This window comes from Lissotriton vulgaris, chromosome 12 (genome assembly GCF_964263255.1).
Source record: "Lissotriton vulgaris chromosome 12, aLisVul1.2, whole genome shotgun sequence".
Lineage (NCBI taxonomy): Eukaryota > Metazoa > Chordata > Amphibia > Caudata > Salamandridae > Lissotriton > Lissotriton vulgaris.
Genome location: NC_141700.1, coordinates 39,412,679 through 39,475,604, shown reverse-complemented (window position 1 = coordinate 39,475,604; position 62,926 = coordinate 39,412,679). Strand labels below are relative to the sequence as shown.

General features: G+C 49.9%; 1 protein-coding gene across 2 annotated transcripts; it reads right to left on the bottom strand.

Moving 5' to 3' along the window:
* Nucleotides 1-16,118: 16,118 nt before the first annotated feature.
* LOC147673180 (unconventional myosin-IXb-like) lies at nt 16,119-62,206 on the bottom strand. 2 transcript variants are annotated; one of them, XM_086946940.1, is made up of 10 exons: nt 62,076-62,206; nt 50,576-50,768; nt 48,846-48,974; nt 34,891-34,996; nt 34,007-34,138; nt 25,707-25,830; nt 24,829-24,876; nt 18,647-18,780; nt 18,136-18,263; nt 16,125-18,007 (listed from the first exon to the last, which is right to left on the bottom strand). In XM_086946940.1, exons 1-10 carry the CDS (start codon nt 62,079-62,081, stop codon nt 17,505-17,507), a joined length of 1,503 nt encoding a protein of 500 aa, XP_086803066.1. In that variant the 5' UTR covers nt 62,082-62,206; the 3' UTR covers nt 16,125-17,504. The 2 variants fall into 2 exon arrangements, with proteins under 2 accessions (XP_086803067.1, XP_086803066.1); XM_086946941.1 differs by lacking the exon at nt 24,829-24,876 and having other exon boundaries at nt 16,119-18,007; nt 18,124-18,263.
* Nucleotides 62,207-62,926: the final 720 nt, after the last annotated feature.

Below are 62,926 nucleotides of genomic sequence, written 5' to 3'. Positions count from 1 at the left end.
GCCGCCTTGCAGATCTCTGCAATCGGAACATTACGTAGCAAAGCAGTCGTAGCAGCTTTGCCCCTGGTGGAATGAGCCTTAGGTTTACCCCTAAGGTCTTATTAGCCTTCTGGTAACACAATGGTATACAGGACACAATCCACCTAGAGATGGACTGTTTTGAGGTAGCAAGACCGGTCCTGACTGATCCATAATTGATAAACAATTGGTCTGACCTACAAATTTCTTTGGTTTTATCCAGATAACATTTCAACACCCTCCTAACATCCAGGGAATGCAGAGACCTTTCCGCTGGAGACGAAGGATTCAGAAAAAATGTAGGTAAAGTTATGGTCTGGTTAACATGGAAATCAGAGATAACCTTTGGAAGAAATGTAGGGTGAGTACGCATAACAACCTTAGCAGCATGAAATAAAGTATATGGTTCTTGGCAACACAACGCCTGAATTTCACTCACCCTACGGGCTGATGTGATGGCCACGAGGAACGCCTCCTTCCAGGACAGGTGCTGCAACGAAGCTTTATGAATAGGTTCAAAAGGCTCCTTAATCAATCTGTACAGCACCACATTCAATTCCCATGAAGGCGAAGGAAGCCGGACAAGAGGGAACACTTTCTTCAAGCCTTCCAAAAAATCCTTGATCACAGGGATCTGGAAGAAGGAAGTCTGTGAAGGGCATTTCCTGTAGGCAGTCAGCGCAGCGAGATGAACCTTAATGGAATGGAAATTAAGGCCAGACTGCACCAAATGTGGAAGGATGACATCTTCCTTACATATTGTTGGATCATAGTTCTTGGACTTGCACCACATGCAGAATCTCTTCCACTTGTAAGCATAGGAAGTCCTAGTGGAAGGTCGCTTAGCCTCCTTCAATATGTCCATACAATCTTCTGGTAGATTCAAATGGCCATATTGCACTATCTCAGGAGCCATGCCGCCAAACTCAACGACGAGAGGTTGGGGTGCACCATCTGCCACCCGAACTTCGTGAGAAGGTCCGGCCAGCACGGCAGCCGTATGTGAGGAAGGAGAGACCGGTGAAGCAGGTCCGTGAACCACCACTGCCTGGGCCATTCCAGGGCGATCAGGATCATCCGCGCCCTGGAGTGGGCCAGCTTGATGAGCACCGCCGGAATCAGGGGAATGGGTGGAAAAGCGTACAGAAAGCTGTTCGACCAGTTGATCCATAGTGCATTCCCCAGCGTCCCCTGCTGGTAGTACCTGGAGGCGAAGTCTCGGCATTTGCTGTTTTCGGCGGTGGCGAACAGACCTACGTCTGGAGTTCCCCACCTTGCGAATACTTCTCCTAGTACTTCGTCGTTTATGACCCACTCGTGGTTTTCCTGATCAGTCTGCTCAGTGCGTCCGCCTGAACATTCTGCACACCTGGTAGATGGGTAGCCGTTATTGTCAGTCCTCTGGCCAGAAGCCAGCGCCAGATCGCCTGCGCCTCCTGAGACAGAGTGCGTGATCTCGAGCCCCCCTGCTTGTTGAGGTAATACATTGTGGTCGTATTGTCCGTCTGTACAAGCAGAGAGTTGGTCTGGAAGGACGGATGAAAGGCCTTCAGCGCCAAGTGAACAGCTCTGAGTTCCAGGAAATTGATGTGATACGTGGACTCCGTCGGGGACCACGTTCCTTGTATCTGTAAGTCTCCAGAGTGTGCCCCCCTGCCATGGAGAGACGCATCCGTCACAATAGTCTGCGTGGGAATGTCCTTGTGGAAGGGAACCCCTCTGAGGAGATTCTCCGCTGAACACCACCACTTCAGAGACTGAAGAGCATGCAGAGACAGTCGTATCTTGTCGTCCCAGAGCTCTTTTCTCTGATCCCACTGATCCTCAAAGCACTCCTGCAACGGTCTCATGTGCAGTCGTGCGTGTGGCGTTAGGAAGATGCAAGAGGCCATCGATCCCAGTAGAGAAGACACCGTCCTCACTGTTGTAAATGGAGTGGTCATAAGAGCCTGAGCCTTCCGAAGGAGAGATAATCACCACTCCTCCGAAGGAGACACGCTTGCTGACAGCGTATTGATGGTGGCTCCTGTGAGAAGTTGGCCTGATATGCAGTGCTCACTATTCTAGTGATCACTATGTATCATACCAAACGACCCTTATTGATTATTGGTTGTAAGTCAACCTTATAGACCAGCTATCCTAGTATCATGGACAAGAGCAGTCTTTAGGCTAAACTCTAGAGGGCGTGTTAAGCCAGCTATTATACCATCACATATACCCCTTTAACACCGAGTGAAAGGACACCACACAAGTTGTTATGAAAATAAAAGGATATTTATTTATAACACAACAACCCTGGACTCTTTATGAGGACAGGGCGCTAAGCACAATACAAAACTCTTAAAGAAATACTGAAAGTCGAACAATTTACACAAATGCCCGAGGGGCACGAAAAACCATATACTACAAAAGTGGAATGCGAATTACTAGCAGGTAAGTAACTATTCTCAGAGGCTTTAGAACCGCTGGGCCTACAATGCTGAACCCTTAGATTAGAAGCAGGAGGCCTAGGGACGTCGTGTGCAGAGTGGAAACTCTCACGCGTAATGCGGGACAAAGTCTGAGGGCTAGTAAATGCAAAGTTAGTGTTCTCGGGCGAACCCGACTAGGTAGGTCAAAAACGAAAGTGGATCTAAACACTTAGAGAGTGGTTCTACGCTGGAGCACCGTGGTACTTGGTTTACCTAGCCCAGGGGCTGCGGCTGCATAGGTTTCAAGTGTTGTCGGGAATCCTCGTTGACGAACCAGGAGCCTGAAGTGGAAGTTGCTGGCAGGCGACCAGTGAAGATGTTCCGGGCTGATCCAAGGATGGATCAGTGAAGAAGGGTACCTGTAAGCAGAGGGGACCGAGTTCTGAATCACTAGCCAGTGATTAGGTGGGCAACAGGATGGCATCGGTCGAGGTCACTCAGCCAGGTGAAGAGGTGACACTGGATTCTGCTGCTGCACGGACCAGGGCGCTGATGTCGACCAGGCTGGAGGTCTGCGAGCTGTCCCACGTCGGATGTCTGCTGTTGGCGATGCTGGATCCGGCGAAGGAGGCAACAAGCCTTGGCTAAGGCAAGCCCACGTGGCGACACAAAATGGCGTCTGGAGTGGACCAGGAGGGTCCGAGAAAGGTTCCCTTCAAGAGGAGACAAGGGCTAGTCTAGAGGAGCTAGACCAGCGGTGAAACAAACATAGGACGTCGTCTGGAGGGTCACTAGCCAACGGGCAAGCACCGTACAACGTGGCAAGCAACACAGGAGCAAATGGGCCCTACGCAGATCTGGTGGATGCTAGGGGGCTGGACTTCGGTGCTCGTGCTGCTTGGGGTTGGGGCTTCTCTTACCCCAGTGCACCCACTTGAGGGTCCCTCGGCGGTCATGCTGGATCAGTGTCGTGCTGGTTCTGATGATAGCCGGTTCCTCTGGTCTCGTCGCACCCACGGTTCTCAGCTGTGCTGTAGAGGCAGGTTGAGGTCAGAGAGGGCAGGGAGTCCGGGTCTCGTCGTGCTGGTCGGTCTGGTTCCGGAGGAAGGACGTGCAGCAAAACCGCAAGATACTTAGTTGGTGCCTGCTGCTGCAGGGTGACTACTCCTTAGTCACAAGGGAGAAATCTTGAGAAGAAGTTGAGAGTTCCTTTCGTAGAAAGTAGTTCCAGGATTCAAAAATGATCTAATTTGGGAAGGGGGCCCGCTCCTATCTTTATACTAAGGAAAGGGACTGGCACGCGACTAGGTCCTGCCCATGGGTGGGACCAGGAAGGGGGGTGGTTACACCCCTCTCCCCTGTCCGGACTTTCCCCAGCTCAGGGGCTGGTGTGCCCCTGGAACTGGTTCAAGCCAGCATATGCAGATTGAGCACCGGGGTGCCACTTGCAGTCACCTTCCTCTCAGCCCTGCCTACCTGGGATACACAAAACCCTGTCTGGGATGGTGTTAGCACTGCCCCTGACAGGAAACCCTTTGTCCAAGCTCTCCTCGCTGGAAGGACTCCCAGCAGCAGGAGGTCAGACTTGTGTCTGTGGTGGCAGTATCCATTTTGTGATGCTGAGGCTCGAGTTAACTTTAACCGGGGTTCACAGTTACATACATGTCGTGTCCCTCTAGAAGGGTGGAATGCTAACCCTGTCGCCAGAATTGGCGAGGAGTTAGTATTCCAATTCGTATGACACCTTACTCGACATGTTTTGATGCACAAGTTACTACTTGTGTAACGATATATCTGTAAGAGACATTAGTTAGTGATAGATTCCTTACCTTAGAATATCCCCAGGCGTCAGACTGGATCCGGAAAGTTTTGCGTAGCAGTACCCTTGCGCGTCGGTAGGCGCCGTCTGCGGCTCCGCATCCGTCGTCGGCGCCGTGATGACGTAGTCGGAGTACTTAGACGCCGCCTCCGCGTGCTGACGTCAGTTCTTAGCCACAGCTTTTCCGCGCCAGAAGCGCAGAGCCATGACAAAAACCGACACTGGTGCCAAGAAACTAGGGCCCTGAAAGGGGATGACCTTAACCCTAGATATCGGTTCGCAGAACGGGGAGGATGGGTGGGTCGGTAAGGAATCTATCACTAACTAATGTCTCTTACAGATATATCGTTACACAAGTAGTAACTTGTGCATCTGAAAGAGACACGTTAGTGATAGATCCCTTACCTTAGAATAGATACCCCAGCAATACCATCCCCGTGGAGGTGGGTCTGCGAACCAATATTCACACCAGAAAGTCCTGGAGAACGGAACGGCCGAAGTAGCCATCCCTCCGGACTTGACTGTCCAGGCAGTAGTGCCTCTCAAACGTGTGCAACGAGGCCCACGTAGCAGCCTGGCAAATGTCCTGCAAGGGCACACCTCGGCCCAAGGCAGTTGTAGTGGCCGTGGCTCGAGTGGAATGAGCCCACAGCCCAACCGGGGGTTCCTTCTTAGCCAAGGAGTAACACACCTGGATGCACATGATAATCCATCGAGAAATGGTCCTCTTGTGCACCGCTTTCCCTTTCTTAGCGCCCGCGTACCCAACAAAGAGTTGATCATCCACCCGGAACTGGCGTGTGCGATCCAGATAGAACGAGAGCGCACGTTTTGGGTCCAGATGGTGGAGCCTCTCCTCCTCTCTCGAGGGGTGCGGAGGCGGAAAGAAGGTGGGCAATGTGATGGACTGCCCCATGTGGAAGGCCGTGACCACCTTAGGTAAGAAGGAGGGCCTAGTCCTCAAAACAACCTTGTCCGGATGGACTGAAAGGAAAGGAGGCTTATAAGAGAGGGCCTGGAGCTCACTCACTCTCCTGGCAGAGGGAATGGCTACCAGGAAGGCAGTCTTCAAAGAAAGAAGGTGAAGTGGACAGTTATGAAGTGGCTCAAAGGGAGCGCACATCAGAAGTGTGAGAACCAGGTTCAAGTCCCACTGAGGCATCACGAAAGAAACAGGAGGAAAGGTATGAGTGATGCCTTTCAGAAATCTGTTTACTATAGGGGACTTGAACAAAGAAGGTTGGTCAGGCAGCCTCAGAAAGGCTGAAAGAGCCGAAAGATAGCCCTTGATAGTGCCCAGAGCAGAGCCCTGCTGGGCAAGAGAAAGAAGGAAGAGAAGAATCTCAGAGAGAGGGGCATTGAGAGGATCCACAGCCTTTGCTGAGCACCATGCCACACATCTGTTCCACCTGCAGGCGTATACCGTTTTTGTGGAGGGACGCCTGGCTGCCAGAATGATGTTGCAAACTTCAGGAGGCAAGTAAAATGGCCTCAACTGTCGCCGCTCAATCTCCATGCATGGAGGTGGAGACTGGACAGGTTCGGGTGGAGGACCGTCCCCTGCTGCTGCGACAGAAGGTCCTCCTGAAGAGGCAGACGAACCGGGGGATCGACTGACATACTGAGTAGCTCGGGATACCAGTACCTTCGTGCCCAGTCCGGAGCCACAAGGATGACTTGTGCCCGGTCGCGCTTGATCTTCTTCAGCACTCTGGGCAGAAGAGGTATAGGCGGAAAGGCGTACAACAGACCGCAGCTCCACTCGCGACGAAAAGCGTCTCCGAGCGAGTGCCGCCTTGGAAATTCCAACACGCAGAACTGATGACATTGCGCGTTCTCTTCGGTGGCGAATAGATCTAACCAAGGCTCTCCCCAACGCAGAAAGAGGCCTTGCGCCACGTCCGAGTTCAGACGCCATTCGTGATCCATTGAGCACCGACGGCTGAGTTAGTCAGCCCTGGCGTTCAGAGAACCTGCCAGGTGTTGAACCACCAGAGTCACGCCCTGATGTTCCAGCCATTGCCAGAGGCGCAGAGCCTCCTGGCATAGGGTCCACGACCCCACACCGCCCTGTTTGTTGCAGTACCACATGGCGGTGGTGTTGTCCGTGAACACCTGCACTGCACTCCCTCGGACAGACGGGAGGATTGCTTTCAGTGCCAGACGAATCGCCCGCAGCTCCAACAGATTGATATGGAGCCGGGACTCCGCCGGAGACCAGAGTCCTCTGATCTCCGCCTCTCCCAAGTGGCCACCCCAGCCCTGTAGGGACGCGTCCGTCACAACTACGTGCTCCGGTTGGGGAAGGGAGAGGGATCTGCCGTTGACCCAATCGCGGTCCGTGAGCCACCACTGCAGCTGTCTCGCAGTGCCCTCCGAGATCAGGACATGGTCGGAAAGGTTGCCCCGGTGCTGGGCCCACTGAAACTTCAGGTCCCACTGCAGAGCCCGTATCCGCCACCGTGCGTGATGCACCATGCAGGAGGCCATCAGCCCCAGAAGCCGCAGCGTCAGCCTGACCGAAACCCGGGATAACGGCCTGAAGATCGGAATCAGGGCCTGAATATCCCGGACTCGCTGTTCGGGCGGGTAAACCCGAAACTGCGCCGAGTCGAGAACCGCTCCGATGAAAAGGAGCTTCTGAGAGGGGCACAGGTGTGACTTCGGCACATTGATGGAAAATCCCAGCCTGTGCAGGAGATCCGCCGTAGTCTGGAGGTGGTTGACGACTGCCTGGGGCGAGCCCGCCTTCAACAACCAGTCGTCTAGGTAGGGGAAGACTGAAACCCCTAACCTGCGCAGGTGAGCTGCGACCACCTCCATCACCTTCGTGAACACCCGTGGGGCGCTGGTAAGGCCGAAGGGGAGCACGGTAAACTGAAAGTGCTCAAGCCCTTCCGTGAACCGCAGGTAACGCCGGTGGGCCGGCAGGACGGGGATGTGGAAATACGCATCCTGCAAGTCCAACGCTACCATCCAGTCTCCTGGGTCTAGGGCAGCCAAGACCTGAGCCAGTGTCAGCATTTTGAACTTCTCCTTCCGGAGGAAGCCGTTGACGTTCCTTAGATCCAAGATAGGGCGCAGGCCCCCTTTGCCCTTCTGTACCAGGAAGTAGTGGGAGTAGCAACCACGACCTACTTCTGGCCCAGGAACGCGCTCGATGGCCCCCTTGGCCCAGAGGGCCGAAACTTCCTCCTGCAGGAGCCGCAAATGATCCCCCGATACGCGGTGGTGTTGCGGTGGCATGGCTTGAGGGGTCGTCTCGAAGGGGAGGGAGTAGCCCCTTCGGACGATCTGCAGCACCCACCTGTCCGAAGTGACTGTGCGCCAGTGAGAGTGGTGATGGCGAACCCTGCCCCCCACTGGCGTCACATGGGCCGAAAAGCACGGACTAGGAGGGTTTAGAGGCGGATGCTGCGGGGGCAGGTGTGGACTGGCTCCGCTTGCCTCCCCGACCGCCTCCACGGCGGTTTCCACGGCCGCCGCCACGCTGGGCTTTGCGGCGAGTGGCTGGCGGCACGCGTGGGGACACCCCTTCCTTGGCCACGAAAGGAGCGAAAGGCACCCACTTGCTGGCGCGGGGCCGAGAGGCCCAAGGACTTGGCCGTAGCCCTGGAGTCCTTAAAGCGCTCAAGCACGTGGTCTGCCTTGTCGCCAAAGAGGCGACGGCCATCGAACGGCATGTCCATGAGGGTATTCTGGACATCAGCCGAGAAGTTGGCGGATCTGAGCCAGGCGTGGCGTCGAATCGCCACCGTCGTAGCCATCGCTCTGCCCAGCGAGTCAGTTGTATCCAGTCCGCACCTGATCGAATACTTCGCTGCGTCCCGGCCCTCCACTAGGGCTTGGCCGAGTTTGGCCCGTACCTCCAACGGACACTCTGGCAGCAATTCCGCCACCGTTTCCCATATAGAATGGGTGTAACGGCCCAAGAGGCATGCGGTGTTGGAAGACCGCAGTCCTAAGCTAAGGGACCAGAATACCTTTTTGCCAAAGGCCTCGTACCTCTTGGATTCCCGGTCAGGGGGAGCCGACGGGAAGGCGGTCTGGGAGTTAGAGGCCTGGATAACCAGACTCTCGGGGGTGGGGTGGGTGGACAGGAAACATGGGTCGCCCGGAGCCAGGCGGTGGTGTCTGGCCACGTTCCTATCTACAGGCGAACCTGTAGCGGTCCTGGACCAAGTGCCCAAAAGAACGTCCGACAAGGCCTCATTAAACGGCAGCATAGGCTCCATGGAGCATGACTGCGGCTTAAGGACCTCAGTGAGGAGGTTAGTCCTCACGGCCGCGACGGGGAGCTCAAGGCCCAACGCCTTAGCAGCATTCATCAACACCACACTATATGTCGCGCCCTCCTCCGAAGCCACGGAAGGAGGAGAGACGAATCCAGTGTCTGGAGAGGTGTCCAGGCCACTGGCCTCCCCAAGGTCTCCTGTCCAGTCCATGCTCGACTGACATTCCCTTGTCAGAGGGTCCTCAGACCCCTCCCAATCCTCCTCTTCCCCCATCTCCTGAGACTCAGGGTCGTAAGTGAATGAGGATGGTTCATGGGGATGGAAATCCCCGAACGGCGTCGAGATCGGCGCCGACAGGCGCCGTCCCGACGCCGGAACCCATAGAGAGGAGGCATTGGGGACACCACACGGACCGACCCCGGGGGGGTCGTAAGGTCCACCAGGGACGTTCCAGCGCCTGACGAGGGCCGAACGGCACCCTGCGGCGTCGGGCCCGAAGGCACCGACGACGCCGGGACCGCTGAACCCTGCGGCGCCGAGCCCGAGGGCAGCGGCGGCGTCGGGATCGTGGAGCCCTGCGGCGCCGGCGCCGAAGACGCCGGCGGCGTCGAGGCCGAAGCACCCGACGGCGTCGGGGTCGCAGCCCCCGACCCACTAGGGCCCCCAGACTGGTTCGCTGGGCCCGAAGGCGCCGCGGAACCTGTCGGAGAAGAAAGGGACCTCATGGCCATGAGGAAGCGCTCTATCTCCTCTGGCGTCGCGTTCAGCCCAGGGCCCGGGGGGTATGGGGCCGAACGCGGCGCCCGCGACTCCTGAGGAGCCGCGTGGGCGGTGTCACCCGAACCCCCGGCCGCATCGCGCGAGCGTCGGGGGGGGAGTCGGAAGAGCGATGATGTCTCTTCGACTTCTTATGCTTCTTACCTGACGACTTGGACCCGGAGGAGTGGCGCCGACTCCCGGAGCTGTGACGGCTCCGCCCCCGCGACCTGTCCCTCGACCTCCCGTGGGACCGGGACCTCACACGGCGCGGGGCCGACTGGCCGATCTCGAGTCGCCTGCGGGACCGCTCCCGCCTGGCCTTCCTCGAGAGGGCCCGACAGCCGGAGCAGGCCTCGTTGTCATGGTCGACGCCCAAACACGTCAGGCACAGGCGGTGCGGATCCGTAATCGACATGAGGCGTTCGCACTCGTCGCAGTGCTTGAAGCCGGGCATCCCTAACGGCACCGTTGGAGTCGTGAAGACTTCGAAATAGATCAAAAGATCCAAAAAGTTAGTCAAAAAATGACTAGGGAACTGCTTTTTCCAGATCTGCGCTGGCTGGCGCGGAAAAAAGAATAACTGACGTCAGCACGCGGAGGCGGCGTCTAAGTACTCCGACGACGTCATCACGGCGCCCATGACGCCGACGACGGACGCGGAGCCGCAGACGACGCCTACCGACGAGCAAGGGTACTGCTACGCAAAACTTTCCGGATCCAGTCTGACGCCTGGGGATATTCTAAGGTAAGGAATCTATCACTAACGTGTCTCTTTCAGATAAAGCGATACCAGAGTTGGCAAATAACCGCGAGGATTATAATGCACTTCAGAGTATATGGTACGCGTTATCATGGAACAGCTATTAGGACTTGGTTCCGCAAGCTGCAAACGGGCTCAGCTCATGCCAGAGCACCATCTCACAATTCCAAGCACTCTGCCTTCAGGATTGTTAAGGCCTGCCATAGGAGTGACTGATAGGAATACATGTGTCCATTTTAGGGTTAGATATAGGTATACTATATCTAAAGCAAAGGGTGATTACACCACCTTGCCTCAGCTGTCGTGCAGCCAGTTGTGTCAGATTTAGATGGCCAGCCAGGGGTGGCATAATACATGCTGCAGCCCCTGGTAGGCCCTGGGTACACCTATGCCCTGGGTACAGGGACTGATAAGGTGGCCCAGTACCAATTGGTATATGCACCTAAGGTACACGTGTCAATTTAGTGAGAGAACAGCTAGGCTGTGTGTCTGATTAGCAGGCCCACAGCCAGGGAAGTCGAAAACCAGTGAAGCAAAAAGCAAAAATCTGGGGTGATCATAGGATTGCAGACCCTACTCTCCTACAGCTCCCAAGTACTGAATGCGCTGGACCGGAGTCGTGACAGACTTGGACATGTTGATGTGCAACCCCAGCTTGTTCAAGAGAACGCACGCCTTCTGGAAGTGCGCTTGAGCTTCCGAGAATGAGGAGGCCTTGATCAACCAATCGTCCAGGTACGGGTAGACGAACACCTTGTTCTTCCTCAGGTGTGCCGCTACCACTGCCACGCACTTTGAGAATGTTCTGGGTGTAGACTTCAGCCCGAATGGCAGTACTGTGTACTGATAATGATTGGTGCCGACTTGGAATCGCAGGAACTTCCTGTGTTTTTGTGCAATGGGCACATGGAAGTAAGCATCCTGTAGGTCTATAGCACATAGCCAGTCTCCCTGTTGCAGCTGAGGATAAATCTGATGCAACAACAGCATGCGAAATTTCTCTGCGAATCCACTTGTTTGCTTGTCTCAAATCCAGAATGGGCCTGAACTGGTTCTTGTCCTTCTTGCGAACCAGAAAGAACTGTGAGTACAGACCTCTTCCCCTTTGAGACAGAGGTACGTCTTCTATCGCCCTTTTCCTTAACAGGGTATCGGCCTCCGCCTGGAGCTCGTGCAGTCGAAACTGAGAGCTGACCGGTGGAATTGATGGAGGCGGGCTGGTGAACCGAAGACTGTATCCATTGCAAACAATATTCAGCACCCACTTGTCCCGAGTAATTTTTCTCCACTCTGCCAGAAAAAATTGAACGCTTCCCCCCACCGGAGTGGGTAACGGATGCAGGGGAAGTAACCGCTCAGGGCCAAGACCCGGCCGGGCCTTTGTTCGCCGCTGCGGACCGATGGCCGCCTCTGCCCTTCTGGCGCTTCTGGAAGGGCCTCCGGAACTGCTGCTGTTGTTGTTGCTGCTGCTGTCCCGAAGCATGTCCTCGCCCTCTGCCCTGCGCCCCGAACCGCCTCTGTAACTGGTGGTAGGTCTTCTCCTTGGGTTTCTCCAACCCGACGGCCGTCAGGGTCTCGGCCTCCTCTTTCATGCGGCCCATCTCGTCGTCCGCATGCTTGCCAAACAGGGTTTGCCCCGAGAAAGGCAGGTTGGCCACCCGTTGTTGATCCTCTGGCTTGAGAGACGCAAGTCTAAGCCAAACGTGACGCTGTTGGTTGACACCATGGCAGTACCCATGCTCCGCCAGAAGGGACACATCAGCAGCCGCGCTGATGAGCTGGTTTGACACCAACATCCCCTCATTCAGGATCTCCTGAAAATCTTGTTTCTTCTCTCGAGGAAGAAGCTCAGCGAATTGCTGGAGGGACTCCGATAGGGCTCGATCGTATCGCCTAGCAATGCCGCAGCACTGGCCGCCTTCATCGTGGTAGACGCTGTCCCACAGACCTTCCAGCCAGCCGAGTTTATCCAGCGGCTCACCTTATCAGGAGGCACTGTAGACGACGGGGTGGTGGCGTGCTGCTTTCTAGCCGCCGTCACAATGACCGAGTCCGGTATTGGATCCATCCTAAGAAAAGCCAGGCCAGAATCCGGAGCCCGGTACTTCTTGAGGAGTCTGGAGGGGGCCGCCTTCGTCACCGCCGGAGTGAGAAACAACTCATTGGCGGACTCCACCAAACCTGGTACTAGAGGCAGCAACGGTCGAGACAGGTGCTTTTAATGTAGCGTCTCGAAAATGTCGGACGTCGTGGGCGTAGGCACCGTCACCATGATGCCCAACTTAGCCGCACCCCTCAGCAGAACATCTTGGAATGATACAATGTAGTCTACAGGCAACACCCTCGTCCCTGGGGATTCCGACAAAGTCGGCGAGTATTCCCTGGTCCCTGAAGAGTTTGTGTGGGATCTGGATCTGCGCCTCCTGTGGCGTCGTCTTGATCTTGTCGACGACCGGTGACGACTACGCGATCTCCCCCTCCGGTCGAAGCGAGAACGCGATCTCCTTGGCTTCGGCCGCTCCACAGGCCTCACAGGAGCAGGCGACTTCGGACGCTCCACAGGCCTCACAAGAGCAGGTGACTGCGGCCTGACCGGGGGCCTCGGCTGAGGAGTCCCCTTAAGCGGCGTCTGGTACTGTGGTAGTGAAGCCATCCTCTGCGAAATCACCGGCGGTCCAGAAGGAGGAAAGGGAGTCACAGGGCTCTGTGTACTCCGAGGTATATACACCTCCTAAGCAGAGGACACCTTCCCCTCCTCCGTTGCCCAAGGATCCTCCACCGCGGAATCCCACTCCGCCTCCACTTCCGCCGCTCCCTCCTCATTGTCATCCTCTGCTTTCTTCTTAGGTGGAGGCGATGGTGAGGCAGAGCCTAGTGGCGCACGTCGGCGCGTCCCAGCGGACCCAGAGGAACTCCTGGCACCAGAACTCCTTCTGCGCTTCTTTGGCGTCGAAGAATGCCGCCTCGACGGCGACCGTCATCCTCTCGACGGCGAACACCTACATTTCGACAGTGAACGCCTCCTCGACGGTGAACGCCTCCTCTACGGCGAACGCCTCCTCGACGTCAAGGATCCCCTCGACGACGACCTCCTCCTCTTCGCCGACGGTAAACAGCGGTGTAGCCTCGATGGCGAGTGCCAACGCTGGGCCGCCTCTCGACATCGATAACTCGACGACGACGCCGACGATGAAGACATCGTCAACGGTGATCTCGACGGCAGTCTAGTCAGATCCCTTGACGCCGAACGTCGACGTCGCCTCGACCCAGAGCCCTGGGGAGACGGGGAACAGACTGCAGTCATCCCTCTCAACGCCGTCGGAGAAAATGGACGTTTGCTGGTCCCGCCCCTGGAGAGCCCTCCAGAGGCCTCAGCATGGGCAGATGAAGTATGCCCAGACCCACCTTGTGCCTTCAGTCTTCTATCTTCCAGGCCTTGGAGCCTGATCTTCATCCTATCTCTCAGGGTCCTGCTGGAGAAGGACTGGCAAATGTCACACTCCTCCGGGACATGAGATGAGGGAAGGCAGATGATGCACACCTCGTGTGGGTCCGACTTGGCCTACTTCCTCGAACACTGTGGGCATTTGTCAAACAAAACAGGCATTGTGACAAATAAAAGAGTGCTTAAAGACACACACAAGGAAGAACGCACCAAAGTACTTCAAATAAAAGCACTCAAACACGTGAAAAGTGAAAAAATCTGTAAATAAACCCTAGAAAGGGAGAGCTCAATGATCCAGGGCCCTGCTTGCAGGAGTCGGAAAAAAGAACTGAAAGTAAAAGGGACCTGCTGTGCATTCTGGGATACTGAGAGAGTTCTGGAAGGTTCTCTTAAAGGCACAGTATCCTGTTCTGAGCCACATAATGGCAGCCTATGGGGCTTGTCTGTCCACCACTTTATCTATCATTCCAGAGGCTTCTGCTGGTAGGGGAAGGATTTTCTCTGTGGAAAACACTGGACAGGCGTTTGCTGTTTGTGGGTGTTTGGTGGAATTTCTAGTTGAAGTACTGGACAGTGTAGCCTGTGGATATAGGCTGTATTATCTCTCTTTGAATTCTCTCTTAAGTGTCTGTGCAGGTCTGCAATTTTTGACGATTTAAGAGATTATTTTTGATTGCTCCGGGGTCCACGCACATGGGCGGGACTATTCACTAGATTATGACTATACACAGAGATCCCCAATTACAGAAATTAAAAAAAACACAATGCTGTGAAGCAGCCAATGAGTACTAATGTGATGACGATTAATAGTACATTTACTTACTTGTCCTCTCTTATACATTCATATGCCTTGCCTTCTAGTGGTTCCAGCCTGAATATTTTAAAATATGTTTTACAACTCTTGGAGCATTTAATAACAGAATCTGTGACTTAACTGGGTGTGAATTAGATGCAAACTGCAGAATGATGTTCAATTGCATTTCATATCGAGATCTACCTGGATCAAACCAATCGGTAGAAGAAATATGCCAAGCATTATCAGTCACACTAAATCAATCATTTATAAAGCGCAGCAAATCACCAGTGAGGGTCTCTAAGCGCTGGAGAGGTTGGCTGTTGCATGGTGGTTTTCATTTAAACATCCAGGTCTTGAGCGCCTTCCTGAATTGCTGGAGCAATGGGATGGTGAGAGAAAGACCTCTGTTGTCAGTTTGTGGGGGCGGGTGCGGTTGGGGGGGGGGGGTGGTCTGCGATGAGGAGGGAGGCTGATCGGAGATCTCTGGTTGATTGGTGGAAAGTCAGGCATTCAGAGATGTATGCTGGTTCTTACAGCAAGATCATCGACACGTGTGGTGTTATGATGCCAGCAGTGCGGCCACAAGTGCCATATTTAAAAATAAACAGTAAAGAATTTTTACAGACAGAAAGGTGTGGTGGAATTTGGTATTTGTTATTCTAAACCCTTTGGCTTCTTCATTCCCTATACCACCACTTCGATCAATCGTTACTATTTAATTTCCTGTGCACTCCCCTTAAAGAATATACTCCTGAAATCTGTATCACAGCCTCGAAGCAGATACCAAGCTTCAGATAGTCAGCAAATTTCCCTAACAGTTTTCTTGGTTGCTTCTTTCTTCATGCTTGTCACAGGGTACCAAACTCCCCTTTGCGATCCCCAGTAACTGACTCTCCATCTAATCAACAGGACTGGTCCGGGCCCTTTAAGGACAGCCTGGTCTTCCCGGACCTTGACTCCACCCCTATGATGACTGAGTTTGTTGGCCTATCAGAACTGGCCTCAGGGGAAAGAAAGGCAGACCCGTAAGACGCGAACTTGTGGGAGGTTCAACGCGACTCGGAGCGGAGGAGAGGAAGACTGCTGGAGGTAGACCGGACTGAAAACTCTGACCCAGAGAACCGCGAAGCCGGGAGTGTTTGCAGCGGAGCCACGGACCTGGAGGACGTCTGAGCCGGGAGAGCTGATAGCCGAGCCAAAGGTCGAGAGAACGTACCGGAGACTCCACCGCAGGAGAAGCCAGGAGGCCACCGTCCCCTCGCATCGCCCAGCCACGCTCAGGAAGACGCGTGGCTAAACCAGGTACGGGCTCGCTTCAGAACCCTACTAGGAATTAAGAGGTGGGGAACCGGGTATCAGAGTGAGGAGGGAGGGACTATCCTAAGGGCACCATTTCCTTTTTGTGCACTGAGCACCGCACTTATCGGGGTAGTGATCTGTCCTGAGACATATGGTGTTGGTCTATTCCTTCCTCACGAATGTTACCCGCACACCCTACCCCATAACCAGAATCGGTTATTGAGCTGTGAGCTAACAGCCACGTTTTCTTTCTTTTTGCATTACCCCTTGGCGAGACAGTGAGGAGAACAGAATACCGATCAAGCCGTGGATACTTACCGAAGATCAGCTGCAGGAACCCTACCCCACCTTTTGTGACGAGTTGAACTTGCTGTATAAACCATCTAATAAAAGAAATTTAGTCATCCCACACTTCAGTATTGGCTCCTTCTCTACACTGGGCATGTTGTTGAAAAGAAAACATCATTCGTAAATGCAATGGCGGGCTGCACAGAAATTGCGCTTCCTGTTATCAAAGAAATCCAGTACTGCTGGCAAAAACAACAGTAAATTTTCTTACATTTTGTCTTTTATTTTACAAAGTTAAATTAAGTTAAACACTGTAATACGGCCGCTTTACACACAACATTTACTTACAGGCATTTTCTCAGAAATAACTCTTACTCTCCCAGACAACAAAGAGCTGTGACAATATGCAGATGGCAATGCAATGAAACAATTTTCCTGATCAAAAAATATAGAAATAAACTGCAGACAAAAATATATCAACATTCAAAAGGAATGTACAATTCCAATGCTTTCTTGGGAACCCAAATCTGGACTCGAGGATCACACTTAATACCTTTCATTCAAAAATCGTTTATAAAATCTTTTTGTACGTCGACATTTTGATATGTGTAACCATGAAATGGGAAAAAGGTTGAAATGTTAAGGCGAAGAACGGTTGGTGCACCTACCAAAATATATCCTCCAACAACTTTGGCAAAAGCAAAATCAACAATACTACGACCGCAATCACCTGAAGAGTCAAAGGGCATTTTAAATGTACGGTCTGGTTAAACATTTTGCTCTAATAAGTGTACGTTTCTGTTTCTTGCAAGACATCTCTACAGTTGGAACAAATGGATTCTAAGCTTGTTGAGGCCAGACAAGGAATGGCGTCTTGAGTTGCTTTAGTGTAATATCTCACAAAACACCTGCAAAACTCTTCAACTGTTGGAGGCCTTGATCTCACACATGGTTCTATGGTCCCCCTTTTGCTAAAACACTGTTGGCACAGAAAAATGGCCCTTGTACCAGAAGAATGCCTACTAATAAACACAGCCGGCTTATAAGTAACCTTCTGTGAGTGTAACAGGCACGGTCTGGAAGCGATGAGCTTCAGTTACCCATCATGTTTAGTTCTAGGAGTACCATTTAACCTGGCCAATGAGAAGGTCAGCTGAGAGATTCCACAGGCCCCCAGCTTCATTACGTTGGATTGCCTTGTGCGGTGTTACACTGTACCCTACTAGATGTGCTTCAATAAGCCAGAGTGCATCAAAAATACAACAAAAGAAAACTGCCCAAGCTTCTGATTTGCCTCAACGCCGCCACCACATTTACCAGAGAGGCATTTATTCCCATCTCAATGGAATAAATATTATGTCGACTTTGGTCCTCGGTTGATGCAATAACAATGTAACAATGTTAAAAAACATCAGAACAACCAGGCATAAAAAATAAAAAATAAATTCTTTATAAAATAAAAAAAAGAAAAAACTTGGGGAGATCGAAAAGGTTGGTGAAAGTGACTCAAGTTTGGTCTCATTTGTTCCTGCTAGAAAGAAAGGCACAAATGTGGAAATAGAGAATATTTTCAGCGAACTGTTTAACGTCTTTTGGTCTCCAGAAAAAACCATAGTCAACTGTATTTTGGTCTCAAGAATTAATGTGAATGCTTAAACTGTGCCTTTAAGTGCTTCAAAGGTTCGATTCCTCGAAGCAAGGCACGTGCAAGAAGGGGTCGGAAAAGCGCCGTTTCAACTTCGCTGTTGGTTCATAATCCTGAAACGGCTCCTCTGCTGGACCTGGTTCTGTCCCCTGGGCAATGTACACCGAGTGAACACTGTCTTTCCGTCGGGCTGGCTGATCCCGGCGCCTCACCACTAGTTCTGCTGCACTGGCACCTGTGGCCCTACCCAAACTTTCAGTGGAGCGAACAATGCCATATGGCAGTTTGATATTGGAAGCTGGAATTACTGGGTTTCTTCGGTGTATCTTCATTTTCGCCAAGAAGGACGATGGCCGACGACGCAGAGGAGAGGTGCTGTTGGACAAGTCTAACTGGTCCAGTGAAAGGGAATTGCTGGGCAGTGCCAAAGTGTTTTTGGACGGTGTGACACTACTAGTGGGCGAAAAGCAGGCATCAGGATAGGAAACAACGACATCAGAGCCGGCTGACTGTACACAGATCTTCGGGTGTCCTTAAATATAAAAGCAAAAATCGGATTGAGAATTCTCACAAAGCCCAGAAAAAAGTACAAAGTTTAACCAAATTCTGATAAATAAAAAATGTGAAGGTAAGAAAAACACACACTACCTTAATGCTGACCTTCCTTGTCCACCTGCCCAGTGCGGTCGTCTAGCAAGCTCTCCGTACTAATGGATGCCTCAGAGTCAAGCTTCTCTTCATCCGAACCTCGTTGATCTAACTCTGGTAAACGATAGGTAATATCTTCCCTGAAAGAAAAAAGGAGCAAAGCCTATTAGGGGTACTGCATGAAAAGTACTTATCCCAATGAACCTCTCTATGACAGGCATAGCTCCTCGCTCTGGCTATATCTAAGTATTACAGTTAAATAATTCCATTTCCATCAAACTGTCAGTGCTATGACTTAAGGCGCATGGCCCTTGATGTTTTCACAGGACTGGAGGGTTGTGGGTTGTGAGGGAGGTTGTAGTGGAGAGAGCGTATTCAGAATTGGAGCGGGTGCGGAGGTAGAGAATCACCAATACTATAGAAATAAAATAACGGACAAGGCCAAAGTTTTTCAGCTTAACATGGGAAAAAATAAATCATTCTGTGATTCTTGCAACAGCTACAATTAGGGATCTATGCTCACTTTTCTTCCCTGATGCACTGTATTCGCTCAATAAGGATTTCAGATTCCCGATCCACCTCAACCTCTGATGGGTCCTCCTCCTGCACAGACCCTAGCTCCGGAATAACACTCTCGTTCGATTTGGGACTCCGACTCTGCAAAATAGAAGCAAAAAGAGAAATTAGTCGACTATAAATGTTATTTTGTTTATTCTGCCTGGGAAATTGTATTCATTTAAGTTCTACTGCCAACCTCCGACACTTCTCTAAGGTTAGTTAAAACAAGCAAGATGTTTAAAAAAGCATTTACAATGCAATGGTCTCGCCATTCTTAAAGTTAGAGCTATTGGCATTGCTCATGACACTATTTTTATTTATGCTTTTTGTTTTTAAAACAAATAAATGGCATTGTAATTTACAATGCCAATAGCTTAATCGCTCGCAAATGCAAGACCTATTGCATTTGCACCCACACACAAAGCCACCCACACACACATACAGAGAGTACATGGGCTGGGAACTTGACAAATCGAGTTCCACAGGACCATCATGGCTTTGCTGAACCCAGGAGTGTTTGGTACCAAACTACTCCTTTCAATAAACCCACACTGATGCCAGCATGGGATTTATTGAACCATGTACCTAGTGGGTACCTCAGAGGTACCCTCTGAAAACCGGGTGAGGGCACTGACTGGCTTTAGGCAGTCTGCCGCACACAGATGTTTCTGGACCTCTGGAGAGCCTCTACTCTCTGGGACCAGAAACAATGCACATCCTGGGCAGAGGTGTCCCACCTCATCCCCCAGGATGGGCCCAGTGCGTGAAGGGGAAGCTTGAAAGGCCTCCTGCCTTTGTAATGCGACCCCCAGCCTCTGCTGCTAGCAGCAGATGACAATCCTCGGTTTACACCTCCTCTTTGAGGGAAAACAGCAGGAAAAGTCAGAAAGATAAGGAGTTGTGCCCACTTCTGCCAACGACATTCCTCCGGTGGAGGAGGCAAAGTTAAGCGCACTTTACAGTCCCCTCCATCTTGAAGATGGGGGGACTCCCCCAACCCTGATTTTGCACTCTAGGGATTGTTTGTGTGTAGGATGGTGTCCCTATATTTTTTGCTAAGTATACATTAATTTGTATGCAGGAGCTCATTCTAACTAACATAGGCTGTGGTTCTTTTGATCATTCATAAAGGTATCGTGCTTAGAAGAGGAAGGAGTGACTGCCAATCACTCCTTAGTAGGAAAAATCTTCCAAGAAATTCAAAATTGGTCCCCTGAGCACTCTTGTTATCCAGTTGACCAAAATGAATCACGATACTGGAAGAATTCTGGAATCTTCTTCTATTGTTCTATCCTCGCCAACACGTGTTTCATCATTAGCTGACTTCATCAGGGCCAGGGAATCATATATCCTAAAATACTAAATGTTCAAATGTGTATATATATTTAACGTTTTTTTTAGATTCAAAACAAAGCAAAAAAACAGCAGACCCTTCCAATCCAATACCTAATCAGTAACACCTTAACCAAAAATAGAAAGCTTTAAAAGAACATAAGGTAGAACTAATTAAAATTATAATAAATGTGAGTGAAGTAACAGCATAACCTCATGTGTCACAATAGCCACGCTCAACTCCATATAGTGGGAACAAAATATACCCATCATGCATGTGATTAGAAAGTTATGCTACTCCAAGTTAAATACTCAACACTATGCACTATTCCTTATTACATACTCAAATTCAAATAACCACCTATGTGTGTGACAAATACAAGACTAAACATCTTTAATCAATAATTTTCGCTTATAGAAACGAATTGTGCATCCGAAAGAAGGTGAGACCGAGTTTGTTGGTAAGAACTCTGTTCAATTGCATGAATATTTTGTCTGATATTCAACACGATCACTTGTACACTTGTACTGTGGCCTACATTTGGCAAACAAATAGCTGTACCATATCTGAATAGCTGTACGATATCTGTGAAATTAAATAGACCATGTGGCAAACACATGAAACAGCAACCTCCTTCTGAGGGAGGTTGCAGAGCATTAGAAAAAACTGAAAAAACAATATTCGTACCTTCAATATTACGCCCCACGATACTGTGGATACCACAATATTTTTTTAAAGAAATTATGGCCTAACTATATTTTTATTTTCATGTATAGGTGGAACATCACACATTGACTACGAGTCACATCCACTGCCCATCTTTTTTAAATAAGGTCAGCTGATGGGATAAGGAACTCTGAGCAGGTTGTGCATGACAATTAATACTTGTGCACAAGTTTAGGGTGAGTGAGGAACGCTGTTGCCAGACTCAGTCTGCCATCTGAACAAAGCTAAAACGGTGGCAGATAGGACCCAGGCCGTATTGTGTATGGCCTGATACCCTTTTGGGTAGTGACAGTGAATGTGCTTTTCCTTTTGGGTTCAGTGTAAGACCTGTGGTGTTTCTACTACATTTTATGTTTGAGCTGGTTTGAATTATAACTTTTGATTAATACATGTTACACTGACTATCGATGCAGCCTTGGGTACATTTTCCTAGTTCCAGATCTAGAGCAAGTGTTTTTTTTAATGTACTTGTCTAAAAAGCATATTTATCTTTGCCATCCAGTAATAAAGTTGCCACTTTGAGCTGATTTGCCCAGTGGCATTAACTGATGTGCTTATCAGCTGTGGGGGTGAAAGGCCTCCTTGAGCAATAAGCTAATTCCGTGGAGAGTAAGATCCTGACACCGGAGGAAGGGAGTGGGGTTATGAGTTTCAAGAGTGATTATGGCCAACTCCATGTTAACTATGGAAGGTGAAGCCCTCCGTGAGTTTGTCTCGTTAGTGTTAGCTTTAGTGTCACCAGTCATCTCCTCTCCCCGTTGTCACTAAGTGAGAATATATCACGAATCCCAGCAGTTGTCTGCAGCCAAGCAGAGAGACTTGGGAAGTATAAACAATTAACGCTGCAGTTCCTGCTAAGGTCGGAGTTAAAGTTTTAATATAATTGTTAGATATTTATTCAACAGGTCAATTAGGTTACAGCAGTCTAGATTTTAGAGTTGCTCTTGCACGAGTGTAATTTCCGAGTGTAAGATATTATGTTTCCCTCGTCTTAATTGCTGATTTCACTCACAAGAAAGTATCACTCATAGTCGCACAAATATCCCTCATAAATACACGAAAATTATGAAAATGTCCCACATCACAATCTGAAGCACTTTTGTCCAAGGCTTCGCCATTCTTTAGGTTGCTGGTCCGACTCCTGAAGCGGCCATCACGGAGGCAGAGAGATTTCGGGAGGGTGGGGGGGGCGGAAGCGGGGCGATTACCAGTGATCTGACGACCCATATAACACCGTCCGGCACCGGGCATCCAAACAGAGCGGGGGACACAGTGCGTGCGGTAAACTCCCTCTGCATTGGCTCTCCCAGCATCACGTTACAGCTCGGACACAGAGAGCCGAGTTGGAAAGCCCTGGAACTCACCTGCTGCGGGCGGCAATCAGCAGACAGGGGTGCTAATTAAATGATGGCCCTGGCAGCGGTCACCGTGCCTCTCTAGGATCATGGTAGTTCCGCCCACTTTAAATTGTGAAAGCCCAGTGCGCATGCGGCATGAGTGACCCACCAGCCCCACCCCATCCTAAACTGAATTGAGGTGCGCAGACACGGGGGCGGAGGAGACACCTACGTGAACACGCTGCGCTGCTGCACACCGGCAGTCCCAGTCCGGCCCTGATAATTACATTTAATTAAGGCTTACAATGGAGAAACAAAGAAAGTCATTATGACAGCATGCCGACAGGCGCCCCTCAGAGCTGAAATAATGTAATACCAGCACTGTTCCACGGGTCATCTGCATCGGTGGCTGAGCACGTTCCTCACGTCAATGGTTGTGCTTTTTGGTCAGGTTGGTGCAACTGCGGAAATGGCGCAAAACAGCACAGTGGGAGCGCACGTCGCCGTGAGCGTGCACATCGGATCGCCGGAGAAGACACGCCGACCTCCGAGGCTGCCTGCTGCCTACACTGACCCGCTGCAGAGGGAGAGGGACACCTGGAAAGAGCCAGGTGAGTGGGTGAGTGAGTGGGTGGGGGGAGAGAGAGAGAGAGATTGTGTGTGCGCGCTTCGTGGGTGTGGCTGTGTGCGCGCGCGATTGTGAGAGGCTGCCGCTGTGAATGTGGAATGTGGAGCAAAAGATGTGCACGGCTGGGGGGGCGGGGCATGCGCGGTCACGATGTGTAATCGGCGCTCGTGGCCAGATCTAGGTCGCTTGACAAGGAACTTGGCAGCAATAGGTCTAGCGAGACCTAAAAATGAGCCAGCGTTAGTACCTCCTATCTCTTACCAGGGACTGCAACTTACAGGGTACAATCAAGAGACTGTTTACATTGTGTATTATTGTAACCGGAAACACTTGGAGACATTGTTAAAAGTTGTGAACAAAATGGTGATTTGCCTTGTGTGGTCACTAGGACAATTCAGGAGCAATAAATATTACTTTAAAAAATTGCTGAAAGCGAAGGGTAAACAAAGTTGGACCTAGAACAGGGCACCTGGAAAGTTACGAATTTTTAAAAAGGCAGAGGAGGAGGACTGAACCAATTTGAAATCATGTTCAAAAACCAGATCAAGAAGCTTCCTAATCTTAGTGTCGCTTGTAGTGCAGGCACATCTGAAAGTGCTCAGGGCAGGTATTTTCACATCCTTGCAGAGAGGGAACAGCAAGAGATGGGGAAACGTGGACAGGCAGAATCAGCTACAAGACCAGCTCTGCATGCATTGATGGACTGTGCCCTGGCACTACTGGCTTGTCAGAGGCAGGTACTTTCATTCTACGTCTAGATTTCCCTACAGGTCAGTCCATGTCTATGTAACATTACATGTACGTTATATAGGAGACAACCTATGACTCGCTCCACTGCTGCAGCAAAACCTGGGATGGTGTAAAAATTTACGAGGGTTAGAGACAGATAAAGTGTCATAGATGGGCATCCAAGAAACACATAGTAAAGCCAGGGCTCAATCGGCACTGAAACCAGTCAGAAGTCTGTGTAGATGATGTGATCAGTGCACATAGAAACCAGCTGTTGATAAAAAAACATATGGGACTGAGGAACACCTTTAAGGGACAGAAGATAAATTTGTCAGTTAACAGTAAGACGGACAGGTAGATTTCATTAATCAGCAAGTAAAAAGTATGTAATTAAATATACTGAATTTTCTTACAATAAACTATTATCCAATTTGTTTTACACACTGCTTTTTGCAGTATGAGCGTGTTCCTCATTTATGTTAGGTTATGTTATAGTGATCTGTATACCACACTAATCACTCAAGAGAATATCCAGGTGCTTGGGGAGGTGTGCAGATTTGTGGTACCCACGGTGCTTATACGAAGACCCAGGTCTTCAACTTCTTGCAGAACTCAAGAAGTGAGAAGGAGGCTCTGATGTTTTGCGGGAGGTTGGTCCATATCTTGGGTGTGATGTAGAAGGAGCAAACTCCAGTTTTGCTTTGGTGGGTGCGGGGTGTGTGTGAGAGTGAGGCAGAGCGCAGATGTCTGGTGGTTGGTTGAAGTGTATGCAGCCGTCCAGGTATTCTGGTCCTGTGTTGTGTAGGGCTTTGTATGTGCACGTGAGAAGGCTGAATGAAATTAAAGGCGGAGTCTATGCTTTCTGGAATCATGAGGAGGGGTGGGCACCTGCCCAGAATCACTCTTCTCTTTTTCAGGGAAGAGTGTAAATGGAGCCTTGGAGAGGTGGTAAGAGAGGCTTTGTGGAGACCAAAAGAGATATGACATCTACTGCAAACCATTCAACCATCGGTGTGCAATGCAATGCTGTGGACAAGGAGAGTTCATCATCCCATAATTGACATCCTTTGCTTTTAGCAGTCTTCCCATTTAGAAAATCCATATTAACCTGACGAAGCCATTGTTAATATTCCAGGTCAAAAAAGGTGAAATGATGAATTGAAACTTTGCCTAATCCTACCTTTGAAAGAAGTACATGCTGAGTGATGCAAATAATTTAGACTGCCTACAATGGAGGAGAGGTAGGGGGCTTCCGGAAAGCTACAGGACATGCAGGCTTGCTTTACAAACGACATGCACTAGTAGCTATGTGAGCATTCAATGCAAACTGTAATGGGTGGGATAGAGAGTGCAGACTAATCATGCAAGAGGGACTCATTAGGTAATTTACCTACCAGCAACCCCTCCAAAGAAGAAGAGAAACCGAGGCGGAGAGGCCAGAGCTAGAGAGAGAAGAACCAAGATTCAATTCACCAACATACATCATCAAGCAGGGAGATCAATTCTGCACAATGCTGGGCATTTTATTGTGCGCCGTATGGCTGAAGATCACTTAAGGCAGAGGATTAAACAATTCACAAAGCAGGGCTGTGCTTTAACTTCTTCATGGGGAAACACCATGTGGTTTCTCACCTTCGGATTGCCACAGAGCATACATGAAGGCTTAAACAGGAGGTCAATAAAGTACAGGGTTGGTACCACTTTTGCCTGGTTTATCACCGTGTCTAAACGAGACCCGGTTTGAAATACCAACTTCGACAGTGGTCAGTTCTCACAACACACAAACCACTATGACACAGTCCAAAGTTCAAGACTTTCACCATAGAAAGGGTTGTCCATTTAGTTTAGGACACATGACAATCTGAGGGTCTGGGAATAGACAGCTGCTGAAGTGGAACACTTAAACAGATCTTTAAAATGTGAGGAATGTATCAAATGGATGTGGAAAGAATGTTGATCTAATGCGAACACATGAGAGAGAAATGCTTGGAATCAGCACTGGTTGTTCAACATGTCTGTATGTGCTGCACTTTGAACTATTTCAAACAATCTTATGTATAGTACCTACTAGCTGAGGCATTCATTGTGAACATAATGTGTAAACAAGTACAATGCATTTTGGGCTATGAAAAAACACGTTATAAACTATTAGTTGAACAATATAATTTGTGAAGACAAAAAAACACAACGATGAAGGGAAATTATGAACAGGTTCGACTAGAGAATCTCTACTCGAATGAGCTTCTATGAAATGATTAACTTCATTACTTACTGTGTTCTGTCTTAGCAAGGACAACCGCCGGATTGCCATGGACTCTGCGGCCTCTAGCTGAGAGATTTCCTCCATTCTGATCTTGTATTTCCGGATCTGTTCCGTGATCAGCATCTCAAGGCACCTGATGGGATGGGGACATCAGCAGTTAGACATCTGCCAGTAAGAGGAGGCATGAGTTGTGGGGATTGAAGGCTTTAAGGTAAATGGTGAGGTGGTCAGAGAGCTGAACTGCAGCACTTAGAACTTCAGGATAATTAAGTGAGCACAGGGTTGCAGCAGTAAGAATGTCCATTTAGTTGGTAAGTGGGAAAGTGAACAGGAATAGAGAAGGGAAAACATGAAGGAAATGGTGGCGTGGGTGAGGAAAAGAAAAATGGAGAAATGAGGATCACTCCCCAGTTCTTGGATTCCAAAGGCTTCTTGCAAAATTACCCATAAAGCAGAGGTGTTATGGCATTCTGCAGTGTGCATAGACAAAAGGTTAAATGTAGAGAGGCACAAACCACAAAAAGTATCAGAAATTTAGATCCATTAAATTTGAGGTTTTTTTTTAGTTTTATGTGGTAGCAGGCAAAATAAAAAAGAAAAAAATCAACCATCACATTTTGCAAAGTTAATCAACTTTGCAAAGGTAGGTACGTTTTGTAAACTTGATAAAACGTCGCCTGTGGGTGAAAATGATTGTGAGATAGTGTTACTGGAAAAAAACTATCCGGGAAAAAATACTTTTAACCTCATGCGCGCTAGCGGAATTCCGCTCGCACGCTGAGATTTTTATTTTAATTTTTTAAAAATTTTTTTTTTTTTAATAAATTTTAAAACCTTTATTATGAAAGAGCACACAGCTATTCAGCCTAACATCCCGGAGGCAAGGCAGCATAGTCTCAGGAGGAAAATAGTGCAAGGCGATTTACATCAGAACATTGCAGGTTGTTTTTTATTTTTTATAAAAGATAACCAAACCAAGAAAGAAACGCCAAAAGGCGCGTAAGATAGGCAATGGAGTAACAAGGACGTATAGGAGTCGGTCAGAGGCAGAGGAGGACAGGTAGAGATTCGATAAAAGAATGAATGGTAGAATGGGGAGGGGGGTGGGGAGGAAAGAGCAGGAGAAGTACAAACAGCATAAAACAGTTGGTGTCACAGGTTACGGTGATAGGTGTTCGTCCAGGGGGATAGGTTCCGGTGGCAAGCACATATCACCCCTGTATGCATTCCATGCCCCCCACACTTTGTTCCACGTCTGAGGCCTCCCCCTGGCAGCATAAACCGTCTTTTCTCTGAGCATACACCAATCCATGTTGGCTTTCCATTGTACCACCAGGGGGGCCGTAGCAGCACCCCACTTTTGGGCAATATCTCGCTTAGCAATCATATTGCCCAGTGTCGCCCAACGAGTCTGCGCCGTGTTGTAATCTGTCGGTTCCCAGACGTTGAGGAGGCACCTCCGCGCCTCCGCTGCCAACTCAACACCAGTCACCTCTCCCATAATCCGGTGCACTCTCGCCCAGTAAGGGGCGATGACGGGGCATTCCCACAGAATATGCATAAAGGTGGACGCTGAGATTTTTAAAAACGCACTTTACGTGACGAGCTGGGCTCATCATCAGCGTGCGAGGAGGCTACGCCATGACGAGCCCAGCTCGTCATCAGCGTGGACGGGGTTAAGATAATTATCCGACTGACTTGGAATTTTTCTTAGATGTTTTTATTCCAAATCTACTTTTGTGGATTTTTATTTAAACAATTTATTTTAGAAAACGCTGACACCTTCATGCGGTGCACAAAGTTTGCCAAATGATTGCAAAAACACTATAAACTTCATTAAGGAAACACTCAGAATGTTAACACACCCCTCTCGTTAACAGTATATCCAGGCTCTGCATGATTTACTGACTTGGTGAACAGAGCAAAGTTTCATCAACTTATAAAAAAGAGAGGGAGGAGCTTCGCGGGCACCCAAGATGGCCGCGTAAGCTCGGAGCTCCGCGGACCTTCCGATCCTCCGCAACTATCCTGCCCGTAATCCTGATCCACGAGGGTGGATACTCGTTGCTGAGGGCCCCCTGAGGCGAGCACCGTTTTCAGAATTCAAATCGGTGTCTCCTACGCGGAGCTACGTCGAGTGGGACTCCGTGCCAGCTCGGTGCCATTGTCTCTGCGGACTCCGCTGCTACGTCTTGCTGATCTGCGGAGTGCCAGCCTGCTTTCGTCAACGGAGAAGTGTACTGGACAGCGGGGCTATTTGGACGGCGGGGCACACCTGGAACGGTTTCCCATTGACGTCCCGGAGATAACTTCGGGTCTCTGGGCTTGGACTTGCCTGGCATAGCCCTTTGTTCTCTGGGATCTAACATGGCGGGCAAGGGGGACCTCGACAAGCCATCTAACAGAGGAGTGCGCAGTAAATCGCAACAACAGCAGCAGAATCGGATTGAGCGCTACACTCAGCCGAAAACACCGCCTGTTACTGGTCCCTCTGCCAGGGGCATCCCACATTCGGGCTCGCCGGGCGGCTCTGAGCCCACTTTGACCGACATTTTGGGAGCCATTACAAGTTTCCGGGCGGACATGAAGCAACAACATGAAGTCCTCACGCACAAGGTGGATGGCATGGCCGTTGATCTGTCCCTCATCAGAGCCGACTTGGGCAAAACCAATGACAGGGTCAAGAATCTGGACATCAAGACGGCCAGTCTTACGGAAGACGTTTCGGATTTGCAAACGGAGGTCCGGAACCTGCAGAGGACAGCGGAGCACTTCGCGAGGCGGCTGGATGATTTCGAAAGCCGGGCCAGGCGGCAGAACGTCCGCATTGTCGGCGTACCGGAGGGTTCGGAGGAGGCGGCGACGGACCTCCTCGTCGAAGAACTGATCAGGACTCATCTGGCCCCGCCTGGCCTCAGCAACTTTTTCTCGGTGGAGCGTGCCCACCGGGTACCGGGTGGCCCGCCGAAGACTGGCGTGGCACCTAGACCCATCGTGGCCCGGCTGCTTAACTTCCGTGACAAGGATGCTGTCCTGCAGGCTTCCAGGCGACACGGACCGCTTAAATTTCAAAACGCTGATGTCCATCTCTACCCAGATTTCACCAGGACGGTTCAGCGACAGCGCCAAAGCTATTCTGGGGTGAAGCAACGATTACGGGACCTAGGCCTCAAGTATTCTATGATGTTCCCCGCTAAGCTCCGGATCGAATACGAGGGCCGTGCCCTGTTCTTTGACTTCGCCGAGAACGTCAGTGACTGGCTGGACACTCTACCACCGCGCCGAGAAGCACAGGAGGACCATGAGGGTGGCGCTGCTGGCGGCTCGGACCTATGAGACTTGGTTCTGTAATGGGTGACTAGTTGATTCTTTTGCTTGCCTCAGTGGCTCTCTAATGTTGTTTTTAGATGCCGTACTATCTTTCCTGTCGGTACATGGAGGGTGGCGGGAGGAGTTCGCGGAGATTCCTTACTCCTCTGGGTGTCTTTTTGTAGAGTAGTTATGGGGCGACAGGCACACTGCTGGTTGGGGGGGCTCTTTAGTCACATGCAGGGGTGCAGGGTGGGGGGTGCAACTTTGCGAGTTTTGTTGATTGTTTGTTCTATCTCTTTTTCTTCCTTGAGGCAATGGACTGTGGGTTTTACCGTACAATGGACATTTGGGTTGGATGGAGTCGGGTGGGGCGGGCTGTTCGGGGATGGGGGGTAGGAAATTAAAAGTGCTTAGCTGGAATGTCAATGGATTAGGTGATCGGGTTAAGAGAGGGGTGGTGCTTCAGCTGATAAAAAGGAACATGCCTGATGTTGTGTTACTGCAGGAAACGCACTTAGTGGGTAACTCTTGTAGGGCCCTGAATCGCAAAGGTTACAAAATGGTCGCCCACTCTGGGTTCTCCTCGGGCTCCCGGGGGGCGGGCATCCTTGTACGTGCGTCCCTTCCTCTTGAGATAGACGTCACCCTGCTAGATGATAGGGGACGCTACGCAGCTGTGGCGGGAAGGTGGGAGGGGCGTTCCCTGGCCCTGCTATCGGTTTATGTTCCCCCTGGCCTTCAATCTAGCACCTTCCGGGACCTTGGTGGCGCCATTTTGTCCCTGCCTTCGGGCCTGTTGATCCTGGGGGGTGATTTCAACTCAGTCTACTCTGGCGCGTTGGACCGTCAGCCACCGAGAGACCTCCCGGGTTCCCAAACGTGGCTGCCGACCTTCCTTGACTCTATGGGTCTGGTGGATTGTTGGCGGCTATTGCATCCGACGCTTCGTCAGTTTTCATTCCTCTCCGGTGCCCATGGAAGTTTGTCCCGCCTGGATTATGTCCGCACCCTGGCGGCGCAATCGCCTGCCGTCTCTGAGGCGCGTTTTTTGGCAAGGGGCGTTTCCGATCACTCGCCGCTGTGGACCTCATTTGACTTCGGTGTCCTTTTGTCCAGCCGCCCGGCAGCGATAAATCCCTGGTATTTCCGCAACCATAACACGCGAGCACTTTTGGCCAAGGCCATCGACCTATATTTTACAGAAAATACTGGCTCAGTGGGCTCTGCGGTCACTCTTTGGGAGGCCTTCAAAACGGTGTTGCGGGGGGAAGCCCTGGCTCTCATCGCGGCGGCTAAACGAACTCGTGATGCGGATCTCATACAAGTTGAGGAGGAGGTCTTGGATCTCGAGTCCCGTCTGGGGCCCGGGCCCGAACCCTCTCTCCTGCATGAACTCTCTCTGAAACAATCGGAGTACCACGATCTCGCCACGAACGCAGCCCTGATCTTAGCGAAGGAGCAGCAAGGCCGCATTTATGATGCCGGGGACAAGGCTGGCAAATTGCTGGCCTGGCTGGACAGGCGGGAAATGGCAAGCCGGGTGGTCCCGGAGATCCTGTGTGAGGACGGAGTGGTGGTTACTGATCCGAGTGCCATCGCCGAGTCTTTTGCTGACTATTTTCGGGGGGTTTATACCTCCGGTTCGGATCGCTCCGAGGCTGACTCAGCTGAATTCCTCTCGGCGATAGACCTTCCTTGCCTCTCTGAGGAGGACAGGGTAGACATTGACCGGGACATCACTGCGGACGAGATCGCCCTGGCGATCCGCGCACTGCGTGCGGGCAAAGCCACCGGACCCAATGGCATACCGGTTGAACTATACAAGATCCGGCCGGACGTGATTTCCCCTCACCTGAAGGATATGTTCCTCCGTGCCCGTGAGGATGGTGTCTTCCCCCTGGACCAGCGACTGGCCACTATAGTGGTTATCCACAAGGATGGCAAGCCGCGGGATGTTTGTAGGTCCTACCGCCCTATTTCTCTCCTCAATGCTGAACCCAAGATCCTGGCCAAACTGTTGGCTAATCGATTGATCGGGGTTATTAGTGACCTGGTGCACCCGGATTTATACCCCGCCGCAATACTGCCCTTAACCTGCGACGCTTACACGGGGTTATGGCCAGAGTTCACGCCATTACTGAACCGGCGGTGCTGGCCTCCCTTGATGCCACAATGGCCTTTGATTCCTTGGAATGGAATTATCTGTGGGCGGTGTTGACGAAACTTGGATTTGGACCGGGTTTCCTGGGCTGGGTGCAACTCCTTTATGCCAGCCCCCTGGCTGCTGTTACGGTTAACGGTCGCCTGTCTGCTCCCTTCGCGCTTCAACGCGGCACCAGACAGGGCTGTCCCTTGTCTCCGCTCCTGTTTGCGCTGGCTCTAGAGCCCCTCGCGGCGATGCTGCGCTCGCACCCTGACTTGCATGGGATCTCCTGGTCCCCGGGCTTTGAAGACAGGGTCTCCCTGTACGCAGACGATATCCTGCTCTACCTCACCTCCCCTTGCAAGTCGCTTATTGTGGCGTGTGATGTGCTCAGGCTGTTTGGGCGCTACTCCGGCCTGATTATTAACTGGGCCAAATCCTCCCTTTACATCCTCAAGGGTGACACGCCGCGCCTCCCTAGAGGTTGCGACATACAACTGGCGGGACAAGGCTTTAAGTACTTGAGGATTTACATTTCACACAACCCTAAGGCAAGGTACGACCACAACTTGCTCCCCCCGCTCTACCGACTGCGGCGGGATGTGGAGAGTTGGCGTAAGCTCCCTCTCTCGTTGCTGGGCCGGGCGGCGTTATTTAAAATGATGTCCCTGCCCAGGTTCCTGTATGCCTTGCAGAATACTCAGGACCTTGTCCCGGCCCGCTACTTCAGGGAGGTTGAGAGCCTGCAGCGTGCCCTTCTTTGGGATGGACGACCTCGTGTCGCTGTCCGGAAGCTTACCATGCCATGGTATGACGGGGGCATTGCGTTACCAGACGTGCGGAGATACTACTGGGCCTCTCAACTTACCGCCATCAATCATGGTTTTTACGGTCCCGTGGACAGCCCCGGCTATGCCATGGACCGCTGGCTTTTACATGGAGGCAATTACTATCGCGCCCTATATTCCAGATCCTTCGATCGGAACCTTACGGGCCCGACCAAGGCGGCGGTCCATACGTGGCGGACGGTCACTAAGATACAGGGCTGGCAGGGCAGACTGACGAGATTTACCCCTCTCTTCGATTCCGACATTTTGGGCAAGCTTTGGCACACCAAGGGCTTTGAGAAGTGGGACCTCATAGGCATCTCGAGGGTTGAGGACATGCTTTCCAGGGGGGTGATCAAGACTTTCCCACAGCTACAGGCGGAGTATAAATTGAGTGGAACGGAGTTCTTCCGCTACGCCCAGCTGCAACACGCAATAACCGCCGCCAGACCGGAGGAGGGTGACATCCCCGAGAGCTCGCCTTTGGAGGACAGGGTGCTAGATGGGCATATGCCGGATAGCGCCATCTCCCTGTCCTACAAGAAGCTGATAAACGTTCAGGTGGACCTCCTCCAGCGCTTGCGGGAGCAGTGGGTGGCCGATGGGTTGGAACTGGACGACGAGGACTGGCAGAGTGCTGTGTCCTCCCCTAAGGAGGTCGCCATTTCCTCACGTCTGAGGCTGGTCCAGTTTAAAATTCTTCACCGAGTGTATGTCACCGGCCCCAGGCTTGTGCATATGGGCTTCTCGCCGGATGGCCTTTGTCGTCGTGGCTGTGGAGCCCTTGCCACCTTTCTGCATATATTGTGGGAGTGTCCCGTTATTGCCCCTTACTGGGAGAGGGTCCATAGAGTGATGCGGGAGGTGACTGGAGTGGAGTTAGCTGCGGAGGCGCGTAGGTGCCTCCTAAATGTCTGGGAGCCTAATGATTATGATACGGCGCAGACCCGATGGGCTACACTGGGCAATATGGTCGCTAAACGGGACATAGCGCAGAGATGGGGTTCTAACGTGGCCCCCCTGGTGGTACAATGGAAGGCCAACATGGACTGGTGTATGTTGCTTGAAAAGACTGTGTATACTGCCAGGGGGCGGCCTCAGACATGGAACAAGGTATGGGGTGCCTGGAACGCCTACAGAGGGGATTTGTGCCTACCACCTGCACCGTTGCCACGGGATGAACGCCTGTCGCCATAGACGTTGACACCAGCTATGTTATTCTTGTTCTGATTCTCCTGTTCTTCCTTCCCCCCCCCGCTTTTTGCTACATTCTGCCTCAGTTCTTTCTACAACTTCTCTAGCCTCTTCCGCCTCCTACCGACTCATGGTCTTTTTCTTCCATTGCCTTTTCCGCGCCCTCGGGCGCTTTAGTTTCTGTTTCTGTGTGTAAAAATAAAAAACAACCTGCATTGTTCTGACATGAATCGCTTGGCACTATGACCGTTCTGATACTTTGCTGCCTTGCCTCCGGGATGTTAGGCTGAATAGCTGTGTGCTTTCTTACAATAAAGGTTTTAAAAAATTTAAAAAAAAAAAAAACTTATAAAAAAGAAAAAAAAGTGTGAATGTATGTTTGCGGGTGTGTTTTATGTCAAAAGACCCATCATAAGAAGTTTTGTTTCTAAAATAAAAGTCAAGTCTAAAAGTGAGGGGATTCCACGAGAGTGAAAAGAGGGGAAAAACTAGACTTTGTTGACTGAACTGAAGGCCAAAAGGAGGGCTTTGTTCTGTTGAAGAATGACATTACACTTGGAAAAAACTAAAATCACTACTGCCTTTTTATTGGTCTCAGTCTCCATGACAACCCAGAGTTAGGCAGCTGAGAGCCAAGACATATGCTTCTTGCTGAGACCCAATAGTTTAAAAACATCAGAGTTCCCTTAGGCAGCCTTTTCGTTAAAACTGCCTCAAACGCCTCATGGTTACGTGCTCATGTAAGATGTGCTGCTACACGCCATTCTCTTCGATTATGCCAATTGTTGAGGGCATTCTTGATTCCCAGCGTATATTTTTTTTCTCACACTTACGTTGTGGTTTTAGAAACGTCCTTCATACTGGTCAGCGGGTCTGAGTTGTCGGGGCATCGCAGAAGACATGGAGCAAAGACAATAGCGAGAGAATTGGGAGTCATACGATTGACATCTTCCAGTGAAGCTACACTGTAAACGTAAAAATAGTAGAGAGCAAAATTAAAACAATTAAGTCTTTATGAAAATTGCAGCCTGTGTTTGTAGCACCAGCAACCACTCTTTGGACATGCCAACACCCAAGAGTTATACAGTTACCAAATTTACCCGAGAGGCCTCCAGACACTAGATAATGTGTGATTCTCTGCAACAGAATTCTTCTCCCACCCCATAAACCCACCCAGCCCAGTCAACCCTCTTCGTATAAAGGCACAGGATACAGGCTCTCTGGGAAATGCTCCCTTAGGAGAAATGTTACAGACAAACGGCAACTGTTGTAGTAAAATGTCCCTGACTACCATCATTTTTTCGTTATTTGTAGAGTTTTATATAGGGCGAACTTGAACCGAAGGCATCAGAGCGCTTCACAAAATTTGCATTGCAGTAGTTATAGGTTTACAGATTAAGGTAGACATAGAGACCAAAACAATGGCGGTACGTGAGCAAGTCATAAGACGGCATGACTATTGTATCAATAAGTTTGTTATGCTGTGAGGCAAGACTTAAAGATATGTTTAAGCATTGTGCAGACTTGTTTCCTGGGACTGAGGAATTCAAGTAAAACCTAAATAACTTTTTAACAATAAATGATAAACAATACATAAAATTGTACAGATACGCAGTTTTGCAAACAATGCAGGTCATGAGAACGCAAATCTCAGTTTGGATCCGGACTTAAAATATAAAAAGTAAAGAAAAAATAGAATTGTGATGGAAGCTCTTACTGGACGAGGTGGAAGATAAGCCGCTTCAGTGTGTCGTAGTTGACCTGCGGGAGCTGTCCTATGACCTTGTAGAGCGCACACAGTTGTTCCTGCTTTCCAGGGAGCTCTGTGAAAGGAGAGAGAAGGGTGGACTATGGGGAACTTATTGAGAGATGGCCAAAAGCCTTCACAGCTCAGCACTAGGACAGGTGCAAAATGCCACACAAATTCAGCGTCGTATGCAGAATCACCGAGAATGAAAGCGTAATTCTTGATTGCTGTACTAATGTCCCGCAGCAGGCGCTCCCATCCTCAAACATGTTTATAAGAGGAAGTTATCATTAATTCTTCATGCAACTTCCACATCGTGTGCATTACATCAAAGACTCATACATCCTTTTTTCTTTTTGAAGAAAACCACTATATTTCCAGCTTTTTCCCCCCAACAAGACATTTTTATTGGCTAATAACTAACACCAAGAAAAGATTGATTCCCTTGTTGACTATACGGAGAAGCTAAAACTTAGCTTTAAGAGAATGAAATTAACAATCATACAATAATACAATCTAGATCATATGATCAGAATCATGAACTAAATACAATCCAAAGCATTCGGTACAACAAATTTTATTATTGAAAGAGAGCAAAAGTAAAAACAATAAACATTCATATACCCTATATTATAATTTTTTTTAACTAAATTAATATTGACTATTGTGACCTGCACAATAACAAAAGACAGACAAAATTGTTGTAAAACATTAAAAATTGTAAAATACACTGGTACATTCAAATTAGCAATTTAGTCACACCCCTGTTGTATAACCATAAATTCCATATAAACAAGGGTGGAAGAGACTTGAATTGTACAAAAAGTTGTGCGTCGACGCGTTTCGGTGGTACTGGACACTGATATGTTCCACCTTTGTCAAGACTAAAATATGTTGTCTGTCTGGTTACTGGTTCTGAGAGATTACCCTATGATAAATATACGTACAATTAATCATCCGTTCACTTAGATCATTTCCACAACTGTAATGCTAGTACATGACATTTCTAAAACACTTATCCCAGCGATGTACGGTCTCCCCAAAATTCACAAGCAGTTGGATAATCCCCCCATGAGACCCATTATCAGCGGAATTGGCTCCCTGTTAGAGCCTGTAAGCCGGTATGTGGATTTTTTCCTTCAACCCATAGTCAAGAAACAGATCTTATCTGAAAGATACCACCCATGCAATTACGACATTCGAAGGTAGAGAGTTCAATAAGGCGACCCAATTACTGGTCGCCTTAGATATTGAAGCTCTCTACACTAACATTCCCCAAAATGATACCACACAGGTTATAGCTTCCATTTTAGAAAATGAAGATCTGAAGGGAGGCAACAACTATTTCATAATGTCATGTATTTACTTAATATTAAAAAAAACTTTTTTCTTTTCAAAAATGATTTTTACAAATCAAGGGGACCAGCATGGGGGCCACATGTGCCCCCAGTCTGGCTTGCTTGTACGTGAGCAGTTTCGAGGACAAGCACATATATAATGAGGTCGCTCCTTATTTTGAGAATATCACTTGCTGGCACCGCTACATTGATGATATCATCTTCATCTGGAGCGGTGCCAGTGAGACCCTTACCAACTTTTTAGAGTGGCTCAATTTGGGTGATCCCAACCTGAAATTTACGGGACACCACAGTAACCAACAGGTTACCTTCCTCGATATTATTATTAAAGAAGACAATGGAAATTTGAAAGTGGAGCTTTATACTAAGCCCACTGATAAAAATACTCTCCTCCTCTATACAAGCAATCACCCCAAATCACAAAAAGATTACATACCATTTGGGGAATTCCTGCGGCTTCGCAGGAACTGTACAGACCTAAATGATTTCTACAAACATGCGGAAAATACCAGGTTAAAACTAGAAAATAGAGGTTATCCCAAGAAGCTGATTAAAAATGCACTTAAACGTGCCCGGTTTTACGACCGAGACAGTCTCTTGGACCCTCTAAGAAAAGGAAATAACAAAAACCTACCTTTAGATAGGATTGTGTTTGTTACACAATATTCTCATTTGAGCAATCAAATTAAGAATATTGTTAACAAACATTGGAAAATACTTAACCATGACAGTGTAAATCAGCTAAATAGACCCCTTTTCTCATTCCGCCGCAACAAGACAATTAAGAACAGTCTTGTTCACACATATACTGTCCCAAAGAAAACCAACTCACATTAACTGGACAGACGGCATCGGGTAATTTCAAATGTGGAACATGTTCGATCTGCCCCCACTGCATTGAGGGTACTTTCGTTGTTCACAACGGTCAAAAACTTCAACCGACCACATTCAATAATTGCCGTAGTAAGAATATAGTGTACCTCCTCCTTTGCCCATGCAACCTTGGTTACGTGGGTGAGACAGGAAGGGAACTTAGAACCAGATTGCTAGAACACAAGTCGGCAATACGTACTTTGAAAGCTAATGCTCCTTTAACTGAACACTTCAAAAGTATGAACCATTCATGTGATGACATTAGATGGTTCAAACTAGAGAAGATCAAAATCAATAGAAGAGGGGGAGATGTCGATAGATCTAGAAAGATTAGAGAGCAATGGTATTTTTGCTATCTTAATACCATCGACAAAGGACTCAATACCAGGGAAGATTGGGCCAAATGTCTTTAAAGATGTCTTCCCTCGGGGGCGTGGCTTGGACGCCGATCGGGATGGCGGCGTGAGCTCGCAGCTCCGCGCGGAGTCCCGCTAATTCTCCTGCTTTTTGCACCCTGGGCGACCCGAGGTCGACACTCCTGCCCTACGAAGTGTGAGGGGACCGCAGGGCGCTGACGGAAAGTTGCCGGGGGACTGCTGGCCCCGAGGAGACCCAGTTGGGCGACGGCTGAGGCGTCGCCGAGAATGAGAAGAAAATGGCGGCGGTGTGGTCGGGCAGCTTCGGACACCGACTTTGAGCCGAGTTGGTGCCGACTGGCGGGAGGCTCTGCAGCCGAAAGATCGAGGCCTTGGGGACAGAGGCGACAGTTCCGTAGGTCGGGGGACAGGGATTCGCCCCGCTCGGACTTTGGGGACTCTTGCTGGCCGCTATCCCTATCTTTTCCCTTCCTCCTCCAGGCTCAAGAGGGGGTCGACCGAACGGTGCTCGCCCACTTGGCCCTTGGACCTGAGGGCATCGGCGGTGGCACTTGATCCTGCTCAATATCGGAGAGTTGGCACCGACCCACGAGTGCCGGAGCTGGACGGGCTTCCTGGCCTGTGACGCAGTACCCTGAAATGGCGGCGACAGGAGGGCTGGTGGCTGTGGAGCGCGGACAGGGGGACCTAGCAGCATCGTCTCGGATGGGTGAGACCCCCCCGCCGGAGTTGGACCAGGAGCAGCGATTGAATCGACGTCTAGACGCCATACTCGATGCAATCACCTCGACCAAGGAGGCGCTGCACCAGGACATCGCGCAAGTAGCCAAGGGGCTGGGGCTATTGCGAGCGGATCATGCGAAGCTGGCGGATAGGGTCAAGGACCATGATCAGCTATTATTGGACCTGAAACCGTCGGTGGTGACCGCGGAACATAAGATCACAGACATACTGGCCCGGTTGGACTCGCTGGAACGACGTGCGGAGGATGCCGAAGGCCGCAATAGGCGGAACAACGTGCGGGTCGTAGGCCTGCCGGAACGAATTGAGGGGGAGGATGCGGTGGCCTACATGGAGAACTGGTTTCGTACTGTGGTGGCACCGGAGGGGCTTACTCCTTTCTTTACCCTGGAGCGAGCCCACAGGGTGCCTGCTCGCCCGCCAGGGCTTGGCCGCCCCCCCGACCGATGGTAGTGCGGCTCCTCCATTATAAGGACCGGGACCTCCTCATCCAGAGGGCTCGGATGTCAGGCCCGTTCGAGGTGGAAAACAGCAGGGTCACAATCTTCCCGGACTACACTCAGGCGGTCCAGAGGAACAGAGCATCGTTCCTGGCGGTGAAGGAGCTGCGGGAGGAGGGCATTCAATACTCCTTGCTCTTCCCGGCCAAGCTGCGGGTCATACTGGATGAGGCCACGCACTTCTTCCAGACTCCGGACGAGGCATGGCAGTGGCTGGAGTCGTATAGAGCGGGGACGGACAGGTCGCATAAAAGTAGGCGAGATCAGCCTAAACAACCCCGGGTCAGACAATCGCAACGCATCCGGTCCCGCAATAGGCGCCAGCGGGAGAAACGGGAGGCTCAAATGGCTGCGGAAAAGAGATGCGCTCGCAGCGACGGCGGCCATCACGGGGTCGGAACAGAACAGTGAACTGGTGGAAACGGACTCTGGCGGGGAAGGCAGCAGGACAGGAGAGGACCTCTCAGAAGCGGAAAGCTCGAAGGGGCCGGTGGTGACCCCCCAGACCTCTGATGGGATATTTCACGGTTGAGACTGTGTTGGGACTTGGACAAGACCTAATGGTAGGGCGGTATCCTGTTGGTGATGGGTGGGTTGCCGGGTAGGGTGCCACGTACGCAGGTTGGGATGAGGGCGCGGGGTGTGGGCTCCGCTAGCTGGGGTCGGCGATAACTCACCCCCCTAGGGCCCTTAAGGCCTTCTGTGGTGGAGACCACAGGTTAGGAGAATGTGTGGTTGGTTTGAGGTTTGGATTGGGGCCGACACTGGGTTTGTAGGCTCTGTCCTGGGGAGTGGAGTTTGGGGTGTTTTTCTGTTCAGGGTTTGTTTCGGGGGGGGAACTGCTTTGGGGAGGATGTGAACTCCCGTTGTTTGACTCGGACTGATCGATGCTGGTATGGGGACGTTACCTAACTTAAAATGCCTAACGTGGAATGTCCGGGGGCTACGAACTATGGTCAAACGCCACAAAGTGCACGCATACCTGGTGCGAAGGGGGGTCCAGATTGCTATGTTACAAGAAACCCATCTGACCAAAAAAGAGTGCGCTGCGTTGCAAAAAAGATGGCGGGCCAGGTGTTCGGCACCACTTACTCAGCATATGCCAGGGGGGTATTGATTTGGGTGAGGGCGGGGATACCGTTCCAGGTGCTGAACCAAGTAGTGGACCCTGATGGCAGGTTTGTGGCAGTGGAGGGGAGGTTGTATGGAAGGGATGTGGTTCTCTGTTGTGTGTATGCGCCGAACACTGATCAGGCCCGATACTTCGATGGCCTCTCTGGGTCCTTGGCCTCTTTCCTGGCGGGCCCGGTAGTGCTAGGGGGGGGACTTCAACTCGATTACGGATGTGGCTCTGGATAGGTCTCACCCCCCCCTTGTTGATTCCCCGGTACGTAAGTTGGCCATGCACAGGAAGGATTGGCAGGACAGATGGGGGTTGCTGGATGTTTGGCGGGAACAGCACAGGGACACCAGGGACTATTCCTTTTACTCAGCTCTCCACGCTCTACATGTGAGGATAGATTTAGTGCTCTGTAGCGGGTCCCTAGCCCCATTGATTTCCCACACGGAATACCTGGCTAGAACCATTTCGGATCATAATCCCCTATTGGTACATATCCAGTGGCAGCGGGAGCGCTCGGCGATACCAACATGGCGGCTCCGGCCAGACACGCTGGAGGACTCAGTGTTTAGTGACGCTGTCCAACAAGGCATCGAGCGTTACTTTGGCAAGAACGAGGGTACGGCCACGAGTAGGTCCACTGAATGGGATGCGATGAAAGTGGTGGTGAGAGGGGTATGTCTGGGTCGGTTTTTGAATGCTCGTACGACTGTGTTGAATGCACTTGCGAAAGCGGAGGAGAATCTGAGAGAATTAGAGCGGCGCAGGCCGGCCAGGCCAGACTTACAGACCCAGTTGTTAGAAGCGAAGGAAGTGGTCGCCACCGAGACGGAACGGTTGAGATGTTACGACTACAGGCAATACGCCATCAGAGCGCATGCTGAACGGGATACGGTGGGCACGCTCTTGGCCAGACTCGCTAACCCGGAACTTAGGGGCTGCCCGGTCCTTAGCATTAACAACGCACGGGGGGAGACGGTGTATTCCCAGGCAGCGGTGTTGGAGTGCTTTCGGGTGTATTATCAGGAATTATACCAGAGTCAGTTGGGAGTGGAGGTCCAGGAAATTGCGGAGTACCTAGGGGCGAGGCAGCTTCCGGTCCTAGATGAGGAGGACGCGAAAGAGTTGGGCGGCCCGATCACGCTCACTGAAATACGGGTGGCCATTAAAAATATGGCTCGGAATAAAACGCCCAGGGTGGACGGGCTACCAATAGAATTCTATCAGCAGTTTGTCGACAGCCTAGCCCCCAGGCTGCTGGTGGTGTATACGGAAGCTTATGAGTCAGGGGGTTTGCCTGGGTGACATTACCCCAACTGAGCTCGACTACTGCCATGGGATGCCTTCTCTTCACTCCATGAACGTCTGTCACCTGGTAAAGGAAACCAGGGGTCAGTTGAGCAGAGGGGACCAGATGGTCAATCACCATGGTGATACTGGCCCCTGTGTCTCTGTATGCCTCAACTTTCTGACCATTGATAAAGGGCTCTTGTCTATACTTTCCCAAAATGTGGGAACCAGTAGTGAAGTTGGCAAACCCCAAGCCAGTCTCACAGACAAGAGTGTTGTTAGGGGACCTGGCTAGGCCATAGTCCTCCTGGTTTCCCAAAGTAATGCCCACCACATTCTTGGGGGCACTCCCACCACCTGGGGGATTACCACTAGTGGTAACAGGAGGTCTGGGAGTGTTACTTGGGGGTATGTTTTCCTTATTGCTATTTTTAGGGCACTTGGCATCACTTTTGTAATGGCCCACCTGTTTACAGGTATGGCAATAAGGTTTCTTCTGTTCTGAAGGAGTGTTCTGGGACCCACCACCCTTGTTGGAGTTTTGGGGCCCTTGGGAAGTCTTCTCTGTGGATTTATCCCTACCCTTCTCTTGAGGCTTGGTTGATTCCTTCTTTTGGTCACCACCCTGGTTCTTAGGCCTGACCCTGGTTCTGACCCATTTGTCTGCCCTCTTACCCAATTCCTGTGGAGAGGTCAGATCAGAGTCTACCAGGTGCTGGTGTAATAACTGGTTCTGACAATTACTTAAGATTTGCTCCCTCATAATTAGATTGTACAATCCTTTAAAATCAGTAACCTTACTACCCAGTAGCCAGCCTTCAAAAGCCTTAGTGGCACAATCAACAAAGTCAGTCCAATCCTGAGACTGAGTTTTCTGGGTGTCTCTGAACATCATCCTGTACTGTTCAGTCGTTAAACCAAACCCATCAACCAGTGTATTCTTCAGGACTTGGTAATTGTTAGCATCCTCAACTCTAGTAGTGAGGAGCTTATCTCTACCTTTACCTTCAAAGGAGAGCCACAAGATAGCTGCCCACTGGCTTTGGGGAACACCCTGCACAGTGCAGGCCCTCTCCAAAGCAGTAATCCATTTGTGGATGTCATCCCCTTGCTTAAAGGGGGGCACTATCTTATTCAGGTGCTTTGTATCAAAACTCCTTTCCCTATTGCTAGGTATATTGCTGCCACCAGTGGGGACTACCCCACTTAACTGTTGCTCTCTAGCAAAGGCAAGCCTCTCTTTGGCCAGGGCAAGTTCTTCCCTTTCAATCCTCAGATTGGCTGCCCTTTCTTTAGCTTCATACATTCTCCTCTGAGGGGAAGTCATCCTCCTCACAGCAGAATTCTGAGAGCCATTGGTTTGAATGGATCTGCCAGAGCCTCTTGATAGAGACCTGACTCGTCCATTCCCAATGTTAAGCTGGCCTGAGAGAGGTCCCAGGGGTCCCCTAGTACCATTCTCATGCCTGCTTAAGTTGGACCTGGTTAGTCTGCTGACTTCTACCGGTCCCTTGTCTGCCTCATCTCCTGACAACTCATCCTCATCCTCAGCATCATCTGCCTCCTGGAGGGGATGGTCATGGTTATCAAAGGGACCCTGTAAGTGGGGCATACTCCCACCTGGATTAGAGGGGTCTGGGTTACCAGCCCTCTTAGCATCATAAGTCTCTAAGAGACCAATCAGGAATGGGAGTGTGGGGTTAGACCCCTGTCTTATCTTCCTGGATGTACAGAGTTGTCTCATCTCCTGGAAGCTAAGGGCTGCATATCTAGAAGAGGCCTGTGGAGGGTCCTCAACCACCTGAGGGGTCTCGGTAGACTCTCCGTGGTTAGACATGCTTCTAGGGTGGTGTAAGTGATGCACCTACCTACACTATGTGTTTGCCTACTGATCCCTTGCTAAGAGTTGCAGCCAAGGTGTGCTAAGCCTTGAGGAGCTGCAACAGCTGGTTCAGTAGAACTCAGAGTATTCTAAGCTAAGTTATATGTACCTAAAAGTACATGTGATCTTTCAACAAGATATTCTTAGGATACGTGTGGTAAAACAACAGCAAGCTCAAATCCCAACCGCTGCTCACCAATGTGAGAAGGTGGCCTGATATGCAGTGCTCACTATTCTAGTGAACACTATGTATCAGTCCAGCAACCCTTATTGATGATTGGTTGTAAGTCAACCTTATAGACCAGCTATCCTAGTAGCGTGGATACGAGCAGTCTAAGGCTAAAGACTCGAGAGGGCGTGTTAAGCCAGCTGTTATACCACACATATACCCCTTGAATACCCAGTGAAAGGACACCACACAAGTGTTATGAAAATAAACAAGATATTTATTAAGAATCACAACAGCCCTGTACTCTTTATGAGGACAGGGTACTAAGCACAACACAAAACTCTTACGAAAATACTTAAGTTAGCACAGTATTTACAAATGCCCGAGGGGCACGGAAAACCATATACTCTGAAAGTGGAATGCGAAATTACTAGCAGGTAAGTATAGTACTAATAGGCTTTGGAATCGCTAGGTCTTGACTATAGAATCTTCAGATTACTTCTAGGAGGCCTAGGGGACTCGGGTGCAGAGTGTGCACTCTCACGCGTGATGCGGGACAAAGTCTATGGTAGCTAGTAATGACAAAGTTAGTGTTCTCGGGCGAACCCAACCTGGTGGGAGGAAAACGAAAGTGGATTCTGACCCTTGGATAGTGAGGCTATGCTGGGGCACCGAAATGCCGAAGTTACCTAGCCCAGGGGCTGCAGCTGCATAGGTCTCAAAAGACGTCGGGAATCCTCGTAGACGGACCAGGAGCCTGGAAGAAAGAGGTTGCTGGCAGGCGACCAGTGAAGAAAGTTCGATGGATCCAAGCCTGGATCGAAGGAAGATGACACCTGAAAGCAGAGGGGACCAAGTTCGAGACTACTAGCCAGTAGTCAGGTGGCACCAGGAGGGCACCGGATGGTAGTCACCTCGACTAGGTGAGTGGGTGACGCTGTGCTCGCAGATCTCACGGACCAGGAGGCGTTGTCGGCGACCAGGATGGAGGAGCGAGCTGTCCCACGATGGATGAAGCTGTCGGCGTCGCTGGACCCAGGATTGGGCAACAAAGCCTTGGCAAATTCAAGCCCACGCGGTGGACTCAAAATGGCGTCTGGAGTGGACCAGGAGGGTCCGGGGTGCTTCTCTTGAAGAAGGAAGCAAGGGCCAGTCTGGAGCAACCAGACCAGCAGCAATGTCGTCGGGCGTCGTGAAGAAGGCCACAAGCCAGTCGGCTAATAGCCACACAGCGCGGTGAGCAGGCAAAAGCAGAAGGGCCCCACGCAGATCGTGGAGATGCTGGAGGGCTGATCTTCGGTGCTGGAGCTGCTCAGGGTTGGGGCTTCTCGGACCCCAAAGCACTCACCAGTGGAGCACACGGTGGGCTTGTTGCAAAGAAGTCGTGCAGTCTTGGCGATCGTCGGTCCCTCGAGGTCTCGTCGCACTCACAGTTCTCAGCTTTGCTGTAGAGGTGAGTAGAGGTCAGAGGTGCCAGGGAAGCCGGGTCTCGTCGAGCTGGGTCGTCGGATTCCTGAGGAAGGACTTGCAGCAGACCGCAGTGTTCTTAGGATGGTGCCCGCTTGATGCAGGGTGACTACTCCTTAGCCACAAGGGAGAATCTTGAAGAAGGAAATCTTGATGTCTTTCGCAGAAAGTCGTGTCTTGATTCCAAAGATGATCTCATTTGAACAGGGGGCCCGCTCCCATCTTTATACTAAAAAAGGGGGCTGACCCGGTGACTAGGTCCTGCCTATGGGTGGGACTAGGAGGGGGTGGTTACACCCCTCTCCCATGCCGGACTTCCCCCAGGCCAGGGGCTGGTGTGCCCCTGGAACTGGTTCTGACCGGCCTATGCGTAGTGAGCACCGGGGTGCCACTCAGCAGTCACCTTCCTGTAAAGCCCTGCCTACCCAGGATACACAAAACCCTGTCTGGGACGGTGCTAGCACCGCCCACGACAGGAAACCCTTTGTCCAGGCTCCCCTCGCTGGAAGGACTCCCAGCTGCAGGGGGTCAGACTCGTGTCTGTGGTGGCCGCATCCATTTTGTGGAGCGGAGGCTTCGTTTAACTTTAACCGGGGTTCACAGTTACATACATGTCGTGTCCCTCTAGTAGGGTGGAATGCTAACCCCGTCGCCAGAATTGGCGAGGGGGTAGTATTCCAATTCATATGACACCTTACTCGACATGTTTTGATAAAGCAATACCAAAGATAGCATTTAACCGCGAGGATTATAATGCACTTAAGAGTATATGGTATGCGATATCATGGAACAGCTATTAGGACTTGGTTCCGCAAGCTGCAGACAGGCTCAGCTCATGCCAGAGCACCATCTCACACGATTCCAAGCACTCTGCCTTCAGGATTGTCAAGGCCTGCCATAGGAGTGACTGATAGGAATCAGTGTGTCCATTTTAGGGTTAGATATAGGTATACTATATCTACAGCAAAGGGTGATTACACGACTTTGCCCCAGCTGTCATGCAGCCAGTTGTGTCAAATTTAGGAGGCCAGCCAGGGGTGGCATAATACATGCTTCAGCCCCTGGTAGGCCCTGGGTACACCTATGCCCTGAGTTACAGGGTCTGATAAGGTGGCCCAGTCCCAATTGGAAATGCACCTAAAGTACATGGAATCCATTTTACAGAGAGAGCAGTAGGCCCGGGGTCCTGATTGGCAGGATCCCAGGTCGACTATGTCAAAAACCAGCTAAAACACAGGGCAAAAAGTTGGGGGCAACCATAGTCAGGATGTACCTTCCTACACCCAATACCACAGGTTGTCAGGCTTATTTGCCTGCCTAACCCACGTGCTCAGCCGGGTACATTAATAAGAAGTACACACAAGATATTTAATAGTGGTTTGCTCCGAACCTAATGCCCTATAAGCCTTAACCTTTGAGTAAATGTCGCTTCCTTTTCGAGATCGGGAGCTTACAATTAATACCATGCAAACTACCTCAATTACAATCAGGCGCATTATGCCGTTTTCCTATACAAACAACCAATGGCATGTGCGGTCAATAATCGGAACTAGATCTGTTTACTTCCACATCCGCATTTGCAAACCCTGGCTACTTTTGCCGTGGGAGGACCTTATAGGAAACTATATCGACACTCAGAGGCGGATATAAACTGAACCGGCGTACAACCAATGAGTGAACGATCGCTCCAGCGCGCCATGCTAATTTCTATACTTAGAAAGAAGCAGTTCTGATTGGTTGATACCGAACCAGGTTTGGACCAATCACCATTAAGTCCACGACACAAACAACAGACGTAGCTGACTGTTTCAGCATTTCGTGCAGAACCCCCGACATAGCGAGATTCATCCGCGGAACCAGGTAACATTTCACCCGGCTGTAATTCCGAGACCCGACAACCGGGTCACTTACATCCATGTAACGTTTTCCGGTTAGCGCTCTATTTTAATAGATATATCTCTTTTTGTGCCCTCATTTTATCAGGGCCTGCCATATTCTACTTTGGGGAATCTCCAACGCCTGATTCCAGAGCGGTTAACCCTGCCTCAACCTGCAGTTTCCAGCAGCTACTAGCAGCGAAGCAGCTGCTCTCAAACTAACCTGCAGATAGTATGCAGTAGCTTTCTCTTCCTTTATCCTGGAGAGAATTCTTATGTTGTTTGTGGAGGTAGGTGTTCCACGATAAAATTTCATAAACAATTAATTAAAATCAACTGACAATCTCCTTATTAGATTTTTCTTTTCCCTATTTTAGCGTTTAAATCGCCAACCCAGACAGGATCTTTCAACACAATTTGAACAGTACCATTGTTTAATTGAGCCAATCAAATACACAGGTACATATATCTTTTGCTTTTTCCTCCGCTACTGCACAATAGACACCCATGTGCCCAAATGATCTGTCTAAACAATAGAATGCACAGTAGTGCAAACCCCCAGATAACTGGCCATAACAACTGTGTCCATAATATGTATAGAAGATTGACCCATACAATTTAAAGTGCGTGATAAAAAACGTTGGCTTATAATAGTATCTCACCCCCACAGACACCTCGAAGTATCTCTGGTCCATACATATGACTACTAAAATTTCCCCTGGAAAGTAAGAATCAAGAGTTCCAACAGGCTCCCAGCTGGGAACTTGGAGAGGTAAGATATAAATTGACTGTTATACCCCAAAATAGAATCGAGTTCCTAGATAGGTACCAGAATGGTTAATAAACTCTCCCACTATTTGGGACCCTCCTTAGATGTCCACAGATGGACGACACACATAGGACCAAAGACTAGGGTGAAGTTAACCCTTTATTAGAATCTGTTAGATAATGGATAAGGGTCATGAATTGAGACCAATAGGTCCTTCCGCTTACCACTGTTTAAGTAGTACATTGCTTTCTTTTTGTTCACTATGAGTAATAACATTACTTAAAATAATAGATAGCACTTACGGTAATAACTAGCTAACAAGCCTTAGAGGCATTAACGAATACACCCTACCATATGGGACCCCACTTAGATCTCCACAGAAGATTTATATACATAGTAACAATAACAAGGGCTAAGTCAATCCTTATTAGAATCTGTTAGGTAATGGATGGGAGCCAATATTTGAAAATATAAGACTCTTTTGCTCATCGCTTTTGAAGTAATATTTTGCTTCCTTTTTGTCCACCATGAGTAATACCATTTTAATAAGTAAGAGATAGGACTTATGATAAGAAAAAGCTCACAAGCTTGAGAGGTACTAATGCATATACCCTACCAATGTTTAATTGTTAGTTGATGTAAGTGTTTTAGAAATGTCGTGTACTAGCATTACAGTTGTGGAAATGATCTAAGTGAACGGATGATTAATTGTATGTATATTTATCATAGGGTAATCTCTCAGAACCAGTAACCAGACAGACAACATATTTTAGTCTTGACAAAGGTGGAACATATCAGTGTCCAGTACCACCGAAACGCGTCGACGCACAACTTTTTGTACAATTCAAGTCTCTTCCTCCCTTGTTTATATGGAATTTATGGTTATACAACAGGGGTGTGACTAAATTGCTAATTTGAATGTACCAGTGTATTTTACAATTTTTAATGTTTTACAACAATTTTGTCTGTCTTTTGTTATTGTGCAGGTCACAATAGTCAATATTAATTGTTAGTTAAAAAATGTTTTAATATAGGGTATATGAATGTTTATTGTTTTTACTTTTGCTCTCTTTCAATAATAAAATTTGTTGTACCGAATGCTTTGGATTGTATTTAGTTCATGATTCTGATCATATGATCTAGATTGTATTATTGTATGATTGTTAATTTCATTCTCTTAAAGCTAAGTTTTAGCTTCTCCGTATAGTCAACAAGGGAATCAATCTTTTCTTGGCTTAACACCCTAGTTCCCTTGTTCCATACAAGGGGTTCCTCTCTTTTACAATTATAATAACTAACACCACCACCTCTCGCAGCAGGTCTTTTTTTGACTTTAGGTACTAGCTACTGAGGCTAATGGACTACCTTCTGAAGAGGTCTGTGCGTTTGCCTGTTCGACTGCGCCTAGTTGAGACAGAAGCACAGGGCTCTTTAACAAAGAGAGTAGTGGCCATTGTAAGGGCCAAAAGCATGACAATGAAAAACATCACCAAGAAACATACCCACAGCCCGCAGGAAGTCATTGTACTGGCTGAAAGTCATAAGCGGCTCCGGCAGCTCTCGCAGCCACTGCTTCAGGATTCCAGTGATCGCATGAATTGGATAGTTTTCAAGCTTTACGGAATTTGGATCTGCAAAGGGAATGACTGGTTTATAAATCAGCACCGGTGATCAAAAACGACAATAACAATGTTCCTTAGATAATAAAAAAACACACTGTATCAAGACTTTGTAGTGTTAGAATTCTAAACATTCCATCAGTTTTGTCTTAGTTTATTTTAATACACAACTCAATCATGCATGACTTCAACACAGCAAAACATGATTAAGCAGCACGTCCAGGGTCAGCGAAGGGATCGTCAATTGCTGATACATGAATTGGTAGATTTCTGGGTCCAAATGAACAAGCTACTTACCTGCTGGAATTCTGTTTCTGTGGACAGTCAATCTAACCAAAGGTTCCTTACTTTTTAAAATTCTCCCAGGCACCATGCTGGATCGAGAAATGTTTTCCAGCAAATTACCTCATGCGCTAATAGCTGATGCCGTTGGACCACCGTAGCTGCCTCGCTCCCCTCCCCTGAAGTGACAGCGGCGAGCCATATGTAGCAGCCACAAGTATGAAGACATCAGTTTACAACAAAACCTTCTGCGCTGTAACGTTAAAGGAGGAGTACCAGTAAAGAACAGTGATACTCTGCAGAATCTAACATGGAACCTTATTAATACCTATAAGTCCACTCCACGGAACGGGGAGGATGATGGTTCAGTTATGAGTCTGCAGTTAGAGAATAGTATTTCATAGAAGAGAGTTACCAAAAGTGAGTAACTTGTTGGTCTGATGGATACATCTAACCATAGAGACTTCACTTTTTGAATAGATACAAAGTTAGTACCTCCTAAAAGATGCTAAGGTCAAAGGAGTCAGTTTGACCCCGGAAATCCTGCAGGATCGAGTGGGCCAACTGGCCCTCCCTGCAATCCAGTGAATCCTGCCTGGGGAAGGGGTGTACAGATAGATGTCCTGCACCGTCGTACCACTGTTAAAGTGTTAACCACATGGCTGCTGGGCGTTTTCCCCCCCTGTGCTGGAAATGCACTGATGCCATATATTCATGACGAGCTCAGCTCGTCATCAGCACACGACACCTTTGGGTGATGACGAGCTGAGCTCGTCATCAGCATCGAAAGGGTTAAACACAAAGCCATAATGCAGAGAATGGATTCAGCAGACTAAGGTCCTTGTGGACTGCTCTTCCATTCTCAACACCACTGAAGTCCATAAAAAGCTGATCATCCATCCGGTGCTTCCTGGTCCGATCGATATAAAGCTGAGGGCCCACTTGGGGTCCAACCGGTACAAGCTCTTTTCCTTCTTAGTGGGATGTGGTGTAGAGAAAAAAGTGAGGCTCATGAATGTCTGCCCCACATGGAAAGGCAACATCACTTTTGGCGGAAATGATGCCCTAATGCAATGACAAGAGAGCCGTTTTCTGTTACTTGTACCACCTGGCATTGCATCTCAATTGTACTGTGAGAACGGGGTTTTGCGGCTACTTCTACATGCCCAATCATGAACAACTAACGTTCAGGTAGAACCACAACTTACCAATTACATCTAAACCAACGTGGCCATACCCTGTAGATTTGCAGGCGAGGCAAATTTTAAGCAGTTTTAAGCTACGACCAGAACAGTGGAAAAAACCTGCAAAAACATTAAACTAGGCATTACCATTCTCTAAGGACTGTTTCAACTCCCTCATACGATTGGGCGCTCCAGACTTCCGGTAGATCCCTTCTGTGAAGAGGCCGTGTATCTCCAGGTACTCTAGGAGTTTCTCCATCACAATGGGGACAGGGTTACGGTCACTGGTCAGAGCAGAAACCTCGACCCCAAAGTGGCGGGAATCCTTGTTCGGCTCGCTCTGGAAGAAGAGAAGGGAAGAAGTCATGAGAGTATATCTGTATCCATAATGGTGTGAACTACGAGCTGTCGTGTGCAGGTTAACCAATCGAGTACTCACTTGTAGGGGTTATGCTGCTCTATTTAGGCAACAGTTGGGAACTATATGCAACCTAGTGGTAGTAGACAATATACAATACTTACAGCTTTATCTCAATCAATCAATCATTGACACTTATAAAGCGCGCTACATACCCGTAGGGTCTCAAGGCGCTGGGGGGGGGGGGGGGGGGGGGGGGGGGGTGCCGCTACTGCTCGAACAGCCAGGTCTTCAGCTTCTTCCTGAAGGAGAGGTGGTCTTGGGTCAGGCGCAGGTCGGGAGGGAGGGAGTTCCAGGTCTTGGCGGCCAGGTAGGAGAAGGACCTTCCTCCTGTAGTCGCTCTTCGGATGCGGGGGACGGCGGCGAGGGCGTGGTTGGCTGATCGGAGGTGGCGTTTGGGAGCGTAGAAGTTGACTCGGCTGTTGAGGTAGCTCGGGCCTTGGTCGTGTAGGGCTTTGTGTGCGTGGGTGAGGAGGCGGAAGGTGATTCTTTTGTTGACGGGGAGCCAGTGAAGGTCTTTCAGATGTCCGGAGATGTGACTGGTTCGTGGGATGTCGAGGATGAGTCTGGCTGAAGCGTTCTGGATCCGCTGGAGTCTCTTCTGGAGCTTGGCGGTGGTACCGGCGTAGAGGGCGTTGCCGTAGTCCAGTCGGCTGGTGACGAGGGCCTGGGTGACGGTCTTCCTGGTCTCGGTGGGGATCCACCAGAAGATCTTCCGTAGCATGCGTAGGATGTTGAAGCACGCCGAGGAGACGTTGTTGACTTGCCTGGTCATGGAGAGGGAGGAGTCCAGGATGACGCCCAGGTTTCGTGCATGGTCAGTCGGTTTGGGTGCGGTGCCCAGGGCGGGGGGCCACCAGGAGTCGTCCCAGGCGGAGGGTGAGGAGCCCAGGATGAGGACCTCTGTCTTGTCCGAGTTCAGTTTCAGGCGGCTGGTCGTCATCCACTCGGCTACCTCTTTCATCCCTTCGTGCAGGTTGGCTCTGGCGGCGGCGTGGTCGTTGGTCAGGGAGAGGATCAGCTGGGTGTCGTCGGCGTAGGAGATTATGCTGAGGTTGTGTTTGCGTACGATGGCCGCGAGGGGGCTCATGTAGACGTTGAAGAGGGTGGGGCTCAGAGATGATCCTTGGGGGACGCCGCAGATGACTTCGGAGGCCTCTGACTTGTACGGTGGTAGGCGGACTCTCTGTGTTCTTCCGTCGAGGAAGGAGATGATCCATTCCAGCGCCTTGTCCTGGATGCCGATGTTGCTGAGGCGCCGTACTAGGGTGCGGTGGCAGACCGTGTCGAATGCCGCGGAGAGGTCTAGGAGGATGAGGGCCGCTGTTTCTCCATTGTCCATCAGGGCTCGGATGTCATCGGTGGCGGCGATGAGGGCGGTCTCGGTGCTGTGGTTGGCTCTGAAGCCGGACTGTGAGGGGTCGAGGGATCCGTTCGTCTCGAACCCATAGATAACAAGCATTTGCAATGCAATAGGTCTCGCATTAGGAAAGTTCGAGCTATTGGTCTTGTAAATGACAATTTTTTTATTTATGTGTTGGTTTTGAAAATAAGGCAATTAATAGCTTTGTCGTTTACAATGCCAATACTTTTAACTTTTGCAAATGTGACACCTATAGCATTTGTAATGCAACATGTTTTGTATTTATGTGACTTAGATGTATTGATATTACAAATATAACAATGGCTTTTATTTTTTTTTAAATAATTAATACTTAAAAGTTATTGTAATTTATAATGGCAATAGCTTAAACTTTTGTAAATAACTTTTGTGAAGATTATGTTCAGTGTATTTTATTGTGGCGAAAATCCAAGAACAGAAGTGAAATATTAACATATTTTTGTGACATTTGTAATAAAGCTTGACACATTGAGAGAACATATTTGAACCAGTTGTTGAATGGTTGCACAGATTGATGCTGTGGTGGCGACGAGTGATGTTGTGGTGGCGACGAGTGATGTTGTGGTGGCGACGAGTGATGCTGTGGTGTTCAGTGATGCTGTAGTAACGCATAGTGATGTTGTGGTGCCCCTGAGTGATGTTGTGGTGCCCCTGAGTGATGCTGTAGTGGTGCAATAGATAGAGTGAGGGAAGATAGATAGATAGATAGATAGATAGATAGATAGATAGATAGATAGATAGATAGATAGAGTGAGGGCGGTAGAGTGAAGGCGGTAGAGTGAAGGCGGTAGAGTGAAGGCGGTAGAGTGGTAGAGTGAGGGCGGTAGAGTGGTAGAGTGAGGGCAGTAGAGTGAGGGCGTGAGGGTGGTAGAGTGAGGGCGTGAGGGCGGTAGAGTGAGGGCGCGAGGGCAGTAGAGTGAGGGCGCGAGGGCAGTAGAGTGAGGGCAGTAGAGTGAGGGTGCGAGGGCAGTAGAGTGAGGGTGCGAGGGCAGTAGAGTGAGGGCGGTAGAGTGAGGGCGGTAGAGTGAGGGCGGTAGAGTGAGGGCGGTAGAGTGAGGGCGGTAGAGTGAGCGCTGTAGAGTGAGGGCATGAGAGTGGTAGAGTGAGGGCAGCAGAGTGAGGGTGGTAGAGTGAGGGCAGTAGAGTGGTAGAGTGAGTGCGGTAGAGTCGTAGAGTGAGGGCGTGAGGGCAGTAGAGTGGTAGAGTGAGGACGGTAGAGTGAGGGCATGTAAATGTTGTAGTGCTTATATAGCGCACAATCACCCCAAGGGGTATCACGGCGCTGTACACATACCGCTCTGGAACCCCTCCTGGCCTTTCCATGTGAAGTGCCCACTCCTGGGCCCCCCAAGGTGAGGCCAGGCATCCTGGCGCTGTTGGGGCCGTTGTAGAGATTAAGCAAGCTATTGCCCAGAGTTGCAGCGTGGGACCCATGATTAGAATAGGCACCGAGGCGAGAATGGTCAGGTCCGGGGAAATTTAGCCCAAGACCCGCCTGAGGCGGGAATTGAACCCTGGTCCGGGCCAGACCTCTGCATCAGGGTCTGCCGCTCTAACCATTGAGCCACACTTCTCCAGGGCGGTAGAGTAGTAGAGTGAAGGCAGTGGAGTGAGGGTGGTAGAGTGAGGGCGGTAGAGTGGTAGAGTGAGGGCGGTAGAGTGAGGGCGGTAGAGTGGTTGAGTGAGGGCGGTAGAGTGAGGGCGTGAGAGCGGTAGAGTGAGGGCGGTAAAGTGGTAGAGTGAGGGCGGTAAAGTGGTAGAGTGAGGGCGGTAAAGTGGTAGAGTGAGGGCGGTAGAGTGAGGGCGTGAGAGCGGTAGAGTGAGGGCGGTAAAGTGAGGGCGTGAGGGTGGTAAAGTGAGGGCGGTAGAGTGAGGGCGGTAGAGTGAAGGCGTGAGGACGGTAGAGTGAGGGTGGTAGAGTGAGGGCAGTAGAGTGAGGGCGGTAGAGTGGTAGAGTGCGGGCGGTAGAGTGAGTGCAGTAGAGTGAGGGTGGTAGAGTTAGTGCAGTAGAGTGAAGGCGTGAGGGCGGTAGAGTGAGGGCGTGAGGGCAGTAGAGTGAGGGCGTGTGGGTGGCAGAGTTAGAGCGGTAGAGTGAGGGCAGTAGAGTGGTAGAGTGAGGGCGGTAGAGTGAGGGTGGTAGAGTGAGGGTGGTAGAGTGAGTGCGAGTATCAGAACAAACTCGAATTGCTAAAAAGAACTGGTGATTGCCGAATAATCAGCGGTGGTTTTGCTGCCCTTATATGGACACTGGAGGTGGGGGTTTGTGGTGGGCGGTCTGCTTGTTCTGCCTTGCAAGTGCTTTACGCTTCTACAAATCAAAATATGTTGGCGGGAGCAGGGTGCATTTGGGGTTTCTGGAGGCAAAGGGGTGTGGGGATGACACGATCTGTGTGGACAAGGAGAAGAGAGCCTCTTACATCTCCTATGCATCTGCCCCACACTTCTAGAAATTCGGAAAAGTTGCTGATAAAAAATCAGCTACGGACATGCAGAGCGGCAGTCATACAATGTCTTGGAGGCCACTCCATTGAACTTTCTTGCAAAGCCATTATGCTTTGGAAAATGGCAGCCAAAGAATTAGACAACAAACAAGAATGAACTGGAGTGGCTCAGTTAAGACCGCTTGGACCCTTGTTCTTCTCCTGCACCAACATAATTTCTGGGCCCCCGGTGTACAGTACCGCCTCTCTCTGTTCAAAATTTCCTTTTAATATGAAAGTTTTTTCTAATGTATTATCTATGGATGATTATCCAGGTCATGACAGCATTGTGTTTTTATTTTTTTTATTTTAGCTCCTTTTTAACCCTCACAAATCTATCTAATTATGCATTTTGGTTTTTTTTTAACATGTTTGTATCATTGAACTTCTTCACTCTTTTATGATTTTTAACGAGATCAAATAAAAGTATTCCTGACTGACTGACACGATCTGTAATGTACGACTGTCTGCAAGCATTATACAAATCTATCCACATACATAAATAAAATTGTATTTGTGTGGGGCTTGAAAAAGAGAAATTACACTTAAGTGCCTGATGCGCAGCACTTTGAGCTGAAAAATAAGTGAATCCGCTCCAGATTCGAAGCAACCTGGCTTCTACCAAAAAGTATAATATTGCAAGATAAAAAATGGAACGAGGAATCCTGCCTTAGGTACAATTGTTGAATATCGTCTAAATGAGGCACGAATATTTGAAGATATGTTCTTCTCGGCGTTGTGTGATTATCTTTAAGTTTCTTTTTTAACTTTCGCGACAGCTCCGGGGTCTTCCCCACCTGTCATAAAACAGGTTTGTCTTCTTGTTCTTATAAATATGATTTATCGTATTCCTTCGTCCCTTCAGTTCACTGCAGCAGCCTGTTGGATTTGCTGCTCGCTTGCCAGTCACCCAGCACACAATCTGCTCTTCAGGCGAGCTGCAGTTGTAAATATGTAACTACAAACTGCAAGGGGCGCCCATAGAAATTCTAAGGAATACTCCTTTAGAGCTTCAAACCCCCCTCTTTGGTGCTAGCACTCGGAGACAGGCTGGCTGGGAGGCCGCGTGTGAAGGGCAGGCTGCCGCTTCTTGAAGGTGTTCGAGGCCAGACAGATCCTTATCTGATGCTTATCCAAACATCAAAGCGACCGGGCGCTTTGAGTCCATTTGCCACCCACCATCCACTTCCCGCGCTCCTCGTGGCTCATTGTACAGAGGAACCCGAACAGTGTTTGACTCTAGTAAGCTGCTTTTGGTAAAACACCTCCGTTTCAGGTAAGACAAACACTTAACAGTGTGGATAATAAACATCTCGCTCAAAGGAGGGAGTCTATAAAAATGTTTTTTAAAGACCTGTAATAATCTCACTCTGCGTGGATAGATATTAAATCGCTACAATGCCATTTCCCAGCTGATTTTAATGGGAATACATTTCCGGACTTTTATGGGCACTTTAACAAAGTCCTCATTGTATGGACTTTTTGTTTTAAACAGTTTTAGAGAGAAAAATGTCAGGTGATCTTCCCTGGTGTCTGCGGGTGTTTTAAAAGGGAAGTTAGGTACTTGCTACGGTTTGGTGCCGCGGCATGGAAACTCTAGCTCGTTTTTCAGGTATATTTACCGTCAGACTCCATTATTTTCGATGACCCTTGACAGTTTTCCGGTTAAGTAAACATTAACTGGAAGATTGAAAAAAGAACAGGTTGAAAGTACGACATTACTCTTTAACATCGATGAAATGACAATCGCGCTTCCCCTTAAAAGCCCAGTACATAAAAAAGTTTTTCTCCCCAATTTCAAACTGAAGGACGCGCGTGAAAGGCGACTTCAAAATGCACGTCCATTTATTCTAAAAACAAGAACTTCCTCCAAGCATCGGAACAAACTCGAGTTGCAAACAAGTGTAGGGTGTGCTGCCACTCCCCAGCAGGGAGTTGAGGCACAGCGGCTGGAACACGGAGTGAGGGGAGTATAGGCACGTAGGGATGGCATAGCATTGTAAGAGGTCACTGACAACAAGCAATGTCCTGAGCAAATGGTGGGGCCTGAAGCAGTGGGGTGGGAGAGGTGAGGGGGGGGAGTCACGGGGAGATTAAGGGACAGAAGGCAAGCGGCCGGGAAGTGCAGGCGGATGGGGGGGGAGGGGGGCGGGTAGCAGAGCCTTTGAAGAGCCAGAGTCAGTGAAGTGAATAATTAGGGGAGTAGAACTGGCAGGCTGATAGGCAGAAGGCTCAGGCAAGCTCGTGCACGAGACGTGCACTTCCCAAAATCCTCTGGAGAGCCCTTGCTTGGCCTTAAGTATGGGTTTGCTGCATTAGGGCTCTTTTCCTATTCCTACGGAATAGTAAAGGCGAGCCCTAAAAACATTGTGTAGTACATGCCCAGATAAGAACATTTAGGCAAAGAAATATTTTAGGAAATCATAACGGAGGCAAAAAAAACAAGCATTTACAATGCAATGGTTTCGCCTTTTGAAAAGTTTGAGCTATTGGCATTGTAAATGACAATTTGTATTTATGTGTTGGGTTTTGTCATTTACATTGCCATTAGCTTAATCTCTCGCACACCCACCCACCCAGAGCCCCCCACACACACACACACACACCCACCCAGAGCCCCACACACACACACACCCAGAGCCCCACACACACACACACACCCAGAGCCCCACACACACACACACCCAGAGCCCCACACACACACACACACACACACACACACACACAGAGCCCCACACACACCCCCAGAGCCCCCCACACACACCCACCCACCCAGAGCCCCACACACACACACAGCCCCACACACCCACCCACAGCCACCCACACACACACACAGCCCCACACACCCACCCACAGCCACCCACACACACACACAGCCCCACACACCCACCCACAGCCACCCACACACACACACAGCCACCCACACACACACACAGCCCCACACACCCACCCAGAGCCACACACACACACACCCACCCAGAGCCACACACACACACACCCACCCAGAGCCACACACACACACACCCACCCAGAGCCACACACACACACACCCACCCAGAGCCACACACACACACACCCACCCAGAGCCCCACACACACACACACACACACCCAGAGCCCCACACACACACACACACACACCCAGAGCCCAACACACACACACACCCAGAGCCCCACACACACACACACACACACACCCAGAGCCCAACACACACACACACACACACACACCCAGAGCCCAACACACACACACACACACACACCCAGAGCCCAACACACACACACACACACACACCCAGAGCCCAACACACACACACACACACCCAGAGCCCAACACACACACACACACACCCAGAGCCCAACACACACACACACCCACACCCAGAGCCCAACACACACACCCACACCCAGAGCCCAACACACACACACACCCAGAGCCCAACACACACACACACCCAGAGCCCAACACACACACACACCCAGAGCCCCACACACACACACACACCCAGAGCCCAACACACACACACACACACCCAGAGCCCAACACACACACACACACACCCAGAGCCCAACACACACACACACACACCCAGAGCCCAACACACACACACACCCAGAGCCCAACACACACACACACACACCCAGAGCCCAACACACACACACACACACACAGAGCCCAACACACACACACACACACCCAGAGCCCAACACACACACACACACACCCAGAGCCCAACACACACACACACACCCAGAGCCCAACACACACACACACACCCAGAGCCCAACACACACACACACACACCCAGAGCCCAACACACACACACACACACCCAGAGCCCAACACACACACACACACACCCAGAGCCCAACACACACACACACCCAGAGCCCAACACACACACACACCCAGAGCCCAACACACACACACACACAGAGCCCAACACACACACACACACACACACACCCAGAGCCCAACACACACACACACACACCCAGAGCCCAACACACACACCCAGAGCCCAACACACACACCCACTCACCCAGAGCCCAACACACACACCCAGAGCCCAACACACACACACACCCAGAGCCCAACACACACACACACCCAGAGCCCAACACACACACACACCCAGAGCCCAACACACACACACACCCAGAGCCCAACACACACACACACCCAGAGCCCAACACACACACACACCCAGAGCCCAACACACACACACACCCAGAGCCCAACACACACACACACACACACACCCAGAGCCCAACACACACACACACCCAGAGCCCAACACACACACACACCCAGAGCCCAACACACACACACACACACCCAGAGCCCAACACACACACACACCCAGAGCCCAACACACACACACACCCAGAGCCCAACACACACACACACCCAGAGCCCAACACACACACACACACACCCAGAGCCCAACACACACACACACACCCAGAGCCACACTATATCAAAGTTGCAGTTCAGCCAAACATGTCAGAATAGTTAAGGATCTCCTAATTGTATGGCTAATTCGGATCTAAACGCTAGGTCAGTGAACCCTCCCCAACTCTCCGTGACCCTCCACCATACATTGGTCTCGAAAAGGAACGGCACTAACCAAGTGGACAAATAACCGTAGGCTTTTAACAGACACATTGACCTACGACTGTTTGAATGGAGAGTTCTGTAGGAACGTTCAGTGGAGAGAAATTGAAAGTTTCCACTCCGAATATAGAGATGGGGAGGTCCTGAACCAATCCCCAACATGTATGAGCGGCATTCATGGTGGAAAGGCAAACTAACCTGGGTAGAAAACCAGCTGAACATTTATTAAAATACATATTGCCCTCGTGCTTCCCCCAAATTATAGATATGAGGACAAAGCTGTGAGCTGATGGAACTACACACAGCTCGATGCTAATACCCTCAAAAGCAGGCGTTAGAAATGTGTGAATTTGCCAATTGCTCTCCACGTCAGATGCCAGAGCATACGTCCGTGTAATTCTGTGTTACAAATTAAAGTTACATGGCGTTAGATCGGTTTAGTTTGATGTGAGCAAAGTAACATTACAATTGCCAGAAATCACCAGGTTGTCAAAAGAAAGCCTGGCCCAGAAACAACGTGCCAAACGTTACCTACACAGTCACGGAGGAAAAGAAGCCGGTCATAAACTGCAAGTTGACACCCACAAAATAACAGCTCCCGCTGCACAACTCAAGCAAGAAGAATGACCTGCCTACGATATCTACCAACAACGTATCACTAAACCCCGCCAGGAGCCCACATGAGAACGCAGAACAGGCCTCACTTAAAAGCAACTTAAAAGTGAGCCACGAGGGAGCCATTAAACATGCACGAACGGCTGCCGGGGAGGCTCCCGCACGATTCAACGGAAACCGGGTAATAGTCATTAGAACATGTTTAATGTGTAGCCCCGTTCAGTGCCTCCCCAACTAACCTCAGACAAGGACTGCGTGAAAGAAAGAGAGCGGCCGCGCCGCCTCCAGCAACTATATACTATGAGCTTGTGACCAATCACAGGCCGTCAGCAGCCGCGAGTCACAGCACGAAGGCCCAGTGCGTTGCCGTCAATCAATCAAATTGATTTATTATTTCTGTTATTCTTTGAAATTCTTTGGACTTTGTCTGTGCCCTATGCATTGCGGATGGAACAGCTTGGATGTCCTGCGCAGTTTGATTCCTACTAAACCAAAATAATATATTGTTCTGGGTCCAGGAGATCACGCTTGGCAACTTGCCTCAATAAAGCTGTGACCTAGAGGGGGAGGGAACCTGGCTCCTTTTTTCACCCAGCAGAACGAATGCCGGGTCGGATGTGCAAATTGTATGCAGGTGTGTAGTGAATGATGAGAGGCGGAGTCGCTGCAGCTTGTAAGCAGGTGTGTAGAGAATGATGAGAGGCGGAGTCGCTGCAGCTTGTAAGCAGGTGTGTAGTGAATGATGAGAGGCGGAGTCGCTGCAGCTTGTAAGCAGGTGTGTAGTGAATGATGAGAGGCGGAGTCGCTGCAGCTTGTAAGCAGGTGTGTAGTGAATGAGGAGAGGCTGAGTCGCTGCAGCTTGTAAGCAGATGTGTAGTGAATGATGAGAGGCGGAGTCAGTGAGACAGAATTATTCATGTAAATTCCTATCCCAATAGACAGGCGCCGTCCTGAATTCCGCTCGAAGGCGTGCAGCTATGGACTAGTGCCTTGAAGTGTCAAGCACACCGCTTGCTTTCAGGTCCAAATAGGATTCTACAACATCCTAGGGCAACAGTCTTCCCTACACTCCCTAGCCAGTATTTAGATCAGGGACCAGGGAGGGTCTTCTCCTCCCCCCCCCCGCCCCCCGGGTCTATCGGGTCGATGACGCTGGGAGGGGTCCGTTCATTGTATCCAGCAGAGGCAGAGGCTGGAGGCTGAAGTCGTGTTTTGATGGGTCGGCTCACTTGCTCGCATATACGTGGGAGGGAAACAATATGCATCACCCTGTGGTTGGTAAGAGTGGGTTCGAAGCGCAGCTTTAGGGTGAGTGCCCCAAAGCCGGCAAGAGAAGGGCTTGTGTCGGAGAAAGAGGTTTGAAGGTCTGCCTGTTAATCGCCATTCCATGTAAGTGTGTGAATAAACATGTTGGTGTCCTCTACTTTACTGGAGTGGGGATTTGTGTCAGGGTGGAGTCTCATCGTGTCTCTCTTTGACAGAGCTCTCTGCTAAATATTAAAATGATGACACAGTGGTTACGGGACCCTCTCCCTACTGCAACTACATAAGCTGCTCCAAGCGCATTTCTGGCCTTTTCCAGCGCAAACTTGGCTTTTTCCATTGACCCTCGCCTCCAGCCGTTTGGGCTTGGAAGGATAGATGCCAAGTTCCTGACACCACCTTCAGACCAACCCGCCTGCCTGGTTGATGCTACCCCCTTGCCCCATCCCTCCAGCCACTGCTCTTCCCTCTCGTTTGCTACTGTTGGGATTTTTTTCCTATGTTAAGAATCTCGATTCAAAGACATATCCGGTTACCAATGTCAATACAACGTGCACATTACTGGGGCAAAATGCAACCATCTCTCTAATTTTACCCGTCATGCCACTGGTGCGATGCTAAATTGAAACACAAAGTCCACAGACTTCAGCCTCTCAGCATATTAGGGAAAGCCAGTGGTGGCCGGTAATTTTAGCAGAGAGGAGGGTGGACGGGACACACACGCACACATACACTCATTCACACCCATACATTTACACACGTGCGCACACACACATCATTCACAGCACTCCTTCCCAAAAATTCAAATATACACGCATGCAGCAAACATAAAAAGAATCGATTCGCACTTACCTGCATCTCTCTGCCTCGGAAATCCCAGGACGAAGGCCCAGTGCGTTGCCGTCAATCAACCCAGAAACTCGTACAATTGGATAGTAAGACGCTAGTGAAACTACTGCAGGCACGTCTTTCATGGATATAACCAGCACCACGAGCACAGGGAGGGAGGGGGGCGAGCACAGGACAGGGGGGGGCGGGGCGGGAATGGACCCGAGCCGAGCTCCAGAAACAAATCACTTTCACACGGGGAGGGGGGCGGAACGGACACACGGGGAGGGAAGGCAAGATGAGCAACTGCACACGCACTTCCGGGCGGGGGGGGGGGGCGGCGGAAATGGACCCGAGCCGAGCCGAGCCGAGCTCCAGAAACAAATCACTTTCACACGGGGAGGGGGGCGGAACGGACACACGGGGAGGGGGCGGGAAGGCAAGATGAGCAACTGCACACGCACTTCCGAGCGGGAGGGGGGGCGGGAATGGAGCACTTCTTGTGGCAGATCATTGTGCAATCTAAGAAAACAAGCATTTGCAATGCAAAAGGTCTCGCATTAGGAAAGTTTGAGCTATTGGTACTGTAAATGACACATATTTTATTTATGTGTTGGTTTGGAAAATAGTGAAATTAATAGCTTTGTCATTTACAATGGCAATAGTTTTAACTTTCGCAAATGTGACACCCATAGCATTTGTACTGCAATATGTGTTGTATTTACATGACTTAGATGTATTGATATTACAAATAAAAATGTTTTTTTTTTAATACTTAAATAAAAGTTATTGTAATTTATAATGGCAATAGCTTTTGTAAATAACTTTTGTGAAGATTATGTTCATTGTATTTTGTGACGAAAATCCAAGAACAG

Excerpts from the sequence above, each read along its gene's own strand:
- LOC147673180 (XM_086946940.1), bottom strand. Across the intron at positions 48,975-50,575 it reads GAAACAGTCCTTAGAGAATG|ATCCAAATTCCGTAAAGCTT; the intron begins GTAATGCCTAGT and ends TTCCCTTTGCAG. Across the intron at positions 18,264-18,646 it reads CAGTGCATCAGGGAAGAAAA|GGAAGATATTACCTATCGTT; the intron begins GTGAGCATAGAT and ends TTTTTCTTTCAG.